At 39.8% G+C, this 72089-nt stretch overlaps 1 protein-coding gene across 1 annotated transcript; it reads right to left on the minus strand.

The window, feature by feature from the left end:
- Positions 1–5659: 5659 nt before the first annotated feature.
- LOC311080978 (ATP-dependent translocase ABCB1-like) lies at positions 5660–30444 on the minus strand. Its single transcript, XM_084111298.1, has 25 exons — positions 30116–30444; positions 29750–29991; positions 29491–29662; positions 28390–28514; positions 27930–28101; positions 27570–27683; positions 26541–26651; positions 26314–26439; positions 26023–26226; positions 25747–25917; positions 25404–25616; positions 24938–25090; positions 24429–24572; positions 24196–24300; positions 17963–18040; positions 17771–17854; positions 17187–17390; positions 16993–17093; positions 16748–16888; positions 15125–15281; positions 14610–14807; positions 12670–12876; positions 10923–11069; positions 10473–10692; positions 5660–7021 (listed from the first exon to the last, which is right to left on the minus strand). Exons 1-24 carry the CDS (start codon positions 30332–30334, stop codon positions 10495–10497), a joined length of 3786 nt encoding a protein of 1261 aa, XP_083967424.1. The 5' UTR covers positions 30335–30444; the 3' UTR covers positions 5660–7021; positions 10473–10494.
- Positions 30445–72089: the final 41645 nt, after the last annotated feature.

The following is a 72089-nucleotide window of genomic DNA, read 5'->3' on the forward strand; positions in this document are numbered from 1 at the left end:
CAAATTATAGACCCATTTCAAATCTTCCATTTATGTCTAAAATACTAGAAAAAGTTGTGTCCGCTCAACTGGGCTCTTTCTTGCAAGAAAATGATATCTATGAAAAGTTTCAGTCAGGATTCAGGCCGCATCATAGCACTGAAACTGCGCTCGTTAAAATCACAAATGATTTACTTTTAACTTCTGACCAAGGCTGTTTCTTAATACTAGTTTTACTTGATCTAAGTGCTGCGTTCGATACTATAGATCACACAATACTCTTAGATTGACTACAAAATGATACTGGTGTTCAAGGACAAGTATTAAGCTGGTTTAGATCATACTTATCTGACCGCTACCATTTTGTCTATTTGAATGGAGAAAAATCGATCATAACTTCAGTAAACTATGGAGTGCCACAGGGATCTGTGTTAGGCCCTCTATTATTCTCAATATCGTCGCTGTCGGGCGGAAACCTCGTATGTCCAAATTTGGTCAATGTCATATTTTTTCACAAATCGATGCTATTGGTCAGTCCCCACGTGGTTCTGTTATTTTTACAAATTTTTAACCAATCTAAAGTGTTGAAAATAGCTTGAGAGCAAATCTCGTAACTCCATTGGACACTTCAACTATCTGAGAATCCTTGTAACTCCACCTCTTCTTCACTCCGCGGCGGGAGCTTACGCGGCATAATCCGGCATTTTGTCTCCTCAGGATTGAACGTCGCAACGATAAGAAATCCTCGTCGAGCAACACGTAAAGCAAGCCTTAACTCTGATTTTATCTGTGTTAAACTATGATATCAGTTATTGATGTATTTTAAATGTCTACGTATTATAGGCTTATTATTACTAGGCTTATTATAGGGAATGTGAAGGTGACGTCACGCCGTGTTGCATTATGCGTCCGCCGCCATATTGAGAGGATCGCGCCCTATTCCGCTGTATGTGAATTCATGTGTTGGAGGCTGTGTTTAGATTTTCTGTTGAGATTTTTAGTAACGTCGATATGGTTGGTCAGTACTGCTCGATCAAGAACTGCCATAGCAGGTCACACGATCGTTCAGGGAGGAAAATGAACAACAGAATACGTTTTTTCCACTTTCCTTCCGTGAAAAAAACAACATGGGAAGCAGATGGAGGAGCTGACGAGAAGGCGCCGGATCGCGTGGGTTGCCGCAATAATGAGAACATTTTTTAATTTTAATAAACAAATACAAAATATTGTCTTCTAAAATTCCCATAAATATGGTTCTGCCATGTGAGGGTGAGACTGTGGTTCTTGGACAAAGTTGTCATAGTCTGCTGTGCTCTTACAAACATGTGTCCAAGTGTTGTGCAGTGATTGCTAAATCAACTGGTTTGTAAAAACGTTTGTTAAAAGTTGTACAAAGCTAGAGGTTTTGTATTGTATATTCCTTGATGACTTGTAGGATAGTTGATGAATTGTATTGATTTTGTGGTTCATGTTAGCAGACGATAAAACCACATTGCATGAATCAAATAAATTATATTTTTGTTTTCAATTAACAATTTGCTTTGATATTCTGTACATCTTTTTACATGCCCTTTTAAAATGTTAGTGAATCAAGGTTTTGTATAACGTTAACTGCTTAATACATTAAGTGACTTTTATCTGTTTCTGTACTGATTGCATCCACAAAGACTCTTTTAAATAACGTTACACATAAACTGGGATGGGCAAAGATACATCAATCTATTTTGAAGGGATGTATAGCTCTTAAACTCCTGCAAAGTGTACGCACTCAATTCAAAAACAAGGTTAACGATGTCCAGATTTGTGAGCGGAGGTAACGTTAGTGCGTCTGGATCTGTAACGTTAATCCAGTCTTGGACTGCTAAATCATATGGATCAACGTTGTTTATCGCGGACAATTTGTCCGAATAACGTTTTTGGTAGTGGCATTTAGTTTCTCCCGATAGGGTCCCTTCTCTTTTTCTTTCAATTTCATTCGTTTTTCTTCAATTTTACCTCGTTGTAGCCAAACACACCCAACTATTACGTCATAGCAACGGGCGGCGAAAAGGTAAACAGAGATCGTGCCTCCTAAGATGGCGGCCACGTCCCATAGTGCAACACTGCGTGACGTACCTTCACATTCCCTATACGTGTGCATTGTTTTAAAATGTATCTAATATAATACTTGAATTGAAATAAATGTTTTGGATACCAGCATTAAATTATTGTTTTTATTATTATTTTACTGACTCGAGGTTGGCATTGTGCATGTGAAATACCCCTAGCAGGTGTTATTTATGGGAGAAAAAAGGTCTGTCTGCTGGCGCCAGTAAGCCTATCATTGCATAGCTCTGTCTGTTTTTTAGACAATAACGAGTGAAAATAGTTAGGTTAGATACATTTGAGTAGGCTTGTTTTGTTAAAAATCGATAGCTGTAATGCTTCGGTGCAGAAGGAAGCCCGTGAGCCACGAAGGTAAGTTTGCGTGCAGATTAGGCAAATTTCCACCTATTATTAGACAGCTAACGTTAGTCAGCTCATCATTTTTTGTTCTGCTTCACTTATAGCTCTTAAACCTTTAAAATGGAGTTTAGGAAGATATATGTAACCACAGTCGTTAGCTTTGGTTAACTATTGAAGCCTTTTCTCTTGTCAAAAGGCTCAACGCGACCGCCGACTTTGTTTGCGTGCAGATTCATTTCCGCCTATTTTAGACAGCCTAGTATTTTGGTATTGCGCACTCATATCTCTTAAACGTTTAAAATGGAGTTTAGGAAGATGTATGTAACCACAATCATTAGATTTGAATAGTTCTTAAAGCCTTATCTCTTGTCAAAAGGCTCAATGCGACCGCAGACTTTGATGAACACTGCCGGCAGCAGTGACGTCTGTGTCTGTACCGTTCTAATCAATGACAGCGTAACCTCGTATCTCCCTGCTCCCAAGTCATAAAGCTTGTATCTCCGATTAAACATGATTTTGCGGAAATGTTGTGTTAATGTTGGTATACAACAGTATATGAGAGAGATGTCAGACGTTCTCATCTTAGCTCATTATTTTTAAGTGATCCCGCCCACGGAGAGCACGTGCTATTCAAACGCAAATGACTGAGGCAATCCATGCAAATCTGGATCTGAGATTTCTCAACGGCAATCGGGTGAAAGAGACAAATTTAGCCGTCTAGCCCCATAGACTCCTGTGGCGAGGGGGACGTGGTTTTGCGAAGTCTGTAGCGGGAGAGAGAGGAGGGAGCCGAGCGGTGAGTAAGTAGGTCAAGTGCAGATGATGAACACCTGTGTCTGATTGCAGTAATTGGCGTGGAGAGACCGGATATAAGCCGGCGGGATTGAGAGAGAGGGAGAGAGAGTTGGACTGGGACCTCGTGCTGTTGCTGTTGCTGCTTTCGCGAAGAGACCAACGGAATAATTTGGACTGTGTTTATTTTGCTGTGCTTGAAGCACGGTGAACGCGCTCTGTGCGCACTCTTTTTGTTTTAAAAACGTGGACGTGCACCTCCACGTCCTCTCCCTCGGCCTCCTCTGATTCTCACTCTTCTCACTCTTACTGCTCCTTCCATTGTACTCCACACAGACAGCTTACCTGTGGCTTATTTATAGTGCTTAGGCTGATTGCAAAGTGAACTAATGATCTAAAACAGTTTTCACATGTGAAAGTGTGCCAGACAGTTGGCAAAATAGTGTTAATGATAGCCATACATGTGTATAATTTTGCTAGGAGTGTGTTGGAAATTTGGTAATTGAGTGTAAGCAGTGAGTTGTGTTTAAAGTTCTGCAAAAAGTGTTGTGCAGTGAATGCCTACAGTTTTGCAAAGTGTGTGTTACAAAATTGCAAACTGAGTGCAAAGCAGTGTTTGTGCTTTTAGTTTTGCAAACTCAGTGAGTGGTTTTGCTATACGTATTAATAGTTTTAGAAATTGTGCTACAAGAATCACGATTAGCGCTTAAGCATTCAGAAAAAACTGTAATACATTTGTCTATGATTTAATCCAAATGATCTTAATGGTTAATCAATGAATCATTCGGTACATCTACTGTATAGATTTCTATAGATATTGATTCAATACACAATTTCTATAGAACTTGTTTGCAGTTTCTGATATGGATAACCAAATGAACCAATGAATTATTTTTACATAAGTGATTTATAGATAATAACCACCATGATGTTCAAAGGACACGCATGTGTGTGTGTGTGTCTCTCTCTGTGTGTGTGTGTGTGTGTGTGTGTGTGAGAGAGTGAAAGATACAGAGAAATTTGCCATTTGTGCAAATACTGTAAAGAAGAATAGAGTATAAGGGAGAGGAAACAGTCAATGACTGTAAAACATCAGATTGATCAGAGATATATCAGTCGAAGGGAGACAGATGGCATCAAATACAGTATTTTACATTACAGTATGTATGCTATGTGATACTGTAAACACGGTAGAGACATGGCTGTTACATTACTGTAACTCAACCTTCATCTGTAAATGTCCATTACAGTATATTCAGTCAAATAGTCAAAATCATTTACTGTATTCATTGCCAGCAAACTCTGTTCTAGCACAGAACCTCATTGCTGTGCTTCATCACAGCTTTTGATAACACACTGGATAGATACTATTACAAACATTATGGATTCAGTTCATAAGTTAGGTTATGCACATGTATTTTCTAATGTGGCAACTGTAGCCTGTATTACTGTAATTCAGCAACAACAGTGATTTGAAACATGTATCTTGCATTGTTTGCTGTTGAATGAGCTGATTGTTAAAAGTACTAAATTGAAAGAAGATCATATTGTTGTGTTTCTGTGATTAAACCAAATGTTCTCATTACGTATTACAATAATCTTGTGTTTGAAACAATGATTATGTGGACTGAAAACATGTACAACTGAATGAAAGCATTACATCAGGTTTTGAAAGAATGACTAGCTGTGTTACAAGTGTGATCAGTTTGGATTTTTGTACTAAGAGTTTTGAAAATGTACACCTAACTTGTGAAAATAGTACCAAAGCGAATAAAAAAAACTGTAATAATTCAGTTTGTTGCGCCCCCCCAAATTTTTTTAGCACCAGCCTAAAAAAACAGCGGTCGGTTATTCTCTCTACTACAGTACTTTTACAGAGATGTATTTACTGTACATTTAGTACCATAATGAAACCCGTATCACCTATTTTGTTCTACAATATTTAATGATTGAACAATGACACAGTGAAACTATCGGTTGCTTGTGTGTGGGTGATCTACAGTTATGTTTCAATGGTATTTCACAATAAATTTGTTTTTTGAACCAATGATTGTGCAAGTGCAAGATTTCTTTAAAGATGTGGTTGCACAATGCAATGTTTTTAACATTAGACAGCCTGTGTTACAAGTGATAACCGTTTTGAGTTTTGTGTCTAGAGTTTTGAAAAATGACATCAAGGTTCTGAAAATAGTAGCAAAGTGATTGTAAAAAACTGTATTTTAATCAAATGTTTTTGTTTAATTATTTTTTTTAGATATTTGCTTGTTGAAATCAATGTGTATTAATTTATATTAATCAATTTATTATTTTTGATTAAATGTATTTGTGTACTTAATTAATGTAAAAAAAAAAATATATTATTTTATAAATTTTGTTTAGTGCTGTCAAATCGATTAATCGCAATTCAAATTTGTACTATATATATACACACACACACACACTCAAATATATTAACTTTTATGTCTGTGTTTTTAAAACATCTTGCGAGGAGTGGCAACATCAAAGCAAACGCCCATGCATAGTTTTATTGTGGATTTGTGGCCTGACATATATTCATATTCATATGTTCATGAGTGTGTATTGGGTGCTGTCCAGCCAAAACAAACTTTGTTGCATTATTTTATTATAATTATATTTATAGATTTACTATTATCACTGCTGCTTTGAAACAATCTGTATCGTAAAAAGCACTATATAAATAAAGGTGACTTGACTTGATGAATATGTGAATAAAACAGCTGCATTATCATATAGTTATCTGTCTGAAAAGAGTCAAAGTCCCCCTGTAGTCAATCATTTTATCCCTTAAAACTCACCTTTGATCACCAAATTGACACGTTTAAATGTTTGTTTGTTTTTTGCTTGGAAAAAAATATATTTGTGCCTTAAAATAGCTTGAATGTAACTCTACACCCTTTCCTCATTTAGTACATGCGGTTCTATGAATATGCAAATGAGCCCCGCCTCCACTTAGAGATCCACTTGTTGACGATTACACGTTGATCTGATTGGTCAAGTTAGTTTGTGACGTCAGAAACACCAGCGATTTCAACCCGTGTTTTTGAGACTGTCTTTGGTTCACTGCAGTTTTAAGGAGAAAATACTCAGCAATGGTGTCGACTTATGAATTTACACATGGTTTGTCTTAAAGCATATTAAAAACAGCACATAGACATACAAACAACATTAAAAGCTTGATTTTCACCACAGGGGGACTTACTGATTACTGTTTTACTGATTTATCGTGCAGCTCAGTGTATTCTGGGTAAAATCTCTCTACAGTCTATTCTGAAACATCAACACAGTTTCACTGATGATTTATAAACCCTAAACCCAGGATAGAGCGTCTGAGTGAATGTGGTCTGGACTGTGTGGATGAGGCTCATTGTGTCAGAGACGCTGTAGAAGGACAGAGTTCCTGCACTGTGATCCACTCCTATTCTTCTGCTGATGGACTTTACAGGGAGTTCAGTCTTTATGTTATTGTGCCAGAATGAGTATCTGGAGGAAGAGCAGGACAATCTCCAGGACTGATCATTACGTCCAAACACAAACTCATTACCCGATCCCTTCCTGCTGATGCTCTTAAATGACACTGATATAAACACACATCCACTCCACTCAATCTCCCAGTAAGAGCGTCCACACACACTCTCTCTACACAACACCTGACGGCACTGATCAAATCTGTCTGGATGATCAGGATATGACTGTTGTGTGTCAGTGACAGTAATCACTCTGTTCCTCTCAGACAGACTGAGGTGTTTATTCACTGTGTTCAGATCCAGAGTCAGCTGATGGGAATCTGATGGAGAAAAAACACATCAGAATCAGGAAATATGAATCTGTCTGATATTTTATGTATCTGAACAATAACCTAACAGTCAACTACAATCTACTGATACTCTAATGAGAGTTAGTTGACATGTTGTAGTAGAGTTATGTATAGTTAGTAGAATGTCTGAAGTGGACCATCAGAATAAAGTTTCACCTAATGATTTACTGGATAAGGATTTTTTTTAAAATATTTGTACTCAAAATGTCTACCTGATTTTTTCCTAGATAAATTTGAGTACTTTGTAAATTTAAGTAGAAAAAATTATATTTTTTTACAATTCCAATGTCGTTTTGAGATTTGATCAATTTACATGACTTTTTCAGGTCTAGAAATCATACTTTTAGAATTAGGATACCTCATATATCCAGGTTTTCCAAGACTGTGGGAACCTTGGTCCTTGTGTAAAATGTATTTGTTGAGGGGGTGAACACATTTTTAGCTTATTTTAATACTTGTTTTCTCTTATTTTAAATCAATCCCTTGGAAGTGTGCTGAGGCCCACTAGTGGGAACCCCTGAATTCTAGACATTTAAATCCTTTCAGTTTGTTTTGATAGCTTTTTTGTGGTCTTTTAATGCAGACTGAAGAGAAAAGACAAGCTTTAAATGCAGCCTTCAGCAAACACAACAAACTGATGGGAGAGGCACAGGATGGAAAAGGTTTGTGTGTGTCAGTTTGATAATATTTACATTGGGTAATAGATAATATATGGCAGGGACAAATGTTTGAATGATCTTTGCACATTTCAGGCTTTGACAGACACCTCCTGGGCTTGTACCTGATTGCTAAAGAGGAGGAGGGTCTTCCTGTGCCTGAACTCAGATCCACTCTATTCTAAAAGGTCTGGCCCAACACTCTCATTCCAATGGTTCATTTTCAGTGTATTGATTTATTTCTATTGCAGTATAATGTAAAATTCTCTGTTTTCCAGTGGAGGAGGGGGGAGTTTTGTGCTTTCTACTAGTCTAGTGGGCTATACTACTGTACTGGGAGCGGTTGCACCCATGGTTCCCCACGGTTATGGGTTTTTCTACCGCATCCGTGATGACAGGTCGGTTCATATCAGTTATTGTAATTTTTTATTGTAATTTTTTTCATTTTTTCATATTATAGTTAATTAAATTCCTTATGCTTCTCATCCTATTGTAGAATTGTTGCATCCTGCACTGTTTGGAAGTCTAGTACAGAGACAGATGCTGAAACCCTGTTTCAGAACCTCTGCACTTCTTTCCATGACATCATGCACGTCACTACTCTGTCCCAACTGTAAAGTAGAGCATTCTGGGAAGTTTAGTCTAACCTCACTTTCTTTAGTTATGCCTCTGGACAGGAAGCATAGCTCTGCAGGGCTAAGATGATCCCATGCATGACTTTCCCTTTAGACTAATCTAAATGTAAAGGATTTTCACATGCTTCCTTTTTTCGGTCATATTCAGAATTTATACTGTAGAATTTATACTTCCAGGAAGTTACTAGACATTAAGATGATTTACATCCTGTTTTCGGTCGAAGTCCACAGTAGCCGATTGTCGAGTTCACGTGCATAGGTTTAGTTACCTATGATCACGCGCGTGAACTCGACAATCGACTACTGTGGACTTCGACCGAAAACAGGATGTAAATACAGGTATGAGCGCTGGCTGAAATAACATCACTTTTATTCATATCTTTCACATCTACTGCAGTCAGATTGACCCGCATTCACTCTGAAGGAATCACTCACATGACCTGTGCACTTATAATGACACATTAAGGATGTTAAGAGGCTAAAAGCAGGTTTAAAACGTGCCCCATTGAAGTCACCAGGGTGCAAATTTTAAAAAGAGGATAACACGGTGTAGGCAACACCGATTTTTGTCGTTGTTCTCTGTATTGACAACACTCCAAATTTACAAAAAAATGGCCGGAGTTCTCCTTTAACTATCGTGTGGCTTTTTAAACTCCAAGGCTAATTCAATGTAAATTAATGTTTTCATATTGAAGATATACATGCTGATGTAAAAATGTCTTACCGTTTGTTAAAAATTGTAGATTTGATTAAAGGGGGGGGGGGGGGGGGGGGGGTGAAATGCTACTGAGTTTTTTACACTGTTAAAGAGTTGGATTCCCATGCTAAACATGGACAAAGTTTCAAAAATTAAATTGTACGTTTGAAGGAGTATTTCTGTGCCAAAAATGCTCCTTCCGGTTTGTCACAAGTTTCGGAAAGTTTTTTTCGAGTATGGGCCTGTGTGACGTCAGCTGGGGCGTAATTTCCTTATATGGGTCCTAAGGGCACTTCTCCCGGAATAGCGCGGGCAGGCGCGCACTCGTAGACCAGAGAGAGAAGAGAGCGAAAGCAGTACCTCATCTAAGCGCTGTGCTCGGCTTTAGGGAAGTCAATGTCACCAAAGAAGTGGGTTTTTGGTTGCCAGGGCAAGACAACCCTGCACAGATTCCCAAAGAACCCAGCGTTAAGGGATGGAGTGTACCAGTGGATGGAGTTTGTTTTTCCAGAGCATCAATGGAGTTGTGCAAGATTGTTTGTTCCCTGCATTTCGACGATGATTGTTTTATAAACAAAGCCCAGTTCGACGCCGGATTTGCAGATCGTCTAATGCTTAAGGATGGAGCAATCGCAACGATAAAGGTTCACGGTCGGTCGTGCGTTGGAACCGCAGGCGGTGAGTAAAACTGCTTCAAATGTCTCTGTGTGTTGTTAGCTCAGCGCGTAAGCACAGCTTTAGCTTCGCCCACACGGCACGCCTCCAGCTGCTCGTTTTTTTTCCCCCGGAAAGACTCGGTACAGCCTATCTTTCTTTTATAAATATAATAAAACTAAAGACTTTTTGGAGATTTGAAGGATGCAATACTACTCTATAGGTACTCAAGATTAACATGAGATTGACTGAAAATGAGTGTTTCACCCCCCCTTTAAGAAACATTGAATAAATGTTCCTGAAAGTTGTCGTTTCAAGAACACAGGTTAGCTTGTCATTGCATACTCAATTACATGCAACGATATTGCATACCACTGATTAAGTATTCACAAGGTGTGAAAATCTGTATTTGTGTATGAATTTTAGTTGACCAAACTATCTTTATCACTCATGGCCTTAAACATGCCCGGTTGTTTTCCATTCTTGAATTCTTGAGACTGACGCCTCTGATACAGTGTATCAGCATTGTATGTGCACTGTATGTGCATTGATTGTAAATATTTTACAGTATAATAAATACTTGACAAGTGATTTGTAATGATTTGCTGGAAACTGTAAAATCCTAACTTAGATGAACCTAACAAATCAAATATTTTAGCAGTTTCCAGCTCTCTAATTGCTTTTTTTATTATTAATTCAAATACAGGCCTACAACCACAGGAGAGCGATTATAAGGAATGTTTTCTAGAATCTGCCTTTTCGGCTCCAGCTGCATGTACCCTGCTGCTCTGCTCTTGCCCATCAGTGACCCATCTGAGAGGTGATGAGGGTGTAGTACGCCCCCTGCTGGTGGAGGAGCTGCTGATGTGTCCCCAGCTCCACCACAACCCCATTTTGAACCACAGCTATAAGGTCTGCGTTCTGGATGGTGGACAGCCGGTGGGCTACAATGATGCATGTGCGACCCTCACGCGCCTTATCCAGAGCATCCTGCACTATCTACTCACAGGACAGAGAGAGACACAAAGGGAAGTAAGTAAGCAAGAACATTATCTTCACTATTTTCAAGCAGATGTGAATCTCAATTTTCCTGCAAATACAGGAACAGATTGAATACTGTCTGTATGAACAGGTGACCAAAGTCCATTCAATTCTCAAACTCATGATAGGTATTTAAGGTTATAACCATAGCGATATATAACACTCAAAAGAATGAACTGTGATCGTACCTTCTCACTCTCAGTGTCCAGAGCAGATGTGGCTTCATCCAGCAGCAATAGTTTGGGGTTGCGGAGGATGGCCCTCGCTATAGCAATACGCTGCTTCTGCCCTCCTGACAGCTGCGTACCCTTGTCACCTGCCTGTGTCTGGTATTTCTGCAACCAAAAACAAATAAATACAAAATTCACACAATGAGGTCTAGTTTATGACTGTAGACAGTCATTTAAATGTTCCTTAGTTTGTTGGTTATAAGATTAGAACATTTAGAGAGTTCTGATATCTGCATCAAGGGATTTATTCAGTAAATGTGTTTCCACTGTAGTTTGTGTGTATGTGTCTTCTTATAGGATAAAAAAAGTTTTATGTGTGGATTTTAAAATGCCGTTTTCATCCAGCGGTTTTTATATTCCAAAATTTGCATACAAATAGGTGGATGGAAACAGCTAATTGTTCTAAACTTTGGAATCTGCATAATTTTTTTTTATTATTATTCATTTATTTGATAAAAAATACAGAAAATAATTATATTGTGAAATATTACTACAATTTAAAATAACTTTTTTCTATTTTAATATATTTTAAAACATAATTCCTGTGATGGAAAACTACAGTTTACCTCAGCAAGATGAAATAATGAACAACACTTGTCTGATTCGTGGAGGTTGAAAAAAAAAAAAGTTATTTGTGGCATGCAAGATTTATTGTATTAAAATTTAAATGCAAAAGAAAAGACATGAGAGTCGTCTGTTTTTGTCCATTTTTAAGTTTTAATTTAATATGTTTGCGATTTTAATAGCTTACATGTTAAATATGTTACCACTTGCTTGAACAACTTAATATATAATCTATATAGAAGTAATGCATTGATTAATACGTTGTTTAAATTGTTTAAACTTGAATACGTCTATTAAAGAGTGCATATGTGTAGGCTAGAAAGAGAATTGCACCGGTGACAAAACTTTTTTTTAAATAAAAGTTGCTGATAACTTCTGGATTTGAAATACAAATATTGTGTATGTGTTTGTGGTACAGCCGCGGATCAGTTACGCACTGCAAACACATCATATGTGAAAGCACTATAGCGCAGGCTGCTCCTGTACCGCATACGCACCGCAACACGCAGCGCACACGGAGTATGTGTGAAACGGGCGCTCAGCGTATAAGGTAGTCGGCCTTACTTGCCTCACAGACATGTCTACTTTTAAACTGAACAATTCAACACGAAAGAACTGCTCGCTGCATATGTAATCCATATGAAATGTGCATTTCTCTCTGGCGCGTTCACTAAGCTACTGCGAAGATCGCAAGTCAGCATCGTCAACTTCATCTTTGTAGCTGACACTGACAAAGAAAACACTTGTTTAATAATAAACAATTAAAATATCTCCTTTCTATATTTGACATATTCATAATTATTAATTTTGCCGGTTCTTTGTGACAGCTTTTAGGTGCTTTATTGGCATACCACCGCATCACCGCACCACCGCACCCCACCCACCCCACAAGAATAGGCCTGTTTATTAAGCAGGATTTGATGGCCGACAAAATGCAATTCAATGTGGAAGTAATCCAAGTATTCAGAATACGTTACTCAATCTGAGTAACGTATTCTGAATACTTGGATTACTTCCAAATTACAATTACTTCGGAATACGTTACAAATTACATTTTTGGGCATGTATTCTGTATTCTGTAACGGAATACATTTTGAAAGTATCCTTCCCAACACTGGTGACTTCTGTGTGTTTTTTGTACCTCTGGCAGCCCCTCTATGAAGGAGTGTATGTTAGCAGCCTTAGCGGCCTGTTCGATCTCCTCTTGGCTGACTTTTCTGTTGTTGTCTCCGTATGCGATGTTCTCTGCCAGGCTGCAGTCAAACAGCACAGGCTCCTGGGAAACAATGCCAATTTGAGAGCGCAGCCAGTGGATGTTCAGCTGCTTGGTGTCATTTTCATCCAGCATCTGTTAACAAAGGGTATAACTGTAATTAGTTTGGGCAAATAAATATGATTTATTACTGGTATAATACATCTCAACACTAGTGAGATGTTTTTAGACTTGATTATATCATTGGATTTGTTACACTCTATCATGCTTTTTGACTTAAAGGGAAACTTTACCTCTGGAAAGATGAATGTGTATTTAAAATAGGTCATTTATGTAGAAGAAATGTGAAATTATTTTTTAATTTGGAGCTTTCTAGACTAAGAAAAGCCAGAAAATGTATTTTTGGCTTATGTGGATGAAAGACAACAACTCCCAGAATGCACTTGCTTCGCTGCCCTAGGAGGCCACTCCCAAGCCACGCCTACCAGTAAGAGAGCACAGTTGAAAACAACAAAGCTAGGCTACTAGCGAGTCTCCGTGATGAGTTTGCCCTGGATTTCGAGATCGCCCAAAATGTCCGGGATTCGGCTTTTGCGTTCTACAGTCGCCATTCATCATGTTTACTGTGGCGAGCAGGACGAGGCTGAGGGCTGTGGGAGAACGGCGCGAGGCCGGTGGCGTCATTACTGAGACGCACCGGTCTCGCATCTCTCACGGAGGAGCGGGAATTTTCTTAGCAATGTTAAAACGCACATCAACCGATCACTTGTTTAGCGTTCATGTAAACACTACATTCAGATTCACCAATCGGAATGAATTCAGTTAGATTGAAACAAAAGGTGTGCATGCAAACAATGAATGGCGACCGCAGAAAGCAAAAGCTGAATCCCGGACATTTTGGATGATCTCGACGGCTGGACATGTCCGGGAAAAAGAGGATGGCATTGGAAATCAAACGCACTGGCACTGATCTGTGATAGGTCTGTTAGCGCATTAGGTCCAAGCCCCTATGGGCGGGTTTGAAAGGGTGGGAACTAGTGCTTGTAGTGTCAACAGAAATCCCCCCCTCTTACACTTCCTCCGACAATGACGCAAAATGACGATTTTTGCGTCATTGTGGGAGGAAGTAAAAAGAGGTAAATACGGATTTCTCCCGTCTCAGGGGAAAATGAGAGAGTGTTGCACGACCATTCAATAGAATGACTGGATTTCTAACAATGCAAAGCTTAATGCAAATGGGTGGAGTGTTCCTTTAATGGTCTATTTATTTTTCTATAATATTTATTTGATCTTTTTTTAAAATGTAGTTATGTTCACATTTATGATAAAAATGCATGCAGTGTGGTCACATTTCTTTTTGACTACCTTGGAATGTGGTTTGATCGTTTGGATCACAAAAAAATAGGACCCGTTTACACTTTTCAGCGCTGTTCACTTGTAATTGAATCACCTGAAACATTGTTAATGGCATGTAAACAGGTCTGTTAATGGCATGTTATATGACAGTCATGAGGACCTGAAGTATGCAGATGAAAGAGAACCATCCTTTGATGTGCATGTCTGGGTTTCCTTTTTCTGGCCTGCCGTATTGGTTATAAGTTACCTTATCATTGACCTTGAGAGAGGTAATAACTGAGAGAGGATTTTGACTTTTGTGTATGTAGTGTGAGTGCACTGTATAACAGTGTATGTGCATGAGTGACATTTCACTGAGCTGGATCAGTGATTAGAGACCATAAAGCTACATCAATTGAGGTACCTGGGAAAAGAGCTTAACAAATCAAAACATTTTATTATATAAAATGTGCATAAAAAGAGGCTATAAAATGTGGCCTCTGAGCTACTTGTCTGTCTGTGTTTTCACCTACCACTTTGCCTTGCTGAGGGTCATAAAATCTCTCCAGTAGCTGGATGGTAGTGCTCTTGCCACAGCCACTGCTGCCCACCAGGGCGAGAGTTTGCCCCTTCTTCACCCGGAGCCTGAGCCCCTGTAGCACTGGTACATCCGGCCGGGACGGGTAGTTAAAACGCACATCTTCAAAACCCACATTCCCTTCAAATTTATCCTGCAGAAATCACAGGAAACAGCCACATTAGTGCACACGTGTATATACTAGTCTTGACATGACTCAGGATATTTACGGTGGGCAGAGTCCAGCTCTGTCTGAGTGCTTATCAGATAAGGATGGAGCTGCAGAACCGATAAATGATTAATTTCCAGGACTGATGCCTGGGACAGTTAATCATGACAGGCTTCTAGGAACTCTGAGATCTTGCCTAGAGGTAAGACTCACTATAGTTTAAAACATTTTTTATCTCTTGTTGGGAATACTGTATATCCTGGTGTTATATTCATGTTCATATTTATGTACGAAAGCAATACTGGCTTGTCTCCATTCTCTGAGGCGTTGTCAATGGCTGGGACTCTGTTGATGAGCATCAGTACATGAGAAGCAGACATCTTGGCCTTGGCGTAGCTTGGAGTGAAGGAGTTTGCCTCTCCAACAGCCATTGCTCCATACACAACAGCTGAGATCACACTGAAAGACAGAAACAGATATATTATCCATGGTTATTATCGTTAACTAAAACAATTACAAAAAACATTTTTCGTTACTTGAAACAAAATAAACGTTAACTAAAATAAAATAAAATATATATTTAAAAAAACATTTTTTCAAGACAACATTTTCTTTTAGTTTTAACTTGAAGTACTAAAATAACTAAAACTAATAAATAAAAACTGTATAGACGTATTTAAAACAACAACAACAAAACGACTAAAACATCCAGGATTTGGACAATGAAACTGAAACACTGGCCAATATAGTGTTGGAGGTTTCACGCCTACAGTATATATGTGTGGCCTGGTGGCCAAACTTTACTGATTTTTCATTACATCAGTAATGTACTCAGAGCAGAGAGTGAAAGTTGAATTAGCAGAGTGTGTCATAAAATATGTACAGAGCCTGTACAGAAATACTGAAATCCACACAACATAATGGGAGACATATCAGAGTTCAAAAGAGGACAAATTGTTTGTGTGCATCTCACTGGCTCATCTGTGACCAGGACAACAAGTCTTTGTGGTGTATCGAGAGCGGTATCCAAGGTAGTAACTGTCGACTCAAGAGGAAAATGTCTGAAAAGTATGTCCAGGTACTAACCAGGATTGTATCCAAAAAAAATATAAAACCACAGATGCCCAACTCCCTGAACGATTAAATTTGCACCTCGACTCTTCTGTTTCCACCAAAACTGTTAGTCTGGAGCTGCACAGAGTCAATATTCATAGTCGGGCTGCTATAGCCAAACGTTTGGGCTGTGGACAATGTGAGACATGTATTTTTCTCTGATGAGTCCACCTTCACTGTCTTTTCCACATCCGTAAGAGTTATGGTGTGGAGAAGCCCCAAAGCGGCTTAATGCCTGGACAGTTGCTGCCCAGAGTGAAGCACGGGGGTAGTTCAGTGGATCAGTGATGGTTTGGGCTGCAATATCATGGCATTCCCTATACTGTGATTGATGCGAACGTCACTGCCAAGGACTCCTGAACCATTCTGGAGGACCATGTGCACCTAATGGTTCAGACATTGTACCTTAAAGGGGGTAACATGTATCAGCACGATAAGCCACCAATACACACAGCAAGACTTGTGACAGCAATAAAGCTTATTAAAGCTTAGCTGTTGTCTTAGTTGACCATCTACATTCATGGCACATCTGGTTAGTTTTGTATGGACTTTTCTTTCTATAATCATTAATTGACACTGTAGAAACCAGCAGACTCTGGACCTTCCAGTCCATTCCCTCCAGACACCTGTACTTCAGTGTGTATTAGCTTTAGTGTGGACATATTGCCCATGTGTCTCTACTACCTGATCTCACTCACATTTGAACTACCTGTGACAGACATGCAAAACTACTCTGCATCATGTTAATACTACTGTGGGGTCTTTTCCTCACATATTCCTCAGTCTGCTGTGAGTGTGTTCCTGCCACTTACAGGAAGACGCCCTCGAAGGTCATCATCTTCTGTTCAATGAGCCAAGAGCCGAACTTGTAACAGCCAGCATAGGCAAAATAGATCATCGCTTGAGAGAAAGAGAACGTCAGGCCGAAAACATGTGCTTTTTTCTTAGCGTTTCTAGGGAAATCAGACAAACATCAATTAACTCACAAGCTCATTTTGAATCCTAACAGATATATAACAGACATTTACAGAATTATAATTAGTCAATTTAAACATACTTGTAGGGCACAACTAAGTTCTCCTCATACAGACTCTCAAACTTGCTTTCCCTGGTCAACGAAACCACAGTGCGGATATTCTCAATGGCTTCTGTTGCAATCTAAATGGGAAAAATACATTGTGGACAACATAATGAAATAAGACAGTTGATTTAAGTTGAGCCACATTAAAGTATACACATTAAAATGTTCACCTTCCCAGCATGCTCAAGCTCTTTCTTGTCTTTTAGAGCATGTCCTGCCAGTAACTTCATCTGGATGGTTCCAGCCACAGCCATGATTGGCACAATGGAGAGAATGAGGAGGGTCAACTGCCAGCCATACACAAATGAGATAATAATGGTGGTGCCCAGGTTGGCCACATTCTGTGCCAGTGTTCCCATTCTCACTCCAGTTGCCTGTGGTAAATAAAGTCATGGTGCCGTTTGAGATGAGCTACTGTGTTAAATGGGTACCACTTACAATTTGAATTTATAGTAAACAAAACATTTCATTTAAATTTCAACAATTATACAATTACATTTTTTTAATTTATTTAATGACCAATATTTGACTTCATTTGTACACCATAAAAAAGTACAATTGTAGTCATGTTGCTAAAGCACACCAAACAAAAATAAAAAATTTCACAAAAATACAGTAAAAGAGTAAGTAAACAGAGAATATCACCAATAGTTATGAACTTCTTTGTTACTGAACATGGGTATCAATTTAGGAGATTTGCACAAAGTTCTATGTAGGACTATGTGTTACTCTCTGTAGACAGAGTGAGACTTACGCCCTGCACTTGAGCTGTATCTGCAGCCAGCCTGGTGGTCAGCGAACCCACACTGTTCTTAGTGTCATCAAACCAGCTCAGGTCCTAAAATACACAGACAGGTGTTGTTCTACTCTCCATCAACAGACAATCATGAATAGGTTCTTTGGGGTTGACCTTCGGATGACTGGTCTATGTCAATTATCATCTCACCTGTCTCATCATGGCATTGAAAGCTTTAAACCTCAGTCGCATGGTCAGAATCTCCCCAGCTTTCCCAAAACTGTAACCCTAAAAGAAATTAAAATATTGAAAAGAAAAAGAAGAGTGAAAATTACACCATAATGAGACCATTTAGACCGGTGATTCTCAACCTTTTTTGGAGCAGCTATCCATTATCCAGGTCCCTTAAAATTGGATAATTTTTAACACAAAAAAGTTACGGACAACAGCTTTAAATGTTTGATTATTCATGTTAAATGTAAAAATGTTAAATAAAATAGAAAACAATAAATTCATAAATAGTAGGCCTTTATTAAAAATAAATAGACATATAAGACTGTTTATTCACATGTTTAAAACAAATAAATAAAGTAAAGCCAACATTTAAAAACATTTTGGCAGTTTTTTCTTTATTTGAAAATCTTGTAAAAATATGCTATTATAAACTCGTAGGGGCAACAAATGAATTTCTGACTCTCTCCCATGCCACTCAAAGAAGATAAGATGGGCTGTCATTGGACAGTAAAAATTATGCTCATTAAAGCGGTAATGTTTGCACTTAGGTTTTATTACGCATTTAGGAGAGTATTGCAAGAAGCTGCTTACATTAACCTTACTTTCGGACCACTCTATCCCACATACAGCAGCGTTCATAGACGCAAGTGCTTAACATGACATCATACAGACAGGGCGGGACTCGGCCTGAACTGATGAGGAAAAATGCGGGTCTTACGCAATTTGCCCACACAATATATGGTCAGTCAGTGAGCAGCGCTCAGTGGCCTCAGTGTTCTGAATCGAAAAATCCGAAACAGACAGCACTGATTCGTCTGGACCGACAACAGCTTGGCCTGTAAGGCGGGAACCTCTAGGTTATAGAACCTTATGAATGTAGACGGGGAGGCCCAGCCTGCCGCCATACATATGTCTTGCAAGGCAATCCCACTGGACCAAGCCCACGAAGAGGCCACGCCCCTCGTGGAGTGCGCTCTGACACCCAACGGGCACTGCAAGCCCTTGGTAGTGTATGCCCGCGCTATAGCATCAACTATCCATCTGGATAGGCTCTGTTTCGATGCAGCTAGTCCCTTGGAACGCCCGCTGAACGAAACAAATAGCTGCTCTGTCTGTCTAAAAGCAGACGAGCGAGACACATAAGCTCTTAGCGCCCTAACTGGACAAAGAATGCTTGCGTCCCCTTCCTCGTCAGAGACCGGCAGGGCTGACAGGGAAATGACCTGAGCCCTAAATGGTGTGTTGAGGGATTTTGGAACATAATCATGCCTAGGTTTGAGTATGACTCTCGAGTCATTTGGCCCAAACTCCATGCACACCATGCTCACAGAGAGCGCGTGTAAGTCACCTATGCGCTTCACTGAAGCGAGAGCCAGTAAAAACACTGTTTTGAAAGACAAGTGTTTAAAATCGATCGTTTGGATAGGCTCGAATGGGTAACCTTTCATGGCCTCCAATACCGTAGAAAGGTCCCACACAGGGACTGAAGGAGGTCTGGGAGGATTCAGCCTCCTAGCTCCCTTAAGGAAGCGGATGACTAAATCGTTCCTTCCCATTGACTGACCAAGCTCTGTCTTAGAAAATGCTGCTATAGCCGCCACATAGACTTTGAGCGTGGAAGGGGTCTTACCCTTATCCAGCAGCTCTTGCAGGAAGGAGAGAACCTCCGTCACCCCATAGTCTAGGGGTGAAACGCCCCGAGCTTTGCACCAGCCAGAAAACACTGACCACTTTGAGGAATAGAGCCGTCGAGTAGACGGGGCCCTAACCTGAGTGATAGTGTTTAACACTCCCTCTGGGAGGTCAGCGGGTACCCGTTGATAGTCCATACATGAAGGGACCACAGCTCCGGGTGAGGATGCCAAATCGAACCCCTGGCCTGAGAGAGGAGGTCCCTCCTCACTGGCACTGGCCACGGGGCAGTGTCCGCTTGCTGCATCAGAAATGGGAACCACGGTTGGTTCTTCCAGAGCGGCGCTATGAGCAGCACTGAGCATCCCTCTTCCCTGATCCGTTCTATCACCTGAGGCAGGAGAGAGATGGGGGGAAAAGCATAGAGCGGGCAGCGCGGCCACACTTGGGCCAACGCATTCCTGCTCTTGGAGAAAAATTCCGGACAGTGAGCGGTTTCGTGAGACGCAAACAGGTCCACTTTCGCTCTGCCAAATTTCTCCCACAGCAGTTCGACTGTGTGCGGGTGTAGAGACCATTCGCCTGCCGGAACGTTGTTCCTGGACAGCCTGTCTGGTCCCAAATTCTGTAGCCCAGGCACGTGCACCGCTTTTAGCGAGCGCAGGTTGCGCTGAGCCCATACCAGAAGGCTTTCCGCCAACCTGTATAGGTTTCGGGATCTGACCCTGGCGATTTATGTAGGACACCACCAACATGTTGTCCGAGCGGACCAAGACGTGGTGACCCTTTATCTGGGGACAAAACCGCGTCAGCGCGTTGTCCACTGCCAACATTTCCAGGCAGTTTATATGCTGAAGCTTTTCCCGTTCCGACCACTGGCCGAAGAACGGTCTGCCCTCGAGCAGCGCTCCCCATCCCGAGGTGGGCGCGTCTGTTGACACCACTTTCACCCTCGAGGAAGTCCCCAGGCTTACACCTGATTGGTACCAGTCGTTCACTTTCCAAGGTTTCAGAGCTATGATGCATGCCTGATCGACCTTGAGATAAAGCAGACCGGACGTCCATGCTCGGCGCGGCACTCGCGCTTTCAACCAGAACTGCAGAGGGCGCATGCGGAGCAAGCCCAGCTGGAGAACTGATGATGCTGAGGCCATGAGACCCAGCATCCTCTGAAATTTCTTGAGCGGGATGGTCGCGCGCAGCGGAAAGAGCTCGCTGCGCGCTGAATATCCAGCGCGTGCTGTGATGACAGCCGCGCTATCATAGACCGCGAGTCCAGTTCTGTGCCCAGAAAAGGTATTATCTGACTGGGGATCAGAGAACTCTTCGCCCACTTGACTCTGAGACCTAGATTCTCGAGATGTTCGAGTAAAATGGTCCTGTGCTCTATGAGCTCTGAGTGTGATTGAGCTAGAATCAGCCAATCGTCCAAGTAGTTCAATACTCGCATGCCCCAGAGTCTGAGGGGTGCGAGCGCTGCGTCCATGCACATCGTAAATGTACGGGGTGCTAGGGACAAGCCGGACGGTAGGACTGTGTACTGATATGCCTGGCCCTCGAAGGCGAATCTCAAGTATCGCCTGTGACGTGACGCTATCTGTATTTGAAAATACGCGTCCTTCAGATCTATTGACATAAACCAGTCTCCTCGGCGAACCTGCGCGAGGAATGCTCTGTTCAGTTGTCTTAGATCTAGTATGGGTCTGAGACCCCCGTCTTTCTTCGGCACCAGGAAGAATCTGCTGTACAGCCCCCCTTCGCTTTGAGCTTGAGATAAAGGCTCTATTGCCCCTTTGCTCAACAGATATTTCGGCTCGAAGTAGGTGTGCTACTTCTGTATTCACCGTGGTCTCGACGTGCGCCGCCGCACGGCGAGGGCGTCGACAGAACTGTAGCGAATAGCCTCTTTTTATAATGTCTAGCACCCATTCCGAAACCCCGGGAAGCCCTGCCCATGCATCCGCATGGGTGGCTAGGGGTTGAATGCGAAGCACGCTCTGGTCACTTGGCGACAGAGGTGCTTCGGTGTGCTGTAACATAAGCGTTACGCTGACGACATTTGAGGTGGGGAGCGCGCTGATCACAGTGCTGCGGTGTTTAACCGAGTGAGGGAGGGCTGGGCGAGTCCCGTGGGACTTGTCATGTCTGTGAGTGAATGTGGCCGCGGGAGAGCAGGCACATTTACTGCGTTGAGCGCATTGTCTGCCTGAGCAGAGTGAATGCACACTGGTTTCGTTTTTACAGAAACCGTGAGACATGCAGAACATAGTGTTTGTGGGCACTGGGCAGTGGGCACATTTACTATGTTTGATGCGCAATCGACCTGAGTCGATTTTATGAGCGCGGGCCCTGTGTGGAGGGCTGTGCTTGTGTGTAGGGATGAGCACTGGGCAGTGGGCATGTTTTGTACACTCATAGCACCATCGGCCGTGGCCGGGACACCAGAAAATACGCTCTTTATGGGATTTATCTGGGTAGCCATAAAAACGGCATTTGTGTGCAGGCAAGCGGGCAGCTGTTCCGGCTTGTACACTGCAGAACACACTGGAACAGTCACATTTCTTGGAACTGAACGAGCGATGAGCTTCGGTGAAAGTCCGGCCGTGGCGGGACTCGAACACCGACGCTTTCCTAGGCGTGCTAGGACGACTTCGGGGCCTCGGGCTTCACCGCAATCCTAGGCCGTGGCCCACGCGGGGCGGGGCGGCGGCTAGTCGAGCGAGAGCGAGGCCTCGAGCTTCGGGCCTGTCGGCGCTGCGACGAGGCGGCAGGGGGTGGAGGCTGTGGCTGTGAGCTCCAACTTTCCATTCCTCCACTGCGCTGCGTGATTCTAGCCGCCGCCGGATTGTTGTCAGCGCAAAACACATTTCTGAGCTTGTGAATGCTTGTCAGTGCTTGAGCGCTGGTCTATGACTGGAAAAATAATAGAGTCGTTGCAAAAGAAACGATACATAGCTTACATGTCGCATTAAACTGGCAGATTTTAGAATGTTGTAGGTAATTATTATGCAAGTAATTACGTTTAATCTTGTCTTGCCTGGATCTTTGGTGTAAACTCGTGAACACCCCCCTTTCAAAAATCTTGCTTCCAACTTGCTTGAGAACCACTAGACCAAGACATAACATTGTTTTTTAAAAGCCTTTTTTATATATTGCCATGCCATTTAACTAATACCACATACATGCAATGTGTTTGATATTTTCTTTAAAGGTAAAAACTGATGTCAGGATAATTTTTATTACACTACAGTTCAAAAGTTTTGGATGTTGTGAAATACATTTGCAGATTAAAATAACAGTTTGGTTTTTAATACATTTTAAAAATGTAATTTATTCCTGTGGTGGCATAGCTGAATTTTCAGCATCATTACTCCAGTCTTCAATGTCACATGATCCTTCAGAAATAATTCTAATATGCTGATTTGGTGCATAAAAAGTTGAATTATCAAAATTATCAATGTTGAAAACAGTTGTTGAAAACTGCTTAATATTTTATATGAAGCTGATCTTTTTTTACAGGACTCTTTATTTTTGAGGAAAAAAAGAACAGTAAATATTTTTAAATATAAAGCTTTTGCAACATATATTAATAATATATTATAATACACTTAAAAATCTTTACATTTTTTTGCACTTGTCGCCTGTCAATGACGTAATATCTGCGTTATCCCTGGTTTCCGCTCGTACTGCCATAGAAACCATGGCGACAGACGTGGACAACTTGTCATGTCTAGCAGCACGCTCACACTGTTGTTGTTTCGTTCAAACATTATGGACCATGGCAAGCAGACTTTGGGACAAAAGGAGAACTAAAACGAGGATCAATATCAGCGTGGCGTTTTCGAGATGCCAAGAGCTCCATATCCGCAACTAACTTCGACTTGACAGAGACGCCACTCTTGCATGTACTTTATTAGACAGGTGAGCAAATGTACATAAAACTAATCAATGTTATATAGCTCAACATGATGAAATGTTAGAATATGATCAGTATGTTATTCTAATGTTGATCTAGCTCACTGCTAGTCTCATACAGATAAACTAACAGATAGAATAACATTATAACTTTCAACACACTCATATGCAGTTTAGTGTGATAGTGTAGACCAAGTGAAACAGCGCTGTGTTGCCTCAAGTTTAATTCGCCAAATAAACTGACCCTGTGTGAGAAGTAATTCTGCACTTGGGGGTAGTTCGGCAGAATGAAATGTCGTAATTCCTTTATATCCACGGGACTCGCGTGTGGCGCTGATATCTGTCTCTAATTAGCAATCGTGCCATGCTTTATACCACAGTCATGTTAAAAACATCAATGTATTCACTCATCCATAAACATTATTAGATCCATTACGACAAGTTCCATAAATCTGCTTATGCGTCATCAACCTACGCCTTTGTTATTGTAAGAGGTTAGCGACCCCTAGCGGCAAAAATATTACATATTGTAGCTTTGAGATGGCATCCAAGAAATGTATTAAATAGGGTGTCTTAGGCAAGTTCTACAATTTTCATTTTGTGTGAAAGTTGGTTAAAGTTCATTGTGTGTATTCAAATGTAAATATTAACACAAAACAAACCTGTAAGAACAGACTGAAAAAGGACACAACCCCAATGGCAGCAAACAGCAGAGAATAGAGTTCAGACCTCTGCCTAACCAAATTCTGATCTGTCTCAGCAAACACCTACAGAAGAAAGAGGAAAGAAAGAAGCGTTGGGCCATAAATGTATGGGGAGTAATGTCTCAATATTGTTGACTGTCAATAATGGTAATTATTTATTGATATTTCATTTTCTTGATACATGAACATACAGCAATGATTTTAGAGAAAATGACTGCAAATGCGGGTTCAATGCCTCCGTTGATGGTGGCACATAAAACTCCAACCACCATGTATGGCCATTCCGGTTTATTCAGTTTCAGGACTGTCAGGAAGGAGATGTCTGGAACCTTTTCCTACAGAGAAGAAGTAAAATACAAAATACAAAAAAAATAAAATATGAAAAAATGTATGTAAAATAATTACAATCAAATCAAATGAATAATTTCAATTGAATCTTGATCGTAATTTGAAGTTCCTTACAGTATAAAGGAAAGAAACAATTATTTAATTTATGAAGATGACACTCACAGCGAAATATATGAGCAGCATATCTACATAATGTCACCAGACAGATAGATTTATGGATCTTTTTTAAACTATCCCATTTTGGTTTGATTTTAATTGAAGTGGATGTATAAAAATAAAGCTATTAAAAGGAATTAAATTGATGAATTAATTGATAAATGTAGGAAATTATAGTATAGCCTCAGTTTCTTACTTCCTCTATCTGTTTCTCTTCATCCTGCTGATCTTTTTCTGAGCCACTTCTGGATTTCTCTCTGAAGAGTGTGCGATTATTTAGAGAGGTGACTGAAGGACTCTTCTCATCCATAGTCATCTTCTCTTTGTCCTCCTCTGAGCTCTTAAACATCTGTGATGTAAATACAGGACCTCAAATTGGACCCCATTTACATTCTGAACACATTTACCTGTGTTATCATGCATCAATATGTTATCGGGAACAGAAGATCAAGTTATGACATATTGATTAAAAATTACAGACTCAGTGTGATGTTAATGCTGTTTCATGTTTAAAATAGGCTTTTTTAACCTTTAATGTAAGAACAGTAGGAGGAGAGAGGAAACACTGGGAGAAGAGAGGGGGAACAGGACCCGGAAACATGCTACACCATATGTAAGAGTGCTGCCACAAAGCTCCAGTGTTTCAACGGCAACGGGCTTCAGTTGCATATGGAGCTCAAGTGTGTACCTATGTTGTGATATGGGTTTCTAACCTGCATAGTAACAAGAGTATGGTAGATTCCCTTTCTCTCCATCAGTTCGTCATGTGTGCCCAGTTCTGCTATTTCACCATTCTGGAATCCAGCAATGACATCGGCGTTCCGAATAGTGGACAGCCGGTGAGCCACTATAATGGTGGTTCTGCCCAGCCTCACCTTTTCAGATGTAAAAAAAAAAAGAATTTTTATATATATATATATATATATATATATATATATATATATATATATATATATATATATACACACACACACACTTTTCTGGACTTCTATATTTTTTTATTACCTTATCTAACGCTGCTTGCACAATGGTCTCACTCTCGGCATCCAGAGCAGACGTAGCCTCATCAAGAAGGAGGATTTTTGGATTGCGCACAAGTGCTCGTGCAATAGCAATACGCTGCTTTTGTCCACCACTCATCTGGGTGCCCCTGTCTCCAACCAGTGTCTCAAATTTCTGAAAATGAACAGAGATATTGGTCAGAGCATACCTGATCAATCTTTGTTATCTTACAAATGATCACCTTATACATAAGAATTATTTTGCAACATCTTATCCTACATCAGGGAGCTTCATGATGAAGTCGTAGGCATTGGCTTCGCGTGCAGCCTGCTCAATCTCCTCTTGGGTGACATCTTGGCGACCATAGCGGATGTTTTCTGAGATGGTGGTGGAAAACAGCACTGGCTCCTGACTAACTACCCCAATCAGTTCTCTCAGACTTCGAACGTTCAGAGAGCGAATATCATGACCGTCAATAGTCACCTGATGAGTTATAGGAAAAGAAAAAAGTTTGGATGAAGGACAAAAAGTTCAAAAAGTTCATACCTCTCTACCTCTCTTTCTACTTACCGTTCCTTCTTGTGGGTCATAGAAGCGTTGTAGCAGCTGGACTGTTGTGCTTTTCCCACACCCACTGCTGCCCACCAAAGCAATGGTCTGTCCACTCATGACTTTAAGATTCATTCCATTCAGGACCTACACAGCCAAAAGAGAGCCATAGTTAGAGTCATTTCATTCTGTCAAGTTATTTTGTTCAAGTAAAAAAAAATCAAGTTTAAATCATTTGATGTTCCTACTTTAACATCCTGTCGTGACGGATATATGAAGTGAATGTTTTTGAACTCTATGTTTCCTTTTACAACATCAAGTTTGTAACCTTTCTCCGAGAAACTGTTAATGTTGGGTTCCTGTTGGTGAAAAAAAGGATTGTGATATTTAAAATACAAATTCCAGTAAGGGATAGAGGTAAATTCACAATCAAACCCCATTCAGACTAATAGACGTCAATAACACACTAATTGCTCTACACAAGAGAAAAATTATTCCCTGTTGTGGTCTTCTATTTATTGCATCTCAGCAGGGAACCACCTCTGATCCTGAGACCTGGCCATATTTCATGCTGCTAAAACAATGAGGGGAAGTTATGCAACTTGGCTCTGGATTATTTGTGCACACATTTTTGTCTCTGGATTTTATCTCAAAGCAGTTGTCTGCTTACCGTGTGTGTGGTGTTTGTTTAAACTTGACCATCTTAGTCTAAATAAAAGACAAGTTTAGTGCTGTGTGTATGTGTTTTGATTGTCCAGGATTTTCCTTCTTGGAAAAATGGACAGGAGTTAAATATAAAACAGTTATGATGTTAAGCTAAATGAGCTGCCCTTTCTGAAGGAGAAAGGAGACGTAGATTTACTGTACTTTCACATGGGTCGGATTGGCTGAATGATCTGTACTGTACTGTACAGGACAGGACAGGACAGGACAGGGCAGGACAGGACAGCTTAAAGGATATAAAAATGGCCAGAATACATCTGGAGCTATAGCACAATAAAGCCAGGTTTCCCAACATTTCGACAAATGGAGTTTTCCACAACTTTTCCAGGGATTCATGATAGCATAAGTATATTTTAATTCATTGGCTGCAAAGAAATGGCTGCAAATTTGCATGGCAGGTATCAATTCTTGAAATTAATAAATGTAAACATTTGTACTTATTTACACTACCCTTCAAAAGTTGGGCGTTAGTAAGATTTTTTTTAATTTTTTTTATTCATTTAATTATAATATCCTGAAAGAATTTATGATTAGCTAACAATGAGTTCACTCACATGATCAATGATCTGGAAAACTTTGTGGGCGGCCCCTCTTGCACTAGAGAAGGACTGGATGTTAGGAGACGTTTGACCAATGCCGAAAGCTCCAATTATGACGGAGAAGAAAACCTGAAATAGAGGAACAGAAAATGCACTCGTGAAACAGACTCATGCTTATTTAACAATCTGCTTTAAGTTCCCATAAAGAAAACATAACCCCTTGCTATTTATGATGTAATGTTTTTTTTATTTTTTTTTATCATACAATATTTGACATATGACCGAATTCTGGACCAATGTGACTGTGGGCTTTAAATAGAAGACCAAAGAGTTTCTGAAGTAATATGTGTTTGACATAACCCTGCTGTGACTCACCGTTAAAAGTATACCGACATCGTACTCATTAGCCAGGATGAGAGTGCTGCCATACCAAAAGGCCAATGCATAGGACATATAGATCGTGAAGAATGTGAAGCCCATAGCAATGTTCACAGTGATGGCCTTCCTTATGCCAACGTTCTTGGCATCCTCTAAGTTTTTGTGATACCTTTGAAAAACAGATAAAAAGGCACATATTTATTATCCGGATGCAAAAAATGTATGATGATCACACTGAATAGAAAATTCCCCACCATCTTCCTCATAATTTTTCCTATTCACGTTTTGGGACAAAAATAGACTAAAAAATGAATAGGTAAAATTAAACTTTTAGGACCAAACCATAAAGTGCTAAAACTGGTTTGGCAGGTGAGCTGGTTTAGGTTAAATTTAAATTGTTTTAGGATAAATGAGAGTTCATGTCTGACATTCTAAACAGGATGATTTTCAAAAACACCTCTGTATCTCTTTCTTTTGTCCACCAAAGGCAAAGACAGTTCTGATGGCTGACAGCACTTCCTCAGCCACTGCTCCAGCCTTGGCATATGCCGTCTGCTCCTTCGACGTGAATGATGTCATCATCTAACGAGACAGGGATAAATTGTTGTTTTTTCATTGATTTAAAATAATATTATTAACCATTTTATTTTTAGCCCATCAACTTTATCTCTCTTTGTGACAATCACATATGACATAATTTTTAAGCCATAAATTTTGTTTTGTGTGTGTGTGTTTATATATATATATATATATATATATATATATATATATAGTTTAATGTTACAAAAGCTTTAGATTTCAGATAAATGCTGTTCTTTTGAACTTTCTATTCATCATAGCATCATGAAATAAAAATGTAAATAACTGTTTTCAACATTGATAATAATCATAAATGTTTATTGAGCATCAAATCATCATATTAGAATGATTTCTGATGGATCATGTGACACTGAAGACTGGAGTAACGATGCTGAAAATTCAGCTTTGATCACAGGAATAAATTGCACTTTACTGTATATTCACATAGAAAACAGCTGTTTTAAATTGGAATAATATTTCACAATATTACTGTTTTTGTTTGTATTTTTAATCAAATAAATGCAGCCTTGGTGAGCAGAAGATACTTCTTTTAAAAACATAAAAAATCTGACTGACCCCAAACCTTTGAACGGTAGTGTATATATATATATAATGTTTTTGAAAGATGTCTCTTTTGCTCACCAAGGCTGCATTTATTTGATTCAAAATATAACTATATATAACATAACTATTTTAACATATTTACAGTAAAATGTAATTTATTCCTGTGATGGCATTTGAAATTTAAATTTGAAATAGAAATCAAATAAATGCTGTTTATCTCTCTCTCTCTCTCTCTCTCTCTCTATATATATATATATATATATATATATATATATATATCCTTGATTGAACAAAATTAATTGTATTCTCTTTTCTAGCTAGTTAGAAAAGTACTATAATAAATGTACTTCAACATGAGTCATTGTGATTGTGTTGAGGGGCACCATGTGGGTCTCTATATTCCTTATCATCCCACCTTTGCGATCATAGCGGCTGAGATCCCGAGTAAAGGGCTAACAGCGAGGATGACGAGGGTCAGTTTCCAGCCTTTGACAAAGCCAATGATGATGCCAACAAAAAAGGTAGTGAGATTCTGAAGCAGCATGCCAAGCTTATCTCCAATGCCTTCATTTATTTTGTAAACATCACTGGAGGAGAGGAAAAAAAGAAGAGTGGTATATATATGCCATTGTGTGTGTAATATCTAGGTAAATGACTTTTATTGCATGTCATACTCTGTGAGGCGTGTGTTGAGCTGTCCAGTCTCATTGACATCAAACCAGCCAATCTCTTGTTTCATGATAGAGTGGAAGAACTTCTTTCTAAGTCTCTTCACCTGACGTCCTGCTGCAAGAGTCCAAAAGGCCACCTGCATATATGCCGCCACCAAGACTACAAATCCCATGATGCTGTAGTTTACAGCATACCTGAGAAGGAGAAACACGACTATCAGACACTTAGAAAGACTTTTATATGACTTAAATTAAAACATGAAACATGAAGGAAAATGGCAGTGTTCTAATACAAAGCACATTGGTCTTACCTTGTCATCTGCTCCCCCAAAGTCTCATTACTGGTCAGTGGGAGGGTGAAGTCTAGAGATTAAAAGACTGCATGTTATTGTTAGTTTTTATAAAAACCTCACAGATTCCCTTTGTAACAACATTACAGTGATGAGACATACAAATTATACACTCACTGGGTGGAAGGGTGGTATTCTTTGAATTCTCTATTGCTGCATTTTCCGCAAAGCTGTTTGTCATTTCTCCAAATACAATAACCATGAGAGGATGTACTGCCCCATTGACCATGGACATCATTGTGGCAAGCAGGATCAGAAAAATATCGACACCATCTGCATAACGAAACTGACGAAAGGACACACTTCTTTGAGAAAAAGTTATTCTTTGAGTGAAAATGAAATTAAATAACAAAAATTAAACAATTACATAATCAAACAAAATGAATTATCCATGCATTTTTAAGGCTGATGTATTGTTTGGTTGTGGTTACATATTTAGTTTTGAGTATTTAAAATGTATTTAAAATGTTTTAGTGTATGTGACATTATTATTGATTTCACAAATAATAATAATAATAATAATAACATATTCCACTCACTATCTCTAATGGTCCCACCATCTCCACCTTTTCTTTCTCCTCTTCCTTTCCATTTTTCTCACTGCTGGAAGAAAAAACACAATTAAGTTTTAAGAATTAAAAAAGTAAACAATAAAATAAAAAATGATTTTCATTAAATTAAATTTGAAAGTATATGCATGTAACTAGTTACCACAGATGTACTAGTTACAACTAGGTAGGTTTTTTTGTTGTTGTTGCAGTTACATAGTTAACTTTTTTGACTACATAAATGATCTAGCCTACCTCTTACGTGAGAAGATATAATGTTACTACGCCAGGACATGAGCCATAAACCATGATTACAGCTCAAACAAATGTATTTGTAAGAAAAAAAATGTCTGTTGAAACATCAACAAAACATCAACGTAACCTTTATTATCACAAAAAACATTTACCTTCCATCTCCATTTTCCTCCTTCTTGCCATTTGACAGTTTCAGTTTGGACTTCTTGCCCATTTTATCTCTGATGTTGATAGTCCGGGTAAGTGATAATCTTAAGTGAATGGTCTGGATGGGGCAGGTGGTTTTGTGCTGTGTTATATAAAAACACACTATAACACACTGCGCAATAAACAGGCAATAAAAACAATGTAGCATTTTGAGTTGACAGACTGAATACATATTAAACCTGGTAGCATACACAGATGATTCCCTCCTATCCCATCAACAGCATTACACAAACATTTCGCTTAAATTTTAACTTCAAGGCGTTATAATTGCCTAAGGGGTCAGAGAACTGAAATTCTAAATTTCGTCCGTCCCACACTGAAATACGCACGCTTTTAAACATTCAAAGTTGGGGAGTGTAGATCATTGTGATAAATGATCTGTGCAGAAGTACAAGATAATTTGTATATTCTAACATGTTACTTTAAAAGTGTTGGACTCCTTTTAAAAGTGTCCTTCCCCCTCAGTGCGCATGTATTAAGAATATACACGTGAACTGTTCGATTACTGTATATTTAGTGTTGGCAACTAGAGCTCTGTTAATAAAAATCACTGCGTTCACATGTGGCTGTCGCTGAGTAATTCCTGGGACGTACAACATGGTGTCAGAAGATGGCACGGACTTTTCCCCTGTGAGTGAACCAATTGTGTAGAAAACAGAGGCTGAACTCGTTACAGTTTTCTCATGACCGTGCAGTGAGTGACAATGGCGGACTGTTTTAGAAGACCCGCTCACTTCTGATGTAAATATCGCCGACAATTGGCGAATCTTCGAGCAAGAGTATGACATTTTCATCGCTGCAGCACACTATGATAAGCATGCCAAGACAAGGGTGTACACATCCTCCTCAATCTCGCAGGGCCAGAAGCCATTGAACGGGAGCGTTCATTTGCCTATGCAGCGGAGGTGCGTGCACCAGGCAAGGACAGTGCAATCTTGTCATGATTCTGCCATCTAGTCCTTGTCGTTCTTTAATTCTTGAGGCAGGATCATGACAGACCCATGTTTTGTGTGCAAGCACATAGCCTTTTGTTTGGGCCATGTGCTTGTGTTGTCTCGTTCTCTTGCCCCGCCCCCTTGTTATCCTCGTTTGTCATTATTGCTTTACCTGTGTCACCTCTTGTTTTATCATTCGTCTCTCTATTTAATCCCCTTGTGTTTGTTGTCTTGTGCCGGTTCATTGTGATTCTCAGTGTGTGTATCCTGTGATACATTACCTGTGTGTAGACCTTCCCGTGAGTACCTTGTGAAGAACTCTGTCTTGTAAATTCCTGATCTTGTTGCTGTTGTTATTTATTTGTCAAGTTATCTGTCAAGTCTTAGTCTAGTGTAGTTAGTCTTTGTTTTTGCCCACCAGCCTTGTTTTGCCCCATCGTGGGTTTTGTTTTCCCTGTTTTGTCTGAATAAAACCATAATAATTGCATACTGTCTGCAGCTGGGTTCATCTCTCCACAAACCATGACAGAATGAACCGACCAACCCAGAACCAACCCATTTGGACGATCTTGTACATTGGTGGCCGATAGTAGGATAGTATCGCCGATATAGTAGGATAGTATAGCCGATAGTATTTCCGATAGTAGGAACGGCAAACTTCCATTTCCTCCCCAGGGTGAGTGGTCCCTGAGGGAGTACGCCCGGGTTGCGGATGAGAGGAGGTTTTTCTTGCCTGACATCCTCCTAAATCGCTACCTCATCGCGGGCCTAAATGACCTCCCTCCTCTGGCTGAACGGGAGAGGCTGGTTCGTTGCCCTTTCCAGGATATGGTGGCCTGTTTGTCATGGAAAGAATCGCAGACTCCCACCATGTCGTCATCACCTGGCAGGCTGCCTGTGATCCCGGAGGGTCGTGTCCTCGCCGTGGCTACGCTGGGGGACCAGACTTATTCCACCTCGACTCCCGAGGCGTCATCCGCAGCTACAAGTCTTCGTGGAAAACAAGGAAGACGGCTGTCGTGGGAGTCGACTTCTGAGTCCTCCTCCACAGAATCTACAGTACCTGCGGTGGTTCCCACTGAACTTTTCCAACCGGTCTCAAGTCTGGTTTTGGCCTCTGCTCCGCGGCCAAGGAGAAAGAGGAGGAAGAGGGGAGCTTTCTGTCCTCCGTCTCTGTCTCCCCCTGAGTCCGCGATGGCTCTCCAACCCGCTGCTGTAACAGAGAGTGCTGATCCCAAGGCAGCTGCAGAGAGCGCTGATCCCAAGCCAGTCAAGAATTGTCTGTCGTCGTTGCGGCAAAGACTTTGTCTGAGTATCTCTCAAGTCTAGCCAGGATCCTGGAAGTTCCAACCAGACCTGGCAGGTCTTCTTGTCTCGAGTCCACTGCATCAGAGGGCGCTATTTCGAGGTCAGCTATAAGCGTCGTACCCGACTGAGCTACAGAAAGTCTCGTTCCTGAGTCGGCTGTAGACGACGATCTTCCCAATTCGGAGATGTGGAGCGCTGGCTCTGAGCCGCCTTCGGGGAGCCCAGTTCCTGCTCCACAGCCACCCGCTGTACCCCGTTTCTGTTCCTGTTGTGGTTTCCACCCCTGTCAAGCCGCCATGTGTTTCCCCGGTCACCCCTGTCTCCACTAAACCCCGGACTGTTTCCCCCAGGACCTCTTCTCTTGTTTCCCCATCCAAGTCGACCCGATTTCCTCATCCCCAGCCCTCATCCCGTGGACCTAAGACCCCCAGCCATCCTATCCACCCTGGACATTTCCCCATGAGCTTTGTGTTGTGCCTCCGCCTCCACCTCCCCTTCCTTGTTTTTTGTTTCTAATGTGTCACCCCAACCCTGTTATTGTTTATTCATGTTTGCCGTTGCTGTTATTTGTTGTGTTTTGTTGGTTTGTGTCTGTGTCACAGTCTGTCATGTCCCGTGTTTGATGTTCCCTTGAGGAGCGTCTGGAAGCCGCTCCTTAAGGGAGGGGTTCTGTCATGATTCTGCCATCTAGTCCTTGTCGTTCTTTAATTCTTGAGGCAGGATCATGGCAGACCCATGTTTTGTGTGCAAGCACATGGCCTTTTGTTTGGGCCATGTGCTTGTGTTGTCTCGTTCTCTTGCCCCGCCCCCTTGTTATCCTCGTTTTGTCATTATTGCTTTACCTGTGTCACCTCTTGTTTTATCATTAGTCTCTCTATTTGATCCCCTTGTGTTTGCTGTCTTTTGCCGGTTCATTGTGATTCTCAGTGTGTGTGTATCCTGTGATACATTACCTGTGTGTAGACCTTCCCGTGAGTACCTTGTGAAGAACTCTTTCTTGTAAAGTCCTGATCTTGTTGCTGTTGTTAATTATTTGTCTAGTTATCTGTCAAGTCTTAGTCTAGTGTAGTTAGTCTTTGTTTTTGCCCACCAGACTTGTTTTGCCACATTGTGGGTTTTGTTTTCCCTGTTTTGTCTGAATAAAACCGTGTTAATTGCATACTGTCTGCGATTGGGTTCATCTCTTCACAAACCATAACAGATCTTGACTTCCGCGGAATCCAGAGAAGATCCGAAGTGCCTGAAGAGGAAATTTTGTGAAATATGCAACCCACAACAAAATAAAACAATGGAGAGGCACAAGTTTCACTCTAGAAATCAGAAAACAGGTGAGACTATTGAGGCTCTCATCAGTGATCTCAGGATTAAAGCTAAAAGTTGTCATTTTGGAGAATTGACAGATGAGCTGATCTGTGATCGGATAGTATGTGGCATCAGCAATGAAAGCTTAAGGAAAGTACTGTTAAGAGACAGTGATTTAACTCTGATCAAAGCAATCTCAATTTGTCGTATAAATGAAATGACAGGAGAATAACAAAACGTTGGCTATACCTCAGACTGCAACTAAGGTGGATGCAATACAGCCATTTTCCAGCAGGTGGTGCCAACACACAAAACATAAACAAAGAACTGATCAACATGATTCACCAACCATAACCAATTGCAGAAATTGTGGAAATAATCATGCAGCAAAGAAAGAGAAATGTCCAGCTTTCGGACAACAATGTCATAACTGCAAGAAAAATGAATCATTACAAGAAATGTTGCAAAGCACGTAGCCAGTTCGGTCAGAAGAAATTTAACCACAGGAAAGCGGTACATGAACTCGAAGTAGACAATCCCCCTGACCATGATGACACTTTTTATGTTGATGGCATTGAATTTGACAAGTGTGTTAATGTTGTTAACCCTTACATGCCAGTGTTGGAGGAGGGATTTGTCACTGTGCACATAAACAAAACTCCAATTGACCTATGGCTAAGCCACGCCCCCTCCAAAAAGGGGCGAGAAAGATTATATTATATATAAGAGAAAGATTATATAAAATCTCAAAGTCACCAAAAGGGCCTTAACTATGCATTGGAGGGTTATATTATTTTATTTTGAGAAGGTCGATGAAAAGCTTCAGCTCCAGACAAATATTTAACGTTACAGGTCAGTGTGTAAACATTATAGTTTGGTGCTATTTCGCTTTAAACACTCTCTTTATACGCGCGTCCTATTCGCTTTGGACGCGCAAATGGATTCAAAATGTTCAGCGTCGAACTAGACACGATACGCGCGAATTTGACGCTCTATTCGCGTTTGGTGAACGCAGCATAATGAACAGGCTGCGATGTCAAGATTGCAATGCTGGAATGTGTGTGTGTGTGTGTGTGTCAGAGAGAGAGAGGCGCAGGCGCGATCAAACAGTGGAAACATAAAAACATACTCCATTTTGTTCATACAGGACATCATTAAAACTGCAAAGTGTTAAGCCTACTTATATTTGTATAAAACACAACATTGTGCTTTTGTCAAACTGTACTCTTGTCAAACTGCAACGCAGCTAGAAGCTAGGCTAACGTTACGTTAGAGATGTTAAAGATAATGTTCAAATACGTTGTTGACTTACCTTAGAACAGATGTAGACATCCTTGTTTAATTTATCCACGTTTAGTTGGTGTTGTGGTCTAAGTTCCCGCATAACTTAATCCAGAGCAGACACTTATCTCGGTTGAGATGTGGCTTGGGAAAGGGTAAAAAATACACACCGCCCAGAGTCTCAGGATACCTAGTGTTGGAGTTGAATGTACCCCATGCACACCGTTTGACCATTTTAAACTTAAAATGACAAGGAAAAACAGATAAAAACGAATGAAAACTAACTGCAATGCATTTCAATGGACGTGGAAGCAGAGAATGTCCGAGTGTATTGGGTTAGCTATGCGCACTGTGATTGGCTCATCGCGTTTGGGGGCGTGGCTTAGCCATAGGTCAATTGAGATGAAAGTTGACACTGGGGCAAAATGTAACGTAATGTCACAAAAGACTTTCGAACAAATTGCCAACAACGAACGGCCAGTGAAGCAATCGAAGACACCTAACCTTGTAGCTTATGGTGGAGGTAAAAGTGAAATGAAAGGCTTGGTCTGTGCAATTATTGTTGAAGACATCATCATCGGAGGTCGCAACCCGGCTGAACATGACATCAATCTGAAAAGGGTGTTGAACAGAGCATGTGAGATCAAGCTCAAGCTAAACCCTGTCAAATGGAAATTTCGACTGGTCCAAGTCAGCTATGTGGGCCATATCTTTACGAGTGAAGGCCTAAAAGCAGATCCTTCCAAAACAAAAGCAATCTCTGAGATGTCAGCCCCAAAGGATGTCCCTGCATTACAGCATTTCCTCGGAATGGCAAATTATGGCATTTGACACCCTCAAGTCGTGTTTGTCCACTCCACCTGTCTTATCATACTATGACGTAAAGAAGCCAGTTGTTTTGGCTAACCTGCTATGCCTCATGCTTCAGGCTTGTTGCTGCATGCAGGAGGGCAAACCAGTTGCGTATGCGTCTCGCACACTCACAGACACAGAGACAAGGTATGCGCAGATCGAAAAGGAGCTGCTAGCCGTCGTATTTGCCTGCACTAAGTTCAGGGACTATGTGTATGTGAAACCTACACTTGTTGAGATGGACCACCAGCCCCTGGTAACTATTCTGAAGAAACCAATCCACACAGCTCCTGCATGACTACAGAGGATGATGCTCAAGTTCCAGTGCTATGACATCACTATGGTGTACAAGAAGGGTAAGCTCATGTACCTTGCAGACACCCTATCTCGAGCTCCAAACACAGAAGTCCTTCCAGACACTGAAAACGACACATTTGAGGTCATGTCTATCAATTACATTTCCACTGCACGGGCGCGTTTTGCTGGATTTTCTCCACATTGTAGCACTATAAACTTAAATTACTCCGTCATTTATGGTCATACAGAAAAAAGAAATATAAAAAAAGAATCTGTGATATTTCTACTTTTGTATGTGTCCACTTACAATCAAATCAAAACATTGTGCTTTTGTAAAATAAAGAAAATAAATAGGGTGTGCATTCTGCCTCTCCGTCGCGGTGAACTTTTTTTTCTTGAGCAGTCTATAAACTGAAACAAAACTCAGCGAATACTTGTCACACATTTATGAGCCATACACCTTTATAAACATTTAAGTGTGTACTTTTAAATGATCGGATTCAAACTGAAAACAAATATTCTCTGTTTAAGTAATATGTATAAAACCAACAAGATGTCCAGCTTCTCAAACGCTTCCTAATTATTTTTAATTTACCACGCCCAATCGCGCAAAAGAGATTCACATGCAAATCTCCACATGGAACGCGATCGCGCTCATTAGGCCTACCTCAAAAACAAAACACCAAAACACTTCACAAGTCTAGGCTTTTTGTGAGTTTGAAAGACGCGCCTGAGCTTACATTGGATTTACCTCAGAAGAAGAAGAACGCGATTTGAAGACAAGAAAGATGTAAGGTAAGAAATTCTTACATATTAGTTTGCTATTGTTGCATAAATTTCACATTGCAGTTGAACTGTTGCTAGATATATGGTGAATATTATAATATTTAGACCCGTGTTTACTGTTACTGTGTTTGTGGATATCTGCTCAAACGTAGATATGTATATGGTAACCATAATGTTTTATATTTGAGCGCGATCGCGTTTGAATGTATCATATTTTGGATCGTGATCGCGTTTGAATGAATGTATCATATTTTGCAGCGCGATCGCATTTGAATGTATCATATTTTGGATCGCGATCGCGTTTGAAAAGCAAAACGCACCAAACAGCTTCATGTTTTTACTATTATCTCATTTCATATCATCATAACGAATGGAAACATTTGAAGTAACATGATAATCAATATATTTTCTCTAGCTTAGTTGTTACTGAAATCTTTTGGAAGATTTATACTGCTATAGGTTATTGTTATTATTATTTTATCCAGCACTGTGCATAGGCATAGCTTATGCCTACAAGGCACAACAAACCTGGTGTTCATTATATTATATATTGTTGGAAACATTTGTGTGTGTGTGTGTGTGTGTGTGTGTGTGTGTGTGTGTGAGTGTATTCTGTGAATTTTAAAAAGCAATTTTAACCAGAAAAATCTAAAATTTATTCCCAAAATCGTGCAGGCCTTTCTCTTGATATCAGTATGTTCACTTTTTTTTTTCAGGGCCCAGATGCCACTGATGAGTCCTGCTGACTTCAACATTCACATGAGTCTCTGTACGTGAACATGGTAAAGTGAAAATCAAACACCTTGGAAATGAAAGGTATGTACAATGTTTTTAGGAATGGCACAAAGGTCTCTGTCTTTGGATCATTGTTTTCAATAAGTGCTTTTTTGGCATTTGTTGTGTATCTTTGGACTATGTTGTGTTGTAAATAAATCCAAACAATTTAAAAGCCATTCTTTTTTAAATCTCCTCATTTACAGTATTGTGCAAGGTTGCTCAGAATGACAGGGCCTGATAGCTCCTAATAGGGCCGTTAGGGGAGGGTCTTTGTCTTTCTCAGGTGTGAAAAGCTTACATATTAATGACCTTCCGCATAAAGCTTTCTCACACAAAACACGTCGTAAAATTTTTAATTATTATTATGATTGTTGATGTTTTAGAGCAAATATTCTAGGCTACGTGATACAATTTTCAAAAGTCTTGTGAAGAAATAATCAGTATGAGTTTCATGGCCTTATTTCAGTGAGAATTTTTTTTTGTATTTTCACAAACCACGCATAAATGTCATTATCTCAAAACTACAAACTTTTACATACATGCTGCTGATATATTATTGTAGCAGAGTTTGTGCTGAATACAGTGTAATTAGACTTTAGCCATGAAAATGTCACAAGTAACAGAAATAACCAGAAATGTCAGAGCATGTCAGAACACCTCCAGGGCCCAGAAAACAGCTCAGACCTCAGAGGGTTAAAGAACATAGCGTGTGGCCCACTGTGCGTTCATACTTTCCCTACAGAGATAAGCTGGCTGTGGAAAATGGAAAAGTGATGAAAGGCCACAAAACAGTCATTCCTCGTTCATTGCAAAGATAATATATCGGCATAGTCCACAGAGGCCACCCTGGGCTAGACGCTACCAAGCACAGAGCAAGAGGTGTCAATTTCTGGCCAATGATGACGGCTGACATCACAGCTGAACTCCTCTCATGCTCAGTCTGCAACAGCACTAAGCCACACCAACAAAAAGAACCACTAGACCATACCCAGTTCCAGACCTGCCTTGGTCTACTGTGGCAACAGATATGTTCGAGTGGCATGGACAAAATTATCTGGTGCTTGTGGACTCATACTCGGGTTGGTAAGAGATTGACCTTCTTCGTAACATAACGTCGTCAGCTGTATCATGAAACTAAAGAGGCATTTCTCAGTGCACAGCACACCTCATACACGCATTTCTGATAATGCTAGACAGTACACGTGTCAGCAATACAGAGACTTCACCAAACAGTGGGACTTCATTCATGTCACCAGTAGTCCAGAGTTCCCACAGTCGAATGGCCTGGCAGAAAGATCGGTTCGCAGCGCAAAACAGCTGATGGAGAAATCCCACAGAGATGGCACGGAAGTGTTCCTTAACTTCCTGAATCTGAGAAACATTCCCTGTGACTCGACGTTGGGTTCCCCTGTACAACGCCTGTTGTCACGACAGACATGGTCAGCCATTCCTGTTAATTCTAGACTGTTAGAACCAGCCCTAAAACATACCCAGCAAGTCACTGCACAGCTTCTTACTAAGAGGATGACCCAGAAGCGATACTTTGATTCATCAAGTCATCAACTGCAGCCATTGGTAGAGGGACAAGTTGTCAGAATGCAAATGCCGAAAGGATATGAGCGCCTTGGAGCGGTAAAAGAGGTGAATAAGGAGCCTCGCTCATACACCATCCAATGCAACGCAACCAACGCCAAATCCTTCCTGTTGCAGATCCCCCTCCATCACGGCTCACCCCAGAGAACGTTGACTCTCAAAGCACCACTACACATACAGAGGACTTTGCTCCCCATACACCACACTCAACACAAATACACCTTTCACAACCAGAATCCACACCTACTGACTTGACAAAGCACACAGTACAGTCTCCCACTAAGTTCAGTAATGTACCTTACAAGACACGTTCAGGTCGTATTTGCAAGCTGAATCCAAGGTACCAACAATGAGTTCCAGTAATGGGAGATTAAGTGACACTCTGGTTCTTATTCTGAATGCCGGATAAATGCATTGATTATGGTCATTTCCATATTGTCAGCATCATTCTTAATGATGTGTTTTCTTCATGCATATAGAGATCATCTTGTGATTTGCATCTGTTATTGTTCAGTTGTTCACTGCAATGGACACATTGTTATAATGGAAGTCATTCATGTTCTTGGTTGATGATCAAGTTAATGTCATACCCCAGTACTGATCATTGTTAAGTATGTTTACTCTCTTTCTATGATTGATAGTTTCATCTAAAGGAAGGGGATGTAGATCATTGTGATAAATGATCTCTACAGAAGTACAATATAATTTGTATATTCTAACATGTTACTCAGAGCCGGTCAGCCCTATACACACACTACGCAAGTTGCGTAGGGCCCCGCAAATTACTCAAGGCCCCACCTCCCTCTCGTGTCAAAGCCAGGTCAAAGCGCGTCAATCAAAGTTTACAACATCGATGAGAAAATTAAGCAGAACTATCCTTCTGGTCACGAAAAGAGAGAAAAAAACACCATGAGAGTGAATTGCGGCAACAGCAATCAGGCAGACTTGTGTTCTCTCCTCTCCAAGTTTGATGTCAGCAAAGAACAGTAAAGTTAAGTTGATGTGCATTTCTCTCTAGTCTGTCTGTCTTGCTAACCTAACATTAGATGGGCAGTGCAATGCATCTTTCTGTCTTTCTGTGTCTTGCTTGCTAATGCCGGCCACTTCCAGGGCTGTGCCTGTGTTCTGTGACTTTGTGCCTGACAAAAAAAAAAAAAAAAAGTGAGAGTGAAATATAACTATTTATTACGTTTAATAAACGACAAAGGGCAACGGTGTTTGTTTATAAACTGTAGCTCGGAAAAGACAACCGTGTCGCGCGTTAACATGCATTAATGCACGTGCAGGAAATGAAATGCGCTCTTTCCAGTGAAACATCTGTGGGGACCAGTGCAATATGGGCATGATGGCACTACTCATTATAGGCGCACATACTTTTAAAACAAGACAATGATTATCTTGTCTCCAAGTAAGTTTAGTTACAACTCTGCAATAAAGCAAGATGGAAAGCAATGCATTGACAATGACTATTGATTTATAGGCTAGGCTATATTGCAATTTAAAATGTTGATTGGCTGGACATACTGGTCAATATGGATGCACATCCCTCAGTAAATAATAACCATCAAGTATGGAGTATTGCTTCATTTAAAACACAGTGACATGCTATGACTAGCCATTTTAGCTTTTAATCATTCACAAGATGCATTTTTTATATCAATAATTAAATTTGTACTATTTAAAATGTGAATTATTGATATTAAGAATGTTTTCTAGTAACAATGTCTTTTTCTGATATCAGGAATTACATTTCCATTAGTACTAGTTAAAGGGACATTCCACCTCTGGAAAGATGAATGTGTATTTAAATTGGGTCATTTATGTAAAAGAAATGTGAAATTATTTTTGAATTTGGAGCTTTCTAGACTGAGAAAAGCCAGAAAATGTATTTTTGGCTCATGTGGATGAAAGACAACAACTCCCAGAATGCACTTGCTTTGCTGCTCTACGAGGCCACTCCCAAGCCACGCCTTCCGGTTAGAGAGCAGTTGTAAACAATAAAGCTAAGCTAAGTTACTAGTAGTTTCCGTGAGTCTGCCCGGGTTTTTGAGATCGCATATTGCACAAAATGTCCGGGATTCGGCTTTTGCGTTCTACAGTCGCCATTCATTGTGTTTACTGTGGCGAGCAGGATGAGACTAGGGCCGCGGGAGAACGGCGCGAGGCCGGTGGCGTGATTACTGATGAGCGACACCTGTGAGGCACTGGTCTCGTATCTCTCACGGAGGAGCGGGTATCTTCTTAGCAGTGGTAAAACGCACATCAACCGATCACGCCACCGGCCTCGCGTCTTTCTCCCGCGGCCCTAGCCTCGTCCTGCTCGCCACAGTAAACATGATGAATGGCGACTGTAGAACGCAAAAGCCGGTGGTGTGATTACTGATGAGCGGCGCCTGTGAGATGCACCGGTCTCGTGGGCTATCTCTCACGGAGGAGCGGGTATTTTCTTAGCAATGGTAAAACGTACATCAACCGATCACTTGTTTAGCGTTCATGTAAACACTACATTCAGATTCACCAATCGGAATGAATACAGTTAAAATGAAACAAAAGGTGTGCATGTAAACAATGAATGGCGACCGTAGAAAGCAAAGCCGAATCCCAGACATTTTGGACGATCTCATGCAGGTTTCTGCCGGTGAAATCGAACGCACTGGCACTGATCTGTGATAGGTCTGTTAGCGCATTAGGTCCAACCCCCTATGGGCGGGTTTGAAAGGGTGGGAACTAGTGCTTGTAGTCTCAACAGAAATCCCCCCCTCTTACACTTCCTCCTACAATGACGCAAAATGACGATTTTTGCGTCATTGTAGGAGGAAGTGTAAAGAGGTAAATACAGATTTCTCTCGTCTCAGGGGAAAATGAGAAAATGTTGCACGACCATTCAATAGTATGACTGGGTTTCTAACATTGCAAAGCTTAATGCAAATGGGTGGAGTGTTCCTTTAAAGGAGTGGGAGCACTGAGGTATCAGGTGTGACTGTGTGGCAATGGCAAATGGTTTACATGGCTCTCGGGTCATGTAGGAGGCCCCCTTAACAGAATTTTGCTTAGAGCCCCTGGGAGGTCAGGATCTGCTCTGATGTTACTTTAAAAGTGTTGGGCTCTTTAAGAACGGCAACTAGAGCTCTGTTAATAAAAATCATTGCGTTCACATGTGGCTGTCGCTGAGTAATTCCTGGGACATACAACAGGGAGCATTGACGAGCCTAGAAATTACTCATCTTGCTTTAAATGCTGTCGCTTTAAATAACGTTTACAACCCTTAAAAAAGTGATTATCAGAATGTCTCAAATATCATAGGTAAAATCATAAAATTGATTTGTAATCTTATTGCGATAGTAGTGTTACATGACCCACCCTTAGACAAAGCACGACTCAGGTTCATAATATAGGAAAATACCCAAGATTTATTTCTGGCTTACACAAAGATATATTACACACACGAGGATGCTTTCATCCAAAAGCTACCCGAACAGAAGAAGCATTTACACCACAAAGCAAAAAGAAATCAAAGAAATCAATCAATCAAAATAAACCCATAAGTCAAATTCATTAAACAAAACCTTGTGAAGCACTCAGTTAATGCAAAGTAAAATACATGCAAAAAATAGCTCCTCTGTTCAAACACTAGACCTGTAGCATCCTCGTGCTGCAGCAATAAATAGTGGGGGAACAAACAAAATACAAACAAACAAAAAAAGGAAAAAGAAAACTAGTCCGCCCCAAAGGCCTTTCCCATTTCTTTTGGGCCCGATTACCAGCTCAAGCGCTCGGGCGGACTAGACAATACACCCAAAAAAACAAACAAACAAACCAAAAAAATCAAATACAACAAGAGCAACAAATGGGCTCCGTAGAGCTGAAAATACAAACATTTAAAACACCTTTATTATTCATATTAAAACAATCATCCCATGTTAAGACAATTTAATACTTCAAAACAACTCATACCTGTCTCCAAGATCCAAACAAATCCACATGCGAACCTCTCGCATACGAACACCACGAGTGTTGATTTATTTCCGCCGGCCAGAAACAAACGCACCTACTATTTTCGTTCCTACCCCTGATATTTATACTTGGCTAACCACACCCCCTTGATTCACAACTTTACTGCCTTGATATCACCCGCTACAGTAGGTTATACGTTATTCACATTGGAAGCTTTCAAACTGTTTGTCATTTTTGTTTGAAGACTTTTTTATGACAGTGCATGGCGGCTACCGAGTCACCACAGGTAGTAGTTTAAAATAACGGTAGTCGTGACTACCATTTTGTACGAAAACGACAGTTACTATGGTAAATTCGAGGATATGATGAGCATAATGAAAGATACATACCGCTCAGAAGCTCTCGTCCCACCACTGGTGCTCTGCTGAGGTGCGAGAGCGCAGAGAGGACCTGCGTTTATAGCCTTGAGTTTATTATGTTACTGCGTATTACATCATTTACAACCTCCATGTCTCATGGATGTCCTCCCTAACATGCTTTAATGATTGAAAGGCCATTAAGATGGACGTATGAGATTATCTTCAGAATTTGTCACGTTCTACGAATACGGTGTAGCCTAGGTCTCCAGTTACGGTTTTAGTATTACAAGCACATTTTTGTTGTTGTTGTGAGATATATTTGTTTTATAAACTAAAATATAATATAAAAAAGTAGCTAGTTTTAAACACATTTCATGTCTGTATTACCCCCCTCCCCGTATAGGGATTTTGGCCTGTCCCACGTCAGAGGTTTGACCTTCTCAAATTTTATCCAACAATTAAAGTCGTCATTATTTTTGACGTGTCGTGATATAGCCTAATTGATATCTAATGAATAATAAATATATAATTTAGAAAAAAAAGATGTTATTATTTATTTATTAGTTATTATTATATAATTATTAACTTATTTGAATGACAAAAAGAAAAACATTTGTGTCCCAAAATCTTGTTACCAAATGGATTTCCTCATTACACAAAATTCATTTAATTTTATATTTGATCTAAAATTTAGTAATTAAACAATTTCACTGTCCATTTATTGAAAAAGAAGAAAAAACATTTTCTGTTTATTTATTTTATTATTATTTACATTTTCAAGCCATTGTTTGTACTGTTTTTGAAATAAATGATATGAAGATGGCTTTCTGGTTATTGCTGAGATGGGTCATGGGTTCACTTTGGTCACTCAAAGTAAAAAAGAAAAAAAAAGAAAATACAAACTAAAACCTATTTTGCGTGGTTAGAAACCAGACTGAAACCGTCTGAGTGGTAATTTCAAATCCCTTTTTTGGTCAGATACAAGGAAGTTTATGCAAGTTGTATGTGTGAATATAGTACCATGTGTTCCAGTTACATAACATGCAATAAAACTCAATAGTGGCAAAGGTGACATTACTAAGCATATCTTGTCATGATTATTGTTCAGGTTTGATGCTTTTTACCATATCAGGTTGTCGTCACAACACAAAACTTGTGTTACTACCAAATGGCATATTGATATAAAATTATATGATCAATAAGTTATGACAACATATGTTTTTACATTGCTTTAACTCATCAAAATGAGGTAAGCAAGATTCAACTAATTTTTTTAAGTCAGTTTAATGTAATTTAAGTTGAAATGACTTAAACATTCAAGTTGATTGTACTTAAACATTTAAGACAGCAACTTTTTTTTTTTTGCAGTGTAATGTTTTACAGGATGAGCTGGATGACACTGCACAGGTTTGGTATGCACACACCATTAGGCCATCAAAGAACATCAGCAACCCCAGTGGTCGGGGTGAGACATAGCCATCTTGTGTGTATACACAAGTATACACTCAGTGTATACATACTGGGAACTATATTCTCAGAAGGCAAAGCACTGCTACTTCTGCGGAGTGATTTGCTCGCAGCACCTGAGAAGCTCGGTGGTGAGTGTTGCGCTAATCACTCCGCCCATGTTTCCAAATTTACCAAATTTCCAGATATCCGCAGAGTGAGATCCATCCATCTAGTGAGTGATCTGCATCTGCCTGCAGTTGTGCTCTGACATCAGTCGGGCGGCGCTCGCGCTCTCTGTTTACAGCAACCCTGTATCAGAGCCATAGAGCCATAGAGAGAAAGAGTTGCGACACTCTTTGATGTCGCCGCTATGGCTGTCACGTGGTTCATGTAAGCCCCAATAGTTCCAAAACATACGCTGGCTGTCATGTTCTTCTATGGGACAGACAGCAGCGATTGCATTATTGAACGGTAAATATAAAATAAAACACACACCCAAGTACTTTTTCAGCTGTTATTGCATTATTGCATTTTGTTAATGTCAGTTTTGCATTTGGAGAGGCAGGGTGACAACGAAATACTGTATATTACTTAGATAAGTTTTAGGCTATATTTTTGGAGGGAAAAGCTTAGTGTTCATGTTCGCATGGGTAGTAGCACTGGCTTTAGCGGCTCTAACTTAACTTTTCCATATCATTCATCTGATGATGGACGTCTCATGATATTTATTTTAGCACAACTGGGCTGTATTAGTACAAATGAAGACCAGTATAAGCATCGCAAAGGGCCTCTGATACAAGACAATTGACAATTCAAAAGAGGTTGATATTTCAGAAACTTACGTTACCTCTGGAACAACTCAACGCACAGCATTCACCACTCAAACTCAGCCAACACGTCACATAATGAAAAGTTAGTATATCCCAAAAATTCAATTAAATAAAAGTTGCTATAAAGATGGTAGCAATTCATTACCGAACTAATTAGATGCTACCTTCACAGCTGGCAAAGTCGCGCTAGCTAACTAGCAAGAAGGGCAATGCTAGAAAATTGGTTGAAACAACCAAGATAAAATATAAATAAATACGCTGTGCATATACAAATGAAGACCAGTATAAGCAGACAATTCAAAAGAGGTCAATATTTCAGCAACTTACCTCTGGAACAACTCGACGCGCAGCAATGTAAGTGAATGGGGTCCAACGCCCAAATGACAGTGTTTGGAACTAATCTGTTCTTCAAATCCCGGAAGTAGGCGGTTAAAAGCGCCGCCATTTTTTACAACGGAGGTCTAAGGAAGTGTCACAACTCTTTCTCTGCCCTGTATTATTGCCAGGCATATTACATAATTAATATAGAAATGCAGTATTGTACTGTAGGTTATTACAGTACTGTGCTGCTAAATCTACAGCGACATTTAACAGTGTAGCTTAGCACAAAGACTGGAGGTAATCGGCTCCAGCTAGCATACCGCTCCCAATAAGTGACAAAAATACGCCAACATTTTCCTATTTACATGTTGTGATTTGTATAGTCACACTGTGCACAAATAACAAGGTCACATGAGCTGTTTACGTCCAGTCTTTGTGCTAAGCTAGGCTAGCGGTGGGTGCGTCAGACAGAGTTATGGAACGCACGGAGATGAAAAGGGTATGTATGGACTTATCTAACTCTGGGGGATACGGTGAATAAGTCCCAAAAGGCTGGCGTGTTCCTTTAATATTGAGCATATTGGGTATAATTAATCTAACTAGCTTGTAGCTACTGGTAATTACAATATGTGTGTGTGTGTGTGTGTGTGTGTGTGTGTGTGTGTGTGTGTGTGTGTGTGTGACGTCAGGGGCGGGACGGATAAGGTGGTACGTCACGAGCGGTCCTGTCTGACAGGTGCACTCGGACAGAAACAAAAGATAAATGCTGACATCTGCTGCTTATTGTCGTTATTGCAGACATCTGAACATTCACACAGAGTCTGGACTTGCTTTCAAGAAAAACAACGACAACACAAAAATGCACTGAAAAAACGTAGAAGCTGAGTGCAAATACTCGCAAGTTTACTTTTCTTTTACATGGTTTTTGCACTCAGTTTTTAAGTGAATGCATTTTTTAGATTTATTCAGCTTTTTACTTTTTATGCATGTGACATTTTTGTGCACTTTTCTCTTTTTATGTTCATATTTATAATTATATATAAATATTCATGTGTAAATATATGCAAAGTATAAATTCACACACACACACACACACACACACACACACACACACACACACAGTGTTTTCATGTTTTATGGGGACTTTCCATAGATATAATGATTTTTATACTGTACAAACTGTATATTCTAGTCCCTTACACTAACCCTATCCCTAAACTTACCCATCAACACAAACTTTTTCTTTTTCACATTTTCAAAAAAACATCACTTTTTTTTATTTATAAGCCGTTTTCCTCATGGGGACCAAAAAATGTCCCCACACGAACAAGGATTTCGGATATTGCTATCCTTGTGGGGATATTTTGTCCCCATAATGTAGGGTTTACCAGGCCACACACACACACACAAATATATATTTATGTTTTTTTTTTTTAAACATCTTGTGATGGGTGGCAACACCAAAGTAAACGCCAATGCATAGTTTTTTTTGTGGATTTGTGGCCTGACATATTTTCATATTCATATGTTCATGAATGTGTATTGGGTGCTGTCCAGCCAAAACAAACTTTGTTGCATTATTTTATTATAATTATATTTAGATATTTACAACATTATCACTGCTGCTTTGAAACAATCTGTATTGTAAGAAGCACTATATAAATAAAGGTGACTTTGATGAATATGTGAATAAAACATCTGCATTATCACATAGTAATCTGTCTGAAAAGAGTTAAAGTCCCCCTGTAGTCAATCATTTTATCCCTGAAAACTCACCTTTGATCACCAAATTGACCAAGCCAAAACGCAAAGTTGACAGAGAAAATCGTAAGTTTCAGAGTGAATGGACGGAGAAGTACTTATTTACTGTGCCAACTACGGCAAGCAAGCAAGGGGCCGATAGACCTGTGTGTTTACTGTGCAACGAATCAGTGGCTGTGGCCAAAGAATATAATGTGAAGAGACATTTTACTACAAAACATTCGTCTTTTTCTGCGCAATACCAAGAGGGCTCAGTGGAGAGACAACGTAAAATAGACAGACTGGTAACTTCTTTTGAGCAAAGTCAGCGTGCAATTGGCGGGTTTTGTACCGAACAAGAGAGAGCTTTCATTGCCTCTCTACGAGTGGCGTGGATACTCACGAGAAAAAAGAGGCCCTTTACTGAGTCAGAGACTATTAAAGACTGCATGCTGGCGGTCTTTAATAGTCTCTGACTCAGTAAAGGGCCTCTTTTTTCTCGTGAGTATCCACGCCACTCGTGACGAAATGATTGTTGACCAAAAAATGAAAGACCACGTGTCCTCATCTATTAAAAAAAGTACCACTGTCAGACACCTCAGCTCTTCGTCGAGTGGATCTACAAGCAAAGGATGTATTTGATAAACTACTGGAAAACATCCAAAAAACGGAGCTGATGTCCATTGCTATTGACGAATCGACAGATACAACTGATGTGGCCCAGATGTGCATTTATGTCTTTTTGAGTTCGTTTTCGTGAGGAGCTTCTGGGACTCATTCCACTGGAGGGACATACGACAGGTGAGGTGCTGTTTCAAAATGTTGTCGCGTTTTTCAGTGAACATAAACTGGATTTACAAAAGGTTTGCTTGCTAGTAACGGATGGAGCACCAGCTATGCTCGGAAGAGTGCAAGGACTAGCAGCCAGACTGTCAGCTGTGGCACCTCAAATGCAGTTTTTACACTGCATTATTCACGAGTCTGTCTTGTGCGCGAAGCTCAGCGGTGAACTAAAAAACACTATGGACAAGGTCACAAGCATTGTCAACTTCATCCGCTCAACTTCAAGCCTTCAGCATCGTCTTTTTCGTCTGTTGCTTGATGAGACTTCTGCTGAGCACGCTGACTCACTGGCTCATTGCGATGTCAGGTGGCTCAGTAAAGGAAACGTTTTGGATCGTTTTTGTGATCTCCGCAGTGAGATTATTTCTTTTCTTCGCACATGTAAACACAAACGAGCGGCTCATTTCTTTGAGCACATGCTTGATGAACAGTTCATGACACAAGTTCATTTCCTCTGTGACATTTTTGGACACTTAAACTCACTAAATTCAGAGTTACAGGGGCGAGAGAAATGTATTGCGGATTTGGTTGAGAGATTGTGTGCTTTCAAAACAAAGCTTAATGTATTTGTGTCTGACCTAACCACAAACAAGTTGATGCACTTTACACACCTTCGTACATTTTTGAGCAGTACGCCAGGGGCACAAGTCATGCCAACTATGATTGAATTCATGACAAAGCTGACTGAAAACTTCAGTGACAGATTTCAGGGCTTTAGTCTCCCAATGGAGGTTATCCAGTTTACTCGTGATCCATTCTCAATAAACCATGACTCAAACTTCATTGCAAAAGTTAAAGAGCTCATGCCTAACATTGATGAGAGTGCTCTTCAGCTAGAAATTATTGATATCCAGTCTTCACTTGCTTTGAAACTGCACTTGCAGTCTGAAGGTCCAATCAACTTTTGGTGTAGCCATATTAGCCAGGCTAAATACCCCACAATTAAGAAAGTGTCTGTGCTGATACTGACAATGTTTGGATCCACCTACACATGCGAGTCTAGCTTTTCTCATATGAATGCAATCAAAACAAAGGCACGTTGCTGCCTGAGCAATGAGAAGTTATCCCAGTGCCTGAGAATTGCACTTACCACATATGAGCCAGATTATGTTAAAATGGCAAAAGCAAATCGTTGTCACTTCTCCCACTGAGTCACAAACTCTCACTGATAAATAAGGTAAACTAAATGAGGAAGAGAGTATGTTTTTTTCATCAAGAGTATGTTTACAGCACATAGTTAGCAGATTTGTACTTACTGTACACTTGAAATGTTTTTTCTAGTTTTAAAATGTGTACTCACTGTCTGAAAGATATACTTCAGGGATATTTGAATGTTGTTATTTCCCCAAATAAGATTTGATTCTTGAAACTGCAGTTGCAGTTTTGCACTTATGACAGCTTTATTTTGATTGTTTGATATATATATATATATATATATATATAAGCTATTACTTATGTTTACTGTTTTAAGGGTAAAGCTGTGTATATGTCTCAGTATTTGCAGTTTTGCAGTTTGTTGTAGGGCTAATCAATACAAGTTGAATGTGTTGAAATAATAAAGGAAACTAAAAGAATAGTGTACCTTATTTTATTTCATATATTATGTACCTTAGTATATAGATATTCAGTGAGATATTTTAATTTCCTTTAGCTGATATCAATTTGTCCATCTGGCCCTCACAAATTTTGGAATTTCCTAGTTTGGCCCCCCTGCAAATGTATTTGAATAGCCCTGCTTTATAATATTCTCTACTGCATGCTTATGCTTCTCTGTAATGGACAGTCTGTATTAATATTTGTGGGCATAATTGTCGGTGGTGGTAGTTATGTTTGAGGCCTATAATAACATTTTACCTAGTAGCCTGTGTGTGTATGTGTGTGCGTCTTGTGTGTGCGTCTAGCAGAGACAGCGCGCATCAGAGAGTGCGCGTCAGAGAGAGCTCAAAGTGATATTGATGTTGGTCTCGGGTTGGGTTCGGGCTGAAAAATTGCAGACGTTTTCGGGCTGGGGCCGGATTAGGGCTTGAACACCACGGGCCAGGTCTCGGTTAGGGCTGGATGTTTTGCCCCGTGCAGGGCTCTAGGCAGTATGCTAGCTGTAGCCGTTTACCTCCAGTCTTTGTGCTAAGCTAGGCTAGCGGTGGGTGCGTCAGACAGAGTTACGGCACACACAGAGATGAAAAAGGTATGTATGGACTTATCTAACTATGGGGGATATGGTGAATAAGCCAAAGTCCCAAAAAGTCGAAGTGTTCCTTTAACACAGATCTGTCAAATTGGATAATTTATAGAGATTTCACCTGGTCGTGATGAAACACATAACTAAGTATCATCAGCAGAACAGGGGAAACTAATTCCATGTTTTCTTATAATATTACAGAGTGTACTGAAAATAGCAGAGGGCCTAAAACAGACCCTTGCGGGCTGCGGCACTCCATATTTTACTGATGTTAACTCTGATATTTCTCTGTTTCAATAAACAAAATGGTAACATTCAGACAGGTATGATCTAAACCACTTTAATGCCTGTCCCTGAATACAATTTTGTTATCCAGTGAAGAGTAGGCTATGTCATGATCTATTTATAGTGTTGAACGCAGCACTAAGATCAAGTAAAACTAGTATTGAGATGCAGCCTGACTTAGTATTATGACTTAGTATTAAGTCAGTCATGATGGGGCCTGAATCCTGAATTAGATTTTTCATACAGTAGATACATTTTTTAGCAAGAAGGATTTGACAATCATTTTATGGTCCTCTGCCCTCCACAGATGATATACAGGTACAATAAGCTACAATAATATACATACATATATTTAGACTACTTAACTTAGTGATTGCTATCAGGATGTGAAGAGACTTCACAAAGAGGGAACAAATCACCTACCCTGCTTTCACATGGTCGCTTTGTGCGATCTTAACGTGAAGAATCTCGGGACAAACAATTGTATTATAGATGAAAGGATAAAACATGACTTCGATAAATGAATGTTGATAAATTAAACTCATTGTTAGCCTACTATTTAAATTGATTTCTGGACTCCTGCCTCACCCACTTTTTAAAACGAAGGTACGCCACAATTCACTATGAAACCTCTAAAGGGCCGAAATCGCTGCTCAGCGGTGCTCGTGAACTTCATTTCCTTGACAACTCACTCACACTCTCTCTCACACACACACACACACACACACACACAGACAGACAGACAGACAGCCAGCTGCATCTCAGCCACCGCACAAACCTTTCATTCTATTTTTAAATCATCTTGCACATTTCAAGCAACGTATGTTTTCATGTGGTATCTAAATTTACTGTCGATTCATAATTTGCTCTGTTTATCATTTTTAACGTTTGCTTCATATTTCCACAAATATGTTAGCGAAATTTTCTCTCCAATATTACATGGCATGGCATCTGTATGAATGTGACTGTGAATCTGTATGTGTTTCCATTTCCTTCCACAAGAGGTCACCACAATCATGAATAAAAACTCCGCTATTACATGAGCAGGAACATGAGCCACAGATTCAGGCCCGGCTGCAGGATGAAATGACTGAGGGGGCATGTGAAATTGTTAAGGGGGCTTAACTTTATACAGTGAGGAAAATAAGTATTTGAACACCCTGCTATTTTGCAAGTTCTCCCACTTGGAAATCATGGAGGGGTCTGAAATTGTCATCGTAGGTGCATGTCCACTGTGAGAGACATAATCGAAAAAAAATAATCCAGAAATCACAATATATGATTTTTTAACTATTTATTTGTATGATACAGCTGCAAATAAGTATTTGAACACCTGTCTATCAGCTAGAATTCTGACCCTCAAAGACCTGTTAGTCTGCCTTTAAAATGTCCACCTCCACTCCATTTATTATCCTAAATTAGATGCACCTGTTTGAGGTCGTTAGCTGCATAAAGACACCTGTCCACCCCATACAATCAGTAAGAATCCAACTACTAACATGGCCAAGACCAAAGAGCTGTCCAAAGACACTAGAGACAAAATTGTACACCTCCACAAGGCTGGAAAGGGCTACGGGGAAATTGCCAAGCAGCTTGGTGAAAAAAGGTCCACTGTTGGAGCAATCATTAGAAAATGGAAGAAGCTAAAGATGACTGTCAATCTCCCTTGGACTGGGGCTCCATGCAAGATCTCACCTCGTGGGGTCTCAATGATCCTAAGAAAGGTGAGAAATCAGCCCAGAAATACACGGGAGGAGCTGGTCAATGACCTGAAAAGAGCTGGGACCACCGTTTCCAAGTTTACTGTTGGTAATACACTAAGACGTCATGGTTTGAAATCATGCATGGCACGGAAGGTTCCCCTGCTTAAACCAGCACATGTCAAGGCCCGTCTTAAGTTTGCCAATGACCATTTGGATGATCATGGGAGAAAGTCATGTGGTCAGATGAGACCAAAATAGAACTTTTTGGTCATAATTCCACTAAACGTGTTTGGAGGAAGAAGAATGATGAGTACCATGCCAAGAACACCATCCCTACTGTGAAGCATGGGGGTGGTAGCATCATGCTTTGGGGGTGTTTTTCTGCACATGGGACAGGGCGACTGCACTGTATTAAGGAGAGGATGACCGGGGCCATGTATTGCGAGATTTTGGGGAACAACCTCCTTCCCTCAGTTAGAGCATTGAAGATGGGTCGAGGCTGGGTCTTCCAACATGACAATGACCCGAAGCACACAGCCAGGATAACCAAGGAGTGGCTCTGTAAGAAGCATATCAAGGTTCTGGCGTGGCCTAGCCAGTCTCCAGACCTAAACCCAATAGAGAATCTTTGGAGGGAGCTCAAACTCCGTGTTTCTCAGCGACAGCCCAGAAACCTGACTGATCTAGAGAAGATCTGTGTGGAGGAGTGGGCCAAAATCCCTCCTGCAGTGTGTGCAAACCTGGTGAAAAACTACAGGAAACGTTTGACCTCTGTAATTGCAAACAAAAGCTACTGTACCAAATATTAACATTGATTTTCTCAGGTGTTCAAATACTTATTTGCAGCTGTATCATACAAATAAATAGTTAAAAAATCATACATTGTGATTTCTGGATTTTTTTTTTTAGATTATGTCTCTCACAGTGGACATGCACCTACGATGACAATTTCAGATCCCTCCATGATTTCTAAGTGGGAGAACTTGCAAAATAGCAGGGTGTTCAAATACTTATTTTCCTCACTGTACCATCAATGAACAATACACACTGATAACTTGCTTAGTAAAAAAGATAAGCCAGCGTCATTTATTATGCATATATTAACCCTTTCACGCTTAATTTTAATATTTTGGCTCCCCATAGTGTTTTTTCAAGGCGACTGTTATTTTAGAACGTTCCCCCTTAATGTTTCCATGGCGACGCGTCATATTTGTCACGTGACACACCGCAGCCACAATAACACTGTTGACAGATGTATTGCTTTTATTTCCTTTTCACTTTTTATTCAAAATATTCACAAACTTGCTTACCATGTCATCAACTATCTGATATTCTGATTCTCAAAAATGTGTATGTGAGTGTGTTTGGTCATTTAAAAACCTTTATAAATAATCTTGATTTAATCTAATCTTGAAATGGCTGTTTCAATTGCGCCGCAGTTCAGAGAATCCTGTGAGTCATCAGTTTCTCCCGAAATACATGCAAGAAAGTGGCCGGTGAACTGTGAGAAGAATAGAGTAAACTTTATAGTTAACGTTACTTCCAATGTGTTTGTCTGATATATAACCCACGTCGGCAAATTATATTTGAATAGATTGTTATTGCTGCTTCCACAGGCATCGGTGTGTATTTTATAAACTCCAAATGTATTGTTTTACTAGTGCTTATGCGTATTTAAATGTCTGAAACCTAAAACAAACATTGTGAGGTTGAAAACACTGCATAATTGTGATATATGACAGCGCTGAGCGCGTCCGTCTCTGGCTCAGCGCCAAACAACGCGCGAACGCACAGTTTGAATCTGGCAGTTATGTCGTCATTGAACATTCTAAATCCCATATGTGGGACCGTCACCGTACTCTCAGGGGCACTGAAATAAAAATCCCATATATGGGACTGGACCGCTCAAAAGGTTAAACATTTCATTTGTAACCATGAATACAAAAATGAAACTGAGGGGGCACAAATCAGATCTGAGGGGGCAATGCCCCCTTTTGCCCCCTCGTGGCGCCGGGCCTGCACAGATTGACCAGAGATTTTAACAAATTTAATGTCACTTTTTTTTTGTACATTAGCCTAGGCTATATGATGTCCTTCAGATGGTTAAGAATAGATATATGCCAATAGACAAACTAAAATATAATACATTTGCAGCAGATGTAATAACAATTACATGACAGTTTACATATAATGTGTTAGCATTAACATAACATGAGCACTTGAGCCTAATCTGCTGTTTACAATATCTAGACCATTTCTCCATCAGCAGAAACCATAAGTACAGTTAAATTATTTTTTACAATCACATAAAATCAAGATCAAGGCGTACAACTGTTTTTATTTGTCTTTCTGGAGTTAATAAAACACTTTGTTGGAATTAATAATGATATTGCACATAGGCAAGGCAAGGCACTTTTATTTCTAAAGCAGGTTTAAAACAGCCACTTCTGACCAAAGTGCTCTACAATCTAACAAAATTAGACAATAAAATACATAAACTGACATGAGAATAATATACAATTACAATAAAATAAAACAAAATAAAATAAAATACATAAACTGACAGGTTACAGTAATTAAGACTACATTGATCCAAATGCCAGAGAAAAAAAGACAAGAAAGATACAGTATAGTGTAATAAAGACATATTAGTGTAATATACTATATCTTTATAACTTTTACATTACATTTACATTATTCATTTAGCAGACGCTTTTATCCAAAGCGACTTACAAATGAGAACAATAGAAGCAGTTAAACTAACAGTAGGACAACAGTATGCAAGTGCTATGACCTTTCTCGGTTTAATCCAATGCATTACATGTTATTTAATTCATTTTTATTTTTATTTTTTAAAATAATAGAATAGAATAGAATAGAATAGAATAGAATAGAAAAGAATAGAATAGAATAGAAAGTGTTAGTTTTACTGGATCAAGTGCTGTCGAAAAAGATGCGTCTTCAGCCGTATCTTAAAAGTAGCTATATGGACAACTCTGGTTGAGTTAGGCAGATCATTCCACCAGCAGGGAACAGTCATGGTAAAGGTCAGAGAAAGAGATTTTGTGCCTCTTTCAGATGGCACCACAAGACGTCGTTCGCTTGCAGAGCGCAAGTTTCTGGATGGCACATAAATCTGAAGTAAAGAGTTTAGGTAAAAGGGAGCAGAGCCAGTGGTTGTTCTGTTGGCAAACGTCAGTGACTTGAATTTGATGCGAGCGGCAACTGGCAACCAGTGCAATTTTGTGAGGAGTGGAGTGACATGTGCCCTTTTCGGCTCGTTAAAGACCACCCTAGCTGCAGAATTTTGGATCAGTTGCAGAGGTTTGACAGTGCAAGCTGGAAGACCAGCCAGGAGAGCATTACAATAGTCCAGTCTGGATAGAACAAGCGCTTGGACAAGGAGTTGTGTAGCATGTTCTGATAGGAAGGGCCTGAACCTCCTGATGTTGTATAAGGCAAATCTGCAGGACCAGGCAGTTCTAACAATGTGGTCTGTGAAGTTCAATTGATCATCAATCACAACTCCAAGGTTCCTGGCTGACCTTGATGGAGTTATGGATGATGAGCCTAGCTGAATGGTGAAGTTGTGATGAAGTTTTGGGTTGGCCGGGACCACAAGTAGCTCTGTCTTCGCAAAGTTTAGTTGAAGGTGGTGGTCCTTCATCCAGCCAGAAATGTCTGTCAGGCAGGCTGAGATACGATCAGCTACCGTCGGATCGTCAGGCTGGAATGAGAGGTAGAGTTGTATGTCATCAGCGTAGCAGTGATAGGAAAAACCACGTTTCTGAATCACAGATACTAGTGATGTCATGTAGATGGAGAAGAGAAGTGGTACAAGCAATGAGCCCTGAGGCACTCCAGTAGCTAGATATTGGGTCTTAGACACCTCACCTCACCCCTCCACGACACCCTAAAGGACCTACCTGAGAGGTAAGACTTCAACCATTGGAGTGCGGTTCCCAAGATGCCCTTCATCTTTAGGATTGACATCTGGATCTGGTGGTTAACTGTGTCAAAGGCAGCAGACAGATCCAGCAGGATGAGAACTGAAGATTTGGAGGCTGCTCTTGCCAGTCTCAGAGCTTCAATTACTGAGAGCAGGGCAGTCTCAGTTGAATGTCCACTTTTGAAACCAGACCGATTGTTGTCAAATCGGTTGTTCTGTGTAAGGAAGGAAGGAAGAGATCTGGTTGAACAACGTTCAAGTGTTTTTCACGACAAATGGAAGAAGAGATACCGGTCTGTAATTTTCCAGATGTGCTGGATTTAGAGTTGGTTTCTTAAGCAGTGGGGTTACCCGAGCCAGCTTAAATGCTGTGGGAAAGGAACCAGTGTGAAGAGAGGTGTTTATGATGTGCGTGAGTGTGGGTACAACTGAGGATGAAATGGCTTGAAGTACATTAGTGGGAATAGGATCAGGTGGTAGGGCGATTGGAAAGGAGGAGTTTGGAGACTTCTGCCTATGAAAGTAGAGAGAAGGAGGGTAATATGTGTGTGTGTGAGCTGGTAAAATGTGTGTGTCAGTTTGTGGATTGGTAAATTGGCTGATGGTGGTTGTTTTATTTATGAAGAATGTGGCAAAATCGTCAGCTGTTAGGGTTGATGAAGGAGGAGGAGAGTTGAAAAGAGCCCAAATAGGGCTAGTGATGGTAATTGAATGTGATTCAAATGAGCTGTTGTCACACAGAGGTGGTAAAGGATCAAATTTCCAATCGTTTGAGATGAGCAGACGAGTACCTCCACCCCTTCCAGTCAGACGAGGGGTGTGTGAGAAAGTGAAGTTAGTGGAGAGGGCAGCCGGTGTGGCAGTGTCCTCTGGTCTGATCCAGGTCTCAGTCAGGGCCAGTAGGCTGAGACCTGAATGACTAGAAATAGATGTAATGAAATCAGCTTTGTTTACAGCGGACTGGCAATTCCAGAGACCAATAGGAAAAGAGAATATAGTACTAGAAGACACCGGAAAGGAACGCAGGTTGTAAGGATTGCACTGCCTCCGACGTGTCATATTTGATATACGTATGTTAGTAATAATAGGGATTTGAAAACAAACAGAAAGATCAGATGAAAAGTTGTGTAGAAGAGAAAAGAAACAACAAGAGGATTAAATAAACAACAATAAATTAATACTCAAGTGCCTTGTCGGTGTCCTTGCTCGGTGGAGTCGCACAGGTAGAGTCGCACAGGTAGAGTCGCACAGGTAGAGTCGCACAGGTAGAGTCGCACAGGTAGAGTCGCACAGGTAGAGTCGTTGGTCTTTACACTCTTCGGTCTTCACACGAGGGCTGCCGCGGTGCACTAACCTATTTTATACACACCTAATACCTCGTTATTGAATACAGCAGGCCACGCTCTTCTATTTAGCCAAGCGAAACTCAAAAGTCATGACACACAAACAAATGCCACGTGGGTGTGCGTTTTACCAGAGTAAAACACAGTAAATAAAACAAAGTTTCCTAGCAACAGAGAACTGCGCGAAAATCTACTGGAAAAAATAAACACTCACAGACTGATGTTCTCTCCTGTTGTTCAACTGCTTCTTCTAACAAGTACTAGCAGATGGGTAGAATAAATACTTTAACTGGCTTTGGCCACACCCTACTATTTACTCCTAACGTCGTAGAACAGTTTCAGAAAATCATAAGTTCTCTTATTTAATGACAAATCACTCTGTCTGTAACCATCCACCCATCCATCCAAACAGAATGTCACTGAATTTAAAGCAGAGAAAATAAATGGCAATTAAAGGTCACAGAAAGGTTACTTTGTGGTATTTCAACCGCATCTGTCCCTGACTTTGGCATGTACCACCTCATTATTCTTTAAAGAGTCTTTGAGGCAGTCTGAAATGCTCTGTAAAGAATTAAAATGTTTAAACAAGCTAGGAAATGGCAGACGGTTAATAAAATAAATGGTTCATGTCTGTAATAAATGATCAGTGCCAATATTCAGAGCTGAAATGAAGCAGTCGATCAAAGCTCCTCCCTCACTAAGTAGACAACAGAAAGAGGCTCATGGGTAATTTCTCTGAAGTACAACAGAATGTGTGTTCTGCTCTTCTCCATGACAAGATTAGGATCCGTAAGCCCAGCTAACAATTTTTGGTTCCCATAACGTTAGTTTTTGGTACCCAGAACATTCTCAGAATGTTAGTTTATGGTTCCCAGAACGTTATTTTTTATGGTAACCACCCAGCAACGTTCTGGGAACGTTATTTTATTGTTACATAAAAATAAAACCAAAAAAGAACGTTCCCCTAACGTAAGTATTTGGTTCCCAAAAAAAATAACCAAAAAATAACATTAGGGGAACGTTCTGTGTTAACTGGGAGATCTGACAAGCTATGAATCGTTCATTCACTAGCGCAGCAAATTTGCCTCTGATATTATGCATTATCTCTCCATACAGTGTAATGACACAGGCCCAAAATTTTAACAAAAGTAGCTCTCCTTCAGATCATGCAAGATCATTTTTTCATGCATTCATTCATGAAACTTCAGAGTGTATCTCACAAAGCCTGTCCAGAACAAATCAAAAGTACAAACTTATTAAAGTCAGCATGAAATGGAAGTTGCAATAGTGCATTCGAGTGAAACGGCTTTTGGAATGTGAAAAATGTAGGGTGGGACTTGATTTCTTCCTTTAGATATTGATTGGATCATAGAAAGTTGGGTGTTGCTAACTAAGGGTACGTTTATGTGACAAAGATGTGCTTAAAATGTTTTTTCCTTTGAGTTTATCGTGTACAGACATTGTCAAAACGATCTCCATTCACACGGATCCGAGAAAACGACTTAAAACACTGTATTCTGCTGCCAGGCCATTAGATGGCGATGAAACACTAAAGATTGAACATGTAATGTGCATGACGTCATCGTTTTCAGAGATTCACGTTTTTGTTGATTACATGGAGACCATTTTCAGAAACTTGCACTTTGATACCAGTTTTCAAAAGTTTGTGGTTTCAGGCACCCAAAACGCCATTGTTGTGTAAACAAGCGGCCAAAACGCATTCAAAGTTGTACGCTTTTAGTTGAAAATGGTGTTGTGTAAACAGCCCCTAAACCAGAGAGCACTGTCAGCTGGTATTATTAATTATTATATAACTCAATTAAATATAATGCGTTTTTATTATAATAATATTTTAATGAAATAAGTAAAAATACAATAAATATGTAATATAGTGCACATATTTAGCTAAATACTCCTCTCTATAGCTAGTTTTTATAGCCAACTATATGGCAGAATATGTGGTAGAACTATTGACAATAGTTTTCATAGCCAACTAACGTGCTTGTCAGGTTTGGCATAGACGAAGCAGACAGAATGGTAAGTTAAATGCTTTAATTTGCAGAATGGATCGGTACAGCGAAACAGGTGAGTAAACAGTAATATAGATGAATAAGCTTAACTGAAGTGTAACCAAGTCTCTCTCTCTCTCTCTCTCTCTATCTCTCTCTCTTTCTCTTGCAGATGATGATGAAGGAGTTCCTTAGAAGACGGAATGGTGACTGGCTGAGAAGATCGGGATCGAAGGTAGGTATACAGGTAAGTATGGCAGAGAGTCTGTGTCATGTATAGACGAGATCAGACAATGACTGAATGTTTGTAGCAGGTATATATGGGTGAACTGATGATGAGGTCCAGGTGACGGTGATTAGTAATCAGGTGACAATGAGCGTGTGAATGACTGAGTGGGCGGAGTGAGGGAATGAGTGGAAGGAGATGGTGATGGAATCCTGACAGTGCTATATATGGTCCTTAAATGGTAGGAAAATGTAACATTATGTGACATATTGTTCTCCAGCTGTTTTATTTAAGAAGAAAAAAATGCCGCGGTTGAAAAACACTGATTGATTGATATTATGTATGAGGGATACATTTCGGTAAGTTGTACTCTCTCTTTCAACATACCCATTGTTCATTCGTTTTTATTTACTATTAGAGATGATCGATTCGCGTGCCGCTTGAACTGAGGCTGTAGCGATCTGTCACATTTACAAGCGCCAAAACGGTATTTATTGTTTCAATTTCAAAATAAAATTGACAGAATCTGAGAGGTGAGAATTTGTTTCATATCAAAAGTAACCTTCTCTGTCTTGTCTGTGTCAGTGTCCTCTTTGCTCCGCGATTTTTCTCTGCGTGAGAAAGTGGATGTGTGGCGTGAGAGCGTGTGAAAAGTGTCAATTGCTTGAATTGAGAGTTGGCAGCCCTGCCTAAACGGAGGCAGATCTGAATGTCAGTTTGTAGTAAGTTGTGAAGGATATTTAACCTCACACTCATTAAGACACTCATCAAGAGAACACTCCTCAGAGTGAGGGGAGGTTAATGTTTTTGTTTAAGGTTATGAGGGCATATGAATTGAAAAAAAAGATGTTGTTAAAATATGTTCATTATGTCCTCAGTTGTATATTATGTAATGTAATGCTGTACTGTTCTGTATGGTGCATATGTTTATGCCACGGGGGGCACTAAGGTGCAGGCTATAGAGGACGCGTTTGCGTCATTATGTTTGTACCAGCTGATGTGCCGTAGTTTAAACTGAAGGCTGTCAGACCGTGAGACTGATGTGTCTGTAGCTTGGAAATAAATATGCCAAGAACGGCTAAAAATTATTCATCTCTATCGTCCACTCTTTTCCTCCGAATGCAACGCTAGCTGCTACAATAGTGTAACATAACTCAACAGGTTATGGGCCCAGTCATCGTTCGGAAGATAAGTTTGTTTTTTTCCACCGTTTAGAAAGTCGCAACGGACCGCTAAGCTAAGAAAAAGAGCAAGCTAACATGACGGAACAATGAAGGACGTGCAGGTTGCCTCAACTGACGTTCGACGGAGATGAGACTAAGTATGAGCTTTGGGAGACCAAAATGTTGGGACATTTTAATTTATCAGGGCTAAAGAACAGGGTGTCGGAAGAACCGACGTCAGAAGGCGAGATGGCAGCAGATGCACAGAAAAACGCTGATGCATATGCAGAGTTGATTTTACTGTTAGATGACAAAAGTCTCTCATTAGTTATGAGGGATGGGCCCAACAATGGAAGAAATTCTCTGGAAATATTGAGAGAGTATTATGCAGGGAGGGTAAAGCCCCATATAATCAACTTGTACACCACGTTGACATCGCTTCAGAAGGCAAACGATGAAAGTGTAATGGACTATATCATCAGAGCATCACAGCACTGCGGAACACAGGTGAAACGTTAGGAGACGGACTGCTAGTGGCTATGGTCTTAAAGGGATTGCCTGAGAGTTTTAAGCCATTTGCAATACATGTAGCACAAACAGACGATAAAATCACGTTTGCAGAATTCAAAACTAAACTACGTAGTTTTGAAGAGACAGAGAAGATAAAAGCAGCTGAGTCGAGCGACAGTGTGATGAAGACTCAAGGGAAAACCGGACGGCGGCCCGCCAAGATGAGCGCACGTGGCTGGATCAAGGACGACACAGAGTGCTTCAAGTGCGGCACCAAAGGCCACCGAGCGAAAGGATGTCGACAGAAAACATGGTGTAGTCTCAGCAGAAGTGACACACACAAAGACGCCACGTGTAGGCATAAGGACAAGGGCTGTAAGGACAAAAAGGATGGTGCGAGTAAAGCCTCAGAAGATGCAGAGGACTACGTGTTCAAGATGAGAGACGGAGGGACCGGTACCCAGCGGCAGCTGGCATGCAGCATCCAGGAGAGGGGTCTGATGGTGGACACGGGGGCTACCTCTCATATCATCATGGACATAACCATGTTCAAGAGTTTCAACTGCGCGTTCAGGCCAGAAATGCAGAGTGTCGAGCTGGCAAACGGCACCCGGTGCAGCGGGGTCGCTCAGCGGAGGGGAAATGCTGAGGTTTCCCTCATCAACAGCAAAGGACAGCGACACAAGGCGGTGCTTTTGTACCGTCGTACCCCCAAAGCATCTTCTCAGTGAAGGCAGCGACCACAAGTGGGGCTACGGTTGTCTTTAAATAACATAAAGACGCCCTGATAACCAGAGATGGTACCAGATTTAACATTCACGTATATGGCAGGCTGTATTATTTGCATACTGAAGCTGAGTCTAATGATAAATGAAATGCATGTCACTCACGACATACAGACATGGCACAAGATATTAGGCCACTGTAACTATGACGATGTTTTTGACGAAGTTGCAGAATGTTGTTGAAGGTATGCAGATCAAGGGCAAAACAGGCAGAACAAGAGTGTGAGGTGTGTATTCAGGGAAAGTTTGCCCAAACCAGAAATAGGGACCCTGATACCAGAGTAAAGGCTCCCTTACAGATGGTACACACAGACCTCGCAGGTCCAGTAGCCACAGAGTCGATAGATGGTTACAAATATGTGCAGTCATTTACTGACGATTACTCGAGCGCAGTGTTTGTATATTTTCTAAAGAAGAAAAGTGACACAGTACAGGCTACAGAAAAGTTCCTAGCAGATGAGGTGCATCAGATCCGACAACGGAACAGAGTTTACGTGCAGTGATTTCCAAGCACTGATGAGGAAAAACAAAATCAGACATGAAACGTCAGCTCCGTATTCCCCACACCAGAACGGAACTGCAGAGAGGGGTTGGCGTACTCTTTTTGAGATGGGTAGGTGCATGATAGTTGAAAGTGTTCTACCAAAGCAGCTATGGCACTACGCAGTACAAACAGCAGCAATGATACGCAACAGGTGCTTTAACAGGCGCACAGGGCAGACTCCTTATGGGTTGCTGACAGACAAGAAGCCTAATGTATCTAAAAATGCAAAAGTTTGGGTCTGTATGCTACACGTACAAACAGGACAAGGGAAAACTTGATTCCAGATGTGACCAGGGGTGTTTTGTATGTTATGACAAGAACAGCCCGGCGTATTTGGTGTATCATCCAGATACGAACAAAGTACAAGAACACAGGCTAGTGAAGTTTGTGAGCAAGGCAGCGGTAGAAAAGCAGAGACAGACAGGTGAGCCAGATCCAAGCGATGGCTATGACAGTGTGAGACCCAAGACTAGTGAGACCACACAGAGTAGGAGTAAAGAAAATGCTCCAGAGCCAAGTGTACAGAGTAGAAGTGCACATAGTGATAGTCCAGGTGCAAGGGTTACAGCCAGAGAATGGGAGTAGACTATAGGGAGACGTTTTCACCCACGGCAGACTTGACGAGTGTAAGGGTGGTGCTACAGAAAGCAGCACAGGAGAATTTACTCCTGCACCAAATGGACGTGAAAACAGCGTACTTGCACACTCCCATAGACTATGAGATCTACATCAATCCACCAGAGGGTTATCAAGAGAAAAAGGGTATAGTTTATAAGCTAGAGAAATCACTTTATGGTTTAAAACAATCCGGGTGAAATTGGAATAGGGTTTTGCACGATTGTCTAACTGAGGATGGGTTCACACAAAACCCAGCCGACCACTGTGTTTATGCCAAAGAGTCAAAAGAAGGAAAGGTGATCATAATCATATGGGTTGATGACTTGATCATTGCAGCAAGCAATAAAGAGAGACTGAAAAATGTGAAAGAGATGCTTGCAGAAAAGTTTAAAATGAAAGATCTGGGCAAACTCAAACATTTTCCGGGTTTTTGTTTAAAAGTGGAGACTCATCTGATGTCAATAATTATCGTCCAATTTCTATTATTTGCTCTATTGCAAACATTTTTGAGAAACAAATTTTTAATCAATTATCATCGTTTATTAATTCATTAAATATTATATCTCCGGTACAGTCAGACCTAATTTTCAGACCTAATTTTTCTACTACAACTGCTCTTTTAAAATTCACAAATGATGTGTTTTCATCCTTTGACAAAGGCCAAGCAACAGGTGCCATTTTCACTGATTTTTCTAAGGCTTTTGATATGGTCAAACATTATCTTCTTCTTGACAAATTGTATTCTATTGGTTTAAATAGAAATGCTCTCCTTTGGTTTAATGCTTATCTTCATAATAGACGTCAGTGTGTTGTTTTCCAGGGTTATCAGTCAGATTATGTAATTGTTGAAAAAGGTGTTCCACAAGGTTCCACTCTTGGACCATTGCTTTTCTCTATCTTTATTAATGATTTACCTCAGTTATGCTTAAATTGTTCTGTACATCTTTATGCTGATGACACTGTAATTTACACCACTAACTCTGATCTGTTTCAAATTCAGAACTCTTTATAATCCGATTTTAATTTGGTTCAAAAATGGTGTCATAACAATATGCTTATGTTAAATAAGAGGAAATCTTGTTGCATGATTTTTGGGATGCGTCGTTGTCATTCTAACACTTTTGATTTGAATATTATTTTTGATGATGGCTAATCTCTTGAGAATGTTGATTCATTTAAATATCTTGGCCTTTGGATTGACTCTGAACTTTCTTTTAAGCCCCATATAGATTCTATTGTTAATAGAACATATTATTGCCTATACGTTCACTTTATCGTTCAATTAATTGTTTTACATTTCAGGACAGGAAAAGAATTGTTTCTCAGATAATATTACCTCTTATTGATTATGGTGATATTGTTTATCAAAATACCCATGATATTCATCTTAAGCCTCTTAATGTTGTTTACAATTCTTTGTGCAGATTTGTGTTAAGGTGTCCATATCGCACTCATCATTGTCATATGTATGAATTGCTTAATTGGTTGCATCTTAAATCTAGAAGACAATTCCATTGATTTCTGTTTATTTTTAAATATGTTTATTTTGCTTGTCCTTTTTATTTGAATGAAATTTTGATTCCATATAAATCATCTTACTCACTTAGGCATACGCAATATCCTTTTTTTCTTGTTCCTAAAATTTTCAGTGTAGCCGGACGTAGGTCATTTCAGTATAAAGCTCCCTCTGACTGGAATAATCTTCCTGTTTCTTTGAGATCTATTACCTCCCTTTATCGCTTTAGGCTATCTTTATTTTCTTATCTTAAAATAACTTGTTCATGTTTTTGATTTGATTTTTGATATTTCTTTTTTTTTTTTTTGGATAAATTCGAGGATTTTCTGTTACTATTTGGTTCTATATTGATAATGTATGATGTTGAGATTTTGTATCCAAACTGATTTGTTGGTACAGGAAGCAGGTTGAGCATTTCTGTTGTTTTGTTTTTTTGTAGTTTTGTTCTTGTAAAGTTGTTTTGTTTTGTGTTGTATTATTATTATTATTTTTATTATTATTATTATTATTTGTGCTGTATATTTTGCTCATGTTCTTAGGACCCCCTTGAAAATTAGATGTTACATCTCAAGGGGCTATCCTTTAAAATTCCTTCCCATATCTATTTCAGTCAGTCAGATGGGTGTGTAAAGATGTCACAGGAAAGGTACACTAACAAGATACTACAGCGTTTTAATATGCAAGACTGAGGACCAGAGAAACACCCTGTGAGCAAAAGCTAGAGTATACTGAGGATGCAGTAAAGATGGAAGATGTCAGGGTGTACAGGGAGGCTGTGGGAAGTCTTATATACCTGACTATTTGTACCAGACCAGATTTAAGTTTTGTGGTGAGCAGGTTATCACAGTACTTTGCTGAGCCTACAGAGGAACAGTGGGACACTGTGAAGCATGTACTTGGGTATCTCAAAGGCACAGCAGAGAAAGATTTAAGTTTTAGGAGAAACGACAGTGAGAAGCTAGAATATATGGCACTGGCTTCAACCATACAGGAGAGTTTATACCTAGAGCAGTTACTGGGAGGTATAGAAGTACACACAAACTATAGTACATGAGGACAATCAGGGAACAATCGCTCTCGCCAAAAACCCTGTAAACTGACAGAGATGTAAACATATCGACATAAAGTACCACTTTATCAGGTCTACTGTGAATGAGGGAAGAGTGACTTTGATGTATTGTTCTACTGATAACATGATTGCTGATGTAATGACCAAACCTGTAAATAAGTTGAAACTGAAGAGGTTTGCAGGTGCTCTTTTTGGAGATTGATATGTGTATGACAGGGGTCCACATTCATTCTGTCAATGTTGCTTTTTTTTATAAAACTTACCCACATTCTTGTGTTGATAAAAAAGAATGCATAAAGCTACAATAACATGTTTTTGTTGTTGTTTAAAGGCAGAGGGTCTGTTCTTTCTTTTGATGTATTGCATGTTCAATATTCATCCAACAAAATTATTCTGGGGGCAAGAATTTTTGAGAAAATGATAAAAAATGCTGGTGGTGGCTTAAAAAAAAAAAAAAAAAACGTTCCCCCCAAAAAAACACGGGGAAAGAGTTAAACCATTATACAAAATAAATGAATAGATTAAAAAAAAAAAAAAAAAAAAAATATATATATATATATATATATCATATTTTCTAAAGATCATGAAGACAATGAAGCGCTCATGCATTAGATTAGAATTAGAATTACCATTAGGAATATAATAAATTTCAAGATAAAGCGTATTAAAGATTTTAGGGGGAAATGTGTTCAATGGTTATGAAAATAATGTAATTAAAAAAATTACCAAAAAGAATTCTCCATGGCCTTGAACTTTCAGAGCCAACTTTTCTTCTACACTTGAAACATTTGCTCATGTGCAGCTGAAAGAAATAAAACCACTGACTGCTGTTATTCTAAAGCTTTTGTGTCTGTTAGTTAATCGTCTGAATGTTGCAGTCGGATCTTGGATACGCTGTTAAACTGGGCTTCAGAGAAGAGTTCACAACCAGTGTTAACTGGTGAGTGTTGAGGAGACGGTGGGAGGACATCTGCTGCGTTCTGCTCCACCAGATGCAGAGCCTCAAAGCAATCGCATTTTTACAGCCAAACACAGAATGGCTTTTCTGTTGCAGAATATTTTGCTATGAGGCTGTGCGGTCCAACACGTGAGAGCTCGTTCACATTACAGAGATTCTGGCTGAAGCGTAAAACACAACGACTGAAAGTGTGCGCTGGGTGAATTATCACTTTACATAAAAGAACTTACAAAGAGAGGCTCACTACAGTACATAAAAACACCTAAAATGTTTTCGTAATTTAATATATATATATATATATATATATATATATATATCTTGGAGCTGGGAAAAATTTGTCCTATCCAACAACTAAACTGCTTAACTTTATAAAGCATACTGTATCATATTTGATAGAATTGATAATTTTCTAAGGCCTCTAAATTATAAACATGATCAAAACTGCTGAAAAACACTGAATTGAACACAAAATTAATGTCTTTCACAAAATCCCTCAGGAACACTGTTGGGAAGTGAACTTTCATCAGATCCATGTACTGAATGTGGCTTTAAGGAGACAGATTGGTAACAACGTTAGACATTTTTTAAGTTCGATGTTTTTCATTTAATATTTTGTATTTTTAGGCGATTTAATGGTACTAAATTATATTTACGCTGTATTTATAATCTATTTATTTAAATTAATATATATATATATATTTTCCAACTTAAACTGTCAATGCTTTACAGCACAGACTTGACTTTGATCACTTTTCAAAGACAACACTTGGAAGATTATTGCTGAAGTAAAAAAAAGTAAAAAAAATTGAAATTAAAATTACAGAATTTTACGTTTATTGTTATGAAAAATGTGCAAAAATACTATTTAAATTATTATTTTTTTGACCGAAGAGCACCAGAGGGTGAAACCGATGAAGACTTATATACCATAACTGTGACACTTATATATTAACATATTATATATGCATATACTATAGACATATTCAATGTATATGTCCCAGACTTACTCATATCACTTATGATATAGGATAATATACAGTATATCATATGTGACCTTGGACCACAAATCCAGTCACAAGGGTAAATTTTTTGAAATTGAGATTTATACATCATGAAAGCTGAATAAATAAGCTCTCCATTGATCTATGGTTTGTTAGGATAGGACAATATTTGGCCGAGATACAATTTGAAAATCTGGAATCTGAGGGTGCAAAAAAATCTAAACATTGAGAAAATCGCCTTTAAAGTTGTTCATTTATGTTTGCGATTGTGCTGCATCCACTCACAAAAATATATTTTTTTATATATTTACGGTAGGAAATTTACAAAATATCTTCATGGAACATGATCTTTACTTAATATCCTAATGATTTTTGGCATGAATATAATTTTGACCCATACAACGTATTGTTGGCTATTGCCACAAATAATGGCTTAAATATCATTAATTGTACTCAATAAATCCAGTGTTGAGTGACACAGTTTGGGGTCTCAAGATTGTAAACAACAAACACAGTTGCCAGAAGTTTGGTGTTAGCTTTCTGAGCAAAGCACTATAAGCACCTGGAGACATATAACGTCAGGCAATTATTAGTAAACTGCGGTCGACAGAAGCATATCGCATTTTGTTTTTCTCATTATGGCAGGGGTGGTGGGAGCAACTATGGAGGAGACTAACAGACTGGTGTCAAAATCTGCGAATGAGTCAAGACACCTACCCCGACTCTGTGATTTGCTAATACCTCTCCTGGAGAAGAGAGACACGCATCTCGACTCCTAATTAGGCCAATGTCGTGAAAGATTCTGTCATTTACTCTCCCTCATGTCATTCCAAACCTGTATGACTTTCTTTTTTTCCTGTTGAAAACAAAAGCAGACATTTTGAAAAATGCACTGGTTGTTTTCCCCTTGCAGTTATAATTAATGAGGACCAAAGTGTTATGCTTTTTAGCCTCCTGAAACCTCTCGACGGCTGAGTTAAAGCCGAAAGCGGGGCATCCCGGACAGAGGAAGGACTTGTCTCTCTCTTTGATGTTGAGAGATTGAGATTTGGTATTTGAGAGATATTATAGAAAAGTAACTATAGGAGAGGTAAGTGATAAGAGTCTTATCACTTATCTTTATTTTGCTCCATGTTCATATGACTTTTGTGGCAGGGTGAGTAAGTTCCCTCCCACGTATTTAGAGTGACAGTCTATCAGCACCTGATTCCTGTCTATTTAAAACTGCGATTATGCTACCTGGGCATGCGTCATAGCTCCAACCCTTGGTGATACCCTTGTATGATTTGTTTTGTTTATTGCATGTTATTTGTTTCATTTTTACTATAGTGCTTTGTTTTTTGTTTCAGTTTGATGCAGACTATTTTGTAATTTATTCAGTTGTAATTCTTTTTGCTTTGTGATTTTTTTTTTTTTTTTTTTTTTATCAGCATCCTTGAATTATTTTTATTATTATTACTATTATTTGGTTCTAGTATCGTTTTTCTGTTCAGTGTATTCATTGGTTAATTGTCTGTGTCTATTTTAGGCTGTGTGTTGGGATACTGAGCCGTATTGCAGCTCATTTGAGCAATATTTCTGCATTGCAGTAACTTAAATGTTTTATCTATTTATGTGAGATCAATAACTTTTTGTATCGATATCCATGTCTCTCTGCCCTTTATGGTATGAACCTGTGTGCCCTATTTGATTGGGTAGTTATTTCCCCTTTCTCTAGAAAGGGGTGGCATAGTCAGCTTGTTATATTATATTCCTAATAAGGATTTAGTATCTGTAGTGTCAACTATTGATCCCCCTACCACCATGCTACACTTACAAAAGATGTGTTAAGGAGAATGATGCATCATTCAATCGGTTGGCATGGTGAATGAGAATGTCTCTCCCTTTAATCTCATTTTGTGTGCCAAAAATATTTATTTGTAATGTAAAAACTGTTTTTATACTAGCAATAATTGTTTGCTAAAGTAAAGTAAATGAAGTAAATGCCCATTTTTCTGTTTTTCTTTTTTCAGTTCAAAGAAAAGCAGTGGTCCTATTGATGGCTTTCTTCTGCAGAGGAATTATTGTACTCAGCAAGCCGCCGTTCTTAGAGTCAGTTCTGAACGTGATTGTTAAAGACATAAGACCTCTTTCCATAGGGGATGGACAAGGTTTTCGTGAAATGGTTTCTGCATTCAACCCTGGATATAGCCATCCATCAAGAACACACTTTACAAGTTTAATGGAAAATAAGATTAAAAAAAAAAACCTGTCAAAAGGTATGCATACACCTAATGCAAATACATGTTTTAGGAATAATCTAGATTTCAGACTGAACACCCTGTAAAGATGACTAAACAGAAATTTAACCACTAAGAGTTAAAATTGAGAATTGAGTTTTAAAGCTTCTATCCTGAATTTGGACATTTGAAGCTGATATTTGGTCTAGCCTTGCTAAAGAAGCATACAGTACCTTGGAATCACATGTCATTTTATCAATAAAGACTTGAAAATTAAGA

Source organism: Abramis brama, assembly GCF_963993115.1.
Source record: "Abramis brama genome assembly, chromosome: 1".
NCBI lineage: Eukaryota > Metazoa > Chordata > Actinopteri > Cypriniformes > Leuciscidae > Abramis > Abramis brama.

Excerpts from the sequence above, each read along its gene's own strand:
- LOC311080978 (XM_084111298.1), bottom strand. The coding sequence starts at position 30,334 with ATGATGTCCATGGTCAATGGGGCAGTACATCCTCTCATGGTTATTGTA. Across the intron at positions 28,102-28,389 it reads CAAAAGAAAGAGATACAGAG|GTATCACAAAAACTTAGAGG; the intron begins GTGTTTTTGAAA and ends TGTTTTTCAAAG. Across the intron at positions 17,094-17,186 it reads AGCTTGAGCATGCTGGGAAG|ATTGCAACAGAAGCCATTGA; the intron begins GTGAACATTTTA and ends TTTCCCATTTAG.